A 72089-nucleotide genomic window follows, 5' to 3' on the forward strand; every position below is an offset into this window, starting at 1 on the left:
GACTTTGTTGTCCTTAAGCCATTTTGCCACAACTTTGGAAGTATGATTGGGGTCATTGTCCATTTGGAAGACCCATTTGCAACCAAGCTTTAACTTCCTGACTGATGTCTTGAGATGTTGCTTCAATATATCCACATAATTGTCCTGTCTCATGATGCCATCTATTTTGTTGAAGTGTACCAGTCCCTCCTACAGCAAAGCACCCCCACAACATGATGCTGCCACCCCCATGCTTCACAGTTGGGATGGTGTTCTTTGGCTTGCAAGCCTCCCCTTTTTCCTCCAAACATAACGATGGTCATTATGGCCAAACAGATCTATTTATGTTTCATCAGACAAGAGGACATTTCTCCAAAAAGTACGATCTTTGTCCCCATGAGCAGTTGCAAACCGTAGTCTGGCTTTTTTATGGCGATTTTTGGAGCAATGACTTCTTCCTTGCTGAGCGGCCATTCAGGTTATGTCAATATTGGACTTGTTTTACTGTGGATATAGATACTTTTGTTCCTGTTTCCTCCAGCATCTTCGCAATGTCCTTTGCTGTTGTTCTGGGATTGATTTGTACTTTTCACACCGAAGTACGTTCATCTCTAGGAGACAGAACATGTCTCGTTCTTGAGCGGTATGACAGCTGCCTGGTCCCATGATGTTTATACTTGCGTACTATTGTTTGTACAGATGAACGTGGTACTTTCAGGCATTTGGAAATTGCTCCCAAGGATGAACCAGACTTGTGGAGGTCTACAATTTTTTTTCTGAGGTCTCGGCTGATTTCTTTTGATTTTCCCATGATGTCAAGCAAAGAGGCACTGAGTTTGAAGGCAGGCCTTGAAATACATCCACAGGTACACCTCCAATTGACTCAAATTATGTCAATTAGCCTATCAGAAGCTTCTAAAGCCATGACATAATTTTCTGGAATTTTCCAAGCTTTTTAAAGGCACAGTCAACTTAGTGTATGAAAAATTTGGACCCACTGGAATTGTGATACAGTGAAATAATCTGTCTGTAAACAATTGATACAAAAATGACTTGTGTCATGCACAAAGTAGATGTCCTAACCGATTTGCCAAAGCTATACAGTTTGTTAACAATACATTTGTGGAGTGGTTGAAAAACAAGTTTTAATGACTCCAACCTAAGTGTATGTAAACCTCCGACTTCAACTGTAAATCTGAAACCAAGTTTCAACAATATTGTCATTTGAGTTTCACAGTCAGCGTGGAACTTTTAACTACTGTATGCAGCGTAATTCGCGAAGACATTTATGGGAGATGGAACAGCTTGTTCCTGAGAAACAGACGTGAAACTACAATCAACCATTTGACACTGACTCATTCTTTACCTAAGCTAGTGAGATTCTCATCCTTTAGAAACACAACACACTTATCCAAGCCAAACATTTAATCATCTGATACGGCAAACCGATATGTTTCCTCCCTAGTGTATGGGATGAGCTATAAGGGTCAATTTCATCGAATACAACCTGCATTGCAGTAGTCACCCAGTATCTGATGGTTAGAAGGAAACCACAGAATGATGATGAATAATGTTTTTGAAAGAAATAGTGACAAATTGGGCTGCGTGTGAAAGAAGAACTTTATCTTTGGCAGTAAATCATTTGCCACTCCTGTGAACTGAGCTACCTTTTTGTTCATCTCTAATTCCCCATGACAATACGAAACCTTCAGAGCAGTCTCTCTACGAAACAGCAAATTCTTCTCCTCTGGCTAAGGCCTTATAGCTGCAAGCCTAATGATGTTGTCCCATAAAAAAAAGCCTTGCATATCTCCTAATCTGCAGTATTCTGCCCCTATTCAACCCCTGAACGTCTTCCTTTAAAGTGTGGCAGTATACCCGGTCCCTTAAATAAAACACATCTGGCAGCGTAGGAATGTAAACTATCAGTCACCAGTGCTGGCTTGATGATAAACGGACCACGTAAACTGAGTCCTTTGTGACCTCTTATTGACTCTACAAACCACCAAACAAACATGCCAACTCTGGCCCTGCTCACATCAGAGCTCAGAAGATCCTGGTCGAGAGGGTAATTGTGATAATTATGAATAGGAATGTACTGCATGCAGATCTGTGGGTGTTATATTTGGGGCAAATCCCACACAACACATCACCGAGTACCACTGGAGTTGCTGAACAAGACAACATTAAATGCACAATTCAGGTGAGCAAAGCTCTTAGAGACTTCTGTAGCTCAGTTGGTAGAGCATGGCGCTTGTAACGCCAGGGTAGTGGGTTCGTTCCCCGGGACCACCCATACGTAGAATGTATGCACACATGACTGTAAGTCGCTTTGGATAAAAGCGTCTGCTAAATGGCATATATTTATTTATTTTTATTTACTTACCCAGAAAGACTCACAGCTGTAAACGCTGCCAAAGGGGAGTCTAGCATCAGTGGCGGTCGGTGCCGTTTAAGGTATGGGAGGACCATTCATTTTTAATGAGCATGGTCTTATTTCTATTACAGCATATTGGATGACTGTCATTCATATTACATTCACCCAGCTCAATGTAGCATCGCTACTGCATGATATTAAAATATTTCCTATACATATCATGAGGTTGCTACAACCTAGCCTACGAATTAAAGTTTACAACATAAGTGCACAGGTCGAGAGAAAATTTGAGTCATCAAGGTGGCAGACAGTGACACAATTAATACCGCCTTGCCTGTGTCTAGCTGATCTACTGTGTCATTATTCGTCCAACAGTTGCAAATGAGAGCTTCTATTGGACAAATTCAGGTAAGTTTATACCGGTTTCGTTCCGTTTGCTTCAGTGTAAGATATGTTTTTCAACAGAACCAGCAGAATGAATACACCCTTGATCACCAGCAAACACCATACAAACAAACAGCATGATCACTTTGCTCATTTTATAATTCCTTCTCGTATCTTCGCACTCTTGTGGACTTCAGTGCACAACACAACAGCTGTCTGTGACCAGGTAAAAAAACCTTTCCATACTAAACCTTTATACCATGGCTAACCGCTACACACAGCGGTTAGCTATGTCACCATATTAGCTAACGTCATAGTGAACATGGCTACTAAAACTAACATGTTAGTAATTCTGCTACAGTCATGCAGTACAGTGTAGTCAGCAAGCAGTTTAGCAGTAAAACCGGATAGCATCTGTGTCAATAAATGAATAAAACCAAAAGCTTACCTTGACTTGGAAGAGGTCCAGTGTGCTAGCTAACATAGCATCCCTCTCTGTTTGAGTTGGGTGTTTGACTAGGCTAAACTAGCTTGCTGCATTCTCTAGCTGAGTAAGTGAAAGTGAAGAAAATTAGACAAAATATAGCTATCTCTCTCTCTCTCTCGCTTCTCCTTCATTTTTTAAGAAATTAATTTGCTCAAAACTGTTCAACTATTGTCTTTCTCTCGCTTTGAGTCAACTACACACCACATTTTATGAACTGTAGTGCTCGCTAGCTGTAGCTTTTGCTTTCAGTACTAGATTAATTCTCTGATCCTTTGATTGGGTGTACAACATATCAGTTCATGCTTCTAGATTGCTGTGTAAGTCTATGGAAGGGGATGAGAACCACGAGCCTCCTAGGTTTTGTATTGAAGTCAATGTACCCATAGGAGGATGGAAACTAGCTGTCCTCCAGCTACACCGTGGTGCTACCCGAAAGAGGTCTGTTGACACTACTTTAGACCTTCATTGCAAAACAATGTGTTTTAATCAATTATTTGATGATGTGAATGTATTTAGTATCTAAAAAGGAAAACTTATTTTTTGTTTCACCATAAAAAATAAAGAATTCACTGAGGAGGATGGTCCTCACCTCCCTCCTTCGAGGAGCCGCCACTGTAACGTGTTGACTCAGGGGTACTTAGGTAAATGAGATATTTCTGTATTTTATTTTTCCAAAACATTTGGAAACGTTTCTAAAAACACGTTTTCACTTTGTCATTATGGGGTGTTGTGTGTAGATGAGTGAGAGAAAAATATTTTGGATCCATTTTGTATTCAGGCTGTAACACAACCAAATGTGGAATACGTCAAGGGGTATGCATACTTGTTTTTTATTTATTTTATTTTTTTACCTTTATTTAACTAGGCAAGTCAGTTAAGAACAAATTCTTATTTTCAATGACGGCCTAGGAACAGTGGGTTAACTACCTGTTCAGGGGCAGAATGGCAGATTTGTACCTTGTCAGCTCAGGGATTGGAACTTCCGGTTACTAGTCCAACGCTCTAACCACTAGGCTACCCTGCCACCCCTTCCTGAAGGCTCTGTATGTGAAACATAGAATAATTAACTCTAAGACTTGAACTCTTCACCATTTCATTCAGTTTGGTCATTTTTCCTGGAATTTTTATTAATATATATGGAGGAGTACGGTACGCCGTAGGTGACTACCAGTGGAGACTGCAGATGGGAGAACGCCCCAAATTAATGTCTGGAATGGAGTAAATGGATTGGCATCAAACACCTGGAAACCATGTGTTTGATACCATTCCACCTATTCCGCACCAGTCATTACCATGAGCCCATCCTCCCCAATTAAGGTGCCACCAACCTCCTGTGGTGGTTACATCAAACGTCTTCTTGACCAAGTCAAATCTGCACATCAAATTTCACAATTTAAAGTCGTTTTGAAACCCACAGAATACTATTGGGATTGCTCATGTCTTCATCTTATTTCTTTCTGGGACTTTTTTGTTTTGATTCAAACAGGTTTAAACTCGCCTCATTGGCCTCCTAGTCACACCGTGAATCAAGCAAACTCATCTTGTTACATAACTACTGATGTACTGTTCTGTAACACGATATGGTTTGCGTGACATTACATTGTATTAAATACACAATCCACTGAAATAATGACTATGCCATCCAATCATTATGGTGCACTAAAGTAAACAGTCTTGTATACTTCCACAGCTCACTGTGCAAAAGACCTGAAGACTCTAGATAAATACTACAACACAAACACGGTAGAAAAACAGGATGCATCTCAATACCCTGCCAAACCTACCGGGTCATCAGTGCTGAAGAAATCCCAAAAGAAAAGGAAATGTAGGATTTCCTTGGACACCAAAGAAAAACATGGAATGTGAGGGTCGGCTTTAAAGAGCAAACAAATTTAGCAGAGGGAGAACCCCCTAGCTGTGTCACAAAATGAAAGTTATATATATATATATATATATATATAGAGAGAGAGAGAGAGGTCCATCTTCCGTCTAGTGTGGTTTTCTTCCTTTCAGAATGCAAAGGTACCTATAAGCCTGCTTAGTCCTTGATATAAATTCAGATTTGGATCAAGCATGGTTAAAGTTCAGGGTGCAGAAGACAAGCAACAATTGTTTTGGCAGCTACCTGGGAAGGTTATAACCACCTTGTTAGGTTGGGGCTTTACCGGGGTAGAAGGAAAGGAAAATATAGTTGGGTAAATTGCTAATGAGAATGCTGAAATCAGCAGACATGTTACTCATGGATGGAGCCTTCTCAAGATACAAGTGAATCTCAGCAAGCAGCTACAGTGGCTTGAAAAGTATTCACCCTCCCATTGCATTTTTCCTATTTTGTTGACTTACAACCTGGAATTTAAATATATTTTTTTGTGGGTTTGTATCATTTGATTTACACAACATGCCTACCACTTTGAAGATGCAAAATATGTTTTATTGTGAAACAAACAAGACAAAAAAAAAGAACTGGATCGAGCATAACAAAGTCAATACTTTGTAGAGCCACCTTTTGCAACAATGTTACGTACGCCTCTAGGAAGAGAGAACGCAACACCCTGATACAACTCAACTCCCCATGGAGTGAAAGAGGTTGTAGGTCCGAGTAAGGATGACAAAAGGCAGAGAATCTACCGTTTACAGGGAATTTATTCCGTCACACGGTAATTTGGGGGGAAAGGGGCTGGACGGAACCAAAGCAAAGAAAGGAAGTGTCAAAGCCCCCTCTCCTACCTTACCTGCATACCCACTACTTACCTAACTAGCACCACCTGGCACACTAACCAAAATACAGGGGATGGTCCACCCAGGTCTTACCTAGTGTGCATAGACAGTATATACTATATATATAGTATATGGTATATGTATGCCCCCAGGCCTCTTGCCTAAGCACTCCCAAGGTGCCTTCCCCTTCCCTCCTGGGAACAAAAACAGAATAATTACTAATCACAGACCTTTTGGCATACACATACCTTTACAGGACCGGCTACAAAAACACTATACACAAACAATTTGAGCAACAACCAGCACAAGATATCAAATAAGCTCTCTCTGAGCAACAACCAATACAGGCTATAACAATAAGCTCTTTCTAAGAAACAACCAACACAGGCTATCACCCTCTTCTCTCAGCAATCATCTCTGCTTCTGAGTAACAGAACACTTGCTTATATAGCTGGAGAAGGAGTTGGTAATTGAAGACAGCTGTGTCCTCTGATGAGAGGGCAGGGTCAGTTCCAATTTGACATGGAGACAACCAATCAGCTGCTTGGGCGATTCCAGGAAGTCATTTCCTGAAACACACACATACAGAAACCACACAGGAACTGGGGAACGTAACAAGCAATTACAGCTGCAAGTCTCTTGGGGTACTTCTCTATAAGCTTCGCAAATCTAGCCACGGGGATTTTTGCCCATTCTTCAAGGCAATACTGCGCCAGCTCCTTTAAGTTGGATGGGTTCCGCTTGTGTACAGCAATCTTTAAGTCATGCCACAGATTCTCAATTGGATAAGGAGTCTGGGCTTTGACTAGGCCATTCCAAGACATTTCAATGTTTTCCCTTAAACCACTCGATGTTGCTTTAGCAGTATTCCTAGGGTCATTGTCCTGCTGGAAGATAATCCTCCGTCCCAGTCTCAAATCTCTGGAATACTGAAACAGGTTTCCCTCAAGAATTTCCTTGTAGTTAGCACCATCCATCATTCCTTCAATTCTGACCAGTTTCCCAGTCCCTGCAGGTGAAAAACATCACCACAGCATGATGCTGCCACCATCCATGCTTCATTGTAGGGATGGTGTTCTCGGGGTGATGAGAGGTGTTGGGTTTGCGCCAGACAGTGTATTCCTTGATGGCCAAAAACCTCAGTTTTAGTCTCATCTGTCCAGAGTACCTTCTTCCATATTTGGGGAGTCTTCCACATGCTTTTTGGCGAACACCAAGCATGTTTGCTTATTTTTTTCTGGCCACTTTTCCGTAAAGCCCAGCTCTGTGGAGTGTACAGCTTAAAGTGGTCCTATGGACAGGTACTCCAATCTCCACTGTGGATCTTTGAAGCTCCTTCAGGTTTATCTTTGGTCTCTTTGTTGCCTCTCTGATTAATGCCCTCCTTGACTCGTCTGTGAGTTTTGTTGGGGGGCCCTCTTTCGGCAGATTTGTTGCTGTGACATTTTCTTGCCATTTTGTTAATAATGGAATTAATGGTGCTCCATGGGATATTCAAAGTTTCTAATATTTTTTTAGAGCCCAACCCTGATCTGTACTTCTCTACAACTTTGTCCCTGACCTGTTTGGAGAGCTCCTTGGCCTTCATAGTGCCCCTTGCTTGGTGGTGCCCCTTGCTTAGTGGTGTTGCAGACTCTGAGGCCTTTCAGAACAGGTGTATATATACTGAGATCATGTGACAGATCATGTGACACTTAGATTGCACACAGGTGGACTTTATTTAATTAATTATGTGACTTCTGAAGGTTATTGGTTGCACCAGATCTTATTTAGAGGCTTCATAGCAAAGGGGGTGAAAACATATACATGCACCACTTTGCCGTTTTTTATTATTATTTGAAACAATTTTTTTTTTCATCTCACTTCACTATTTTGGACAATTTTGTGTATGTCCATTACATGAAATCCAAATAAAAATCAATTTAAATGACAGGTTGTAATGCAACAAAATAGGAAAAACTCTGAGGGGGGTGAATAGTTTTGCAAGGCACTGTACAGAGAATAAGCCAAACTAAACAACTACTTGGTAATTTGGCATATGAACTGATTTCAAGGCATGCTAAACTTTTCCTGAGAGTAGTGACATTTCGTAAAGTGAGATGTACACTCAGTGTCTAGTTTATTAGGTACACCCATCTAGTACCGGGTCGGACCACTCTTTGCATCCAGAACAGCCTAAATTCTTTGGGGCATGGAAACATTGCTCAATTAGTTTCAAGGGACCTAACGTGTGCCAGGAAAGAATACCCCGCACCATTAGACCACTACGAGCCTGTAACGTTGACCCCAGTAAAGATGGGGCCATGGACTCATGCTGCTTACGCCAAATCCTTACACTGCCATCAGCATTATGCAACAGGAGAAGGGATTTGTCAGACCAGGGGACGTTTTTCCACTCCTCAATTGTCCAGTGTTGGTGACCGTGTGCCCACTGGAGACACTTCTTCTTGTTTTCAGCTGATAGGAGTGGAACCTGGTGTGGTCGTCTGCTGCAATAACCCATCTGTGACAAGGGCCGACGAGTTGTGCGTTCCGAGATGCAGTTCTGCACACCACTGTTGCAATATGCCGTTATTTGATTGTTTGTGGCCCGCATGTTATCTTGCTAGATTCTTGCCATTCTCCTTCAACCTCTCATCAACGAGCTGTTTTCGCCCACAGGACTGCCTCTGACTGGATTTTCATTTTTTTCATTTTCGGTAAACCCTAGACAGGTTCTTGCCTGAAAAGCCCAGGAGGCCTTCCGTTTCTGAGATACTGGAACCGGCACGCCTTGCACTGACTATCATACCACACTCAAAGTCGCTTAGGTCACTCGTTTTGCCCATTCTAACGTTCAATCGAACAGTAACTGAATACCTCAATGCCTGCTTTAGCGAGCCATGGCCACATGTCTCACTGTCTGTAGGAGTGAACCATTTTCGTGAATGGGGTGGTATACTTATTAAAAGTGTAAGTGTTGCTGAGAAGAATAACACTAGAAAATATCAAATTCCTGTAAAAACACATCATGGAACTTCCCCTTGAACTGAATCTAATTTTATGCTTTTCAATTTATCATCCCTTATCATCCCTAATATATTTTACTAAGGTTCAATGAATGGAATTCCAGAGACATCTGGAAATACGTTTTCTCTTCATGTGGCTCGCAACTTCTCTCTGAACATATGTCCCAAATGTGACATTTAGAAAATGACTCTCAGCCATCACCATAACAAGAACAGTAGCTTGTACTGAAAGACAATATTAAGTTGTTCCATTCCCCTATATGTCAGAGATTCTCCTTTGAAAAGGAATCAGTCAACTAAACCTCTAAGCCTGCAAGTCGTTCACCCCATTGACTGACTCAGTCCCAATCCGCCATATGTTTTCCCTCCAACTTGGAATGAAAGGATGTAAATACATGAATACAACCAAGCTGAATAGAATTTTGGGATAGCCAACCATTCTAAATGTGGACCATGTCTCTTCACTTACTCATCAGTAGCTACTTCATTGAGCTGACGGAGTCTAATTCATGTTACTCATTCTATGAGTGTACTATTGGCAAACTGTGAGAGGGGAAGATCATGAAATTAAGTCGTTTCATAGAAACAAGCCATGCTCGCAGTCAGACTTTCAGTATAATATCTTCTCATTTCCCAATGGACGTGACTGATAAATATTTAGACAATGGAGTTCAGAGGAGGCCTATGATGTCATTTCCACATGCATTCTTCAGCCTAATTGTCCTTAAAGGAAAACAGTAGATCAGCGTCCAGCAGTAATGTATGGTGAATGACTATGCTTACTGTGCTGGCTGGTGTCTGAAGTGGGACTCGTCCTTTATATTGCTGATAATGAATGAATTGAGAGAGTCACACAGCACTGTTAGCCTTAGATTTGGTTGTTTGAGTGATGCTAGTTTGGTATTATTCCATGATTTATAACCACAAATGAACAGAACATGTGAATATGCATGTATGTGGTATTATTATTTTAAAAAATGTTGAGTGAATCACACAGCATAAATGTGGAATCAGCTGTTTTTAGTGATGCTTTGTAAATTATAATTTCCTAAAAAATATAATTTCATTTTGTCATGATGCTTTTAATTCCCTGAGTCTTTGTAGGGTTAGCCTGGGAATAAGGGACAGTGTATTATAAGTGGATTAAACATTTTTCTAAAGAAAATATAACGTAATATTCCCCTGTGAGACACAAGTCCAGAGAATGTGGGTGCTTTTCATTCCAACCTGTCCTCTCTGTCAATCAGCAACTCCTTCTAACTGTATTGGATATGGAAACTGTGCGAGCACTTTTCTTTTCTCTGTCGTTTCTTTCTAAAGGCATTCAGATTTGTATCATTAGTCATAGCTAGACTATAGTCAGTAGTCTAGTAACGGTGGTCACACATAATCTTCTAATGAGCCCGGTCTGCCTGTCCCAGGCCTGCTTTCTGTGCCTCATTCAATGGAAGGCATTTTCCTGCTCCTGTAATGGTATTCAGACTCTCCAGTAAGTGTTTTTACATTCAAAGCCACAGGCGATTGTGTGAGGCACCATCCAGACCCTGATTAGCATAAGCTTATTGGGGGAAAGCCTCCCCTGGCATCGGTTCTGGAGTGAATGAGTGACACTGCCAGTGAGCCAACCACATTGGTATTCTACCACACTGGTAGCTAAAAACTAAAGAAGATGGGAGTCATTCTTTCTCTTGTAGGCCTACCAAAGATGATCACACCATTAGTAAAATATAAGCAACCAATGTTGTTGTCATGGCAATCCATAAAAACTCAGACATGTTATCCACAACATGTGCTTATGTGGGGAAAGTTTGTATGACATTTAATTTCTCTTTTGTTGTGGAGCGTCTGACAATTCATTTTATGGATCGTATTTTCATGCCTCCAAGAAATAAATCTGTATTTTCAATACTAGAACATGTACTCTAAAAGTATTCCGAAAGTACTTATTAGTGTATAAATGAATTTCTTCATCTTATTGCTACCATTGAGAGGTCTGAAATATTGAGTCAGATGAGGTTTGGCCTTGATATGTGAAAGAGAGCAAACCCGCTCTACGTATTTCCTTGTCTGTGTTCCACTGCCCCCCCCCCAAGAGACAGCCCAAGAGTTAACACACTTTCAGCATGACATCATGCACTGGCTGAGAGTGAGTTGTACATACCACCAGTGGTGGAAAAGGTACCCAATTTTCATACTTGAATAAAAGTTAAGATACCTTAATAGAAAATAATAAATAAAAGTACAATCCTACTTGAGTAAAAGTCTAAAAGTGTTTGGTTTTAAATAAACATCTAAATATAAGTATCAAAAGTAAATGTAATAGCTAAAATATAAAGTATCAAAAGTAGAAGTAAAAGTATAAATCATTTCAAATTCCTTAGATGAATTAAGCAAACCATACTGCACCATTTTCTTGTTGTTTTTAATTACGGATAGACCGGGGCACACTCCAACACTCATAGATCATTTACAAATTAAGCATGTGTTTAGTGAGTCCGTCAGATCAGAGGCAGTACTTTTGGGTGCCAGGGAAAATGTATGGAGTAAAAAGTGCATCCTTTTCTTTAGTAATGTAGTGAAGTAAAAGTAAACGTTGACAAAATTATAAATAGTAAAGTACAGATACCCCAAAAAACGTTTTAAGTAGTACTTTAAAGTATTTTTACTTAAGTGCTTTATACCACTGCATACCACAGGGACAAAATCACTGAAATGTAGTCTTCAGACGACAGTATCATGTATTTTCTAAGCTGCACAGCCAATATATCCTCTTGAATGGGCAGTTTTTTTAAGACTAGACACTTTACCCTAATGGACAATAAAGCTTTTGAACTTGACATTTAAGTTGACATGAAGCCATTGAAAGCATCACTGACTCCATTAAAGAACAACTAAAAATAAGATGCCTGTCTGAACACTCAATGAGGTGACTCATATGGCATTGTCATGGCTTTGTCTTAGTATGCAGATGCCTCCTACAATATATTTTACTAATAATATTGCTCAACATGTTTTAATGACAACACCCTTTAGATGTCCTCTTGTTGAATACCTGTGGTGGGCATCATGCCATGCTGTTTGTAGGATACCACTGGCTTCCCCCCTTACCCCATGGTCTCACCTTGACTCTGCCTCCACCAACAGGTAAATTCATCTCTCTGGAACAAGTGTGCTCAGGCCCAGTCCTGGCTGTTCTGCCGCCCTAGGCGAGACACACAAAATAATCCGCCCTCCTCCCCAGCAAAACCAGTTACCCCAGTACTTGCGTAAAACGCCCCTTTTCTTACATTTTTATTAAATAACAAAAAAATGTGTAAACTATAGCCACTTATTCCCCTTCATAGTTTGTTTGCCTAAGCATGACCATCATCCACATACCAAATTTATATCAAACTTTGCTTTGTCAGCAATTGGCCATTGTTCTTAGGGGTGGCTAGTTACCCAATGTTACCCTACAAACCTGAACTCCCTGATTATCACTACAATTTAGGCCACGGGGGGAAACCCCTGGACAGCAGTTGTGAGTAGACTGATTTTCCATTGCAGAAGAAATGCACGATGACATTGTCATGAATGTGATCTCCACAGTTTATATCTTAGGCTATTATTATATTACAATGAACATAAATATAAACTCAACATATAAAGTGTTGGTCCCATGTTTCATGAGCTGAAAAAAAGCTTCTCAAAAATGTGTTTACATCCAAGATAATACATTCACCTGACAGATGTGGCATATCAAGAAGCTGATTAAACAGCATGATCATTACACAGGTGCACCTTGTGTTGGGGACAATAAAAGGCCACTCTAAAATGTGCAGTTTAGTCACACAACACAATCCCACAGATGTCTCAAGTTTTAAGGGAGCATGCTGACTGCGGGAATGTCCACCAGAGCTGTTGCCAGATCATTTAATGTTAATTTCTCTACCATAAGTCGCCTCCAATTTCGCATTAAATCCAACTGGCCTCAAACGCAGAGCGGTTTGCTGATGTTAAAGTTGTGAACAGAGTAGCCCTTTGTGGAGGTGGGGTTATGGTATGGGCAAGCATAAACTACAGACATGAACACAATTGTATTTTATAGATGGCTATTTGAATGCACAGAGATACGGTGACAAGATCCTGAGGCCCATTGTTGAGACCTTCATCCGCCACATGATAATGCACAGCCCCATGTTGCAAGGATCTGTACACAATTCCTGGAAGCTGAAAATTCTTCCATTGCCTGCATACTCACCATACATGCCACCCATTGCGCATGTTTGGGATGCTCTGGATCGATGTGTATGACAGCGTGTTCCAGTTCCCGCCAATATCCAGCAACTTTGTACTGCCATTGAAAAGGAGTGGGACACTATTTAACAGCCTGATCAACTCTATGCTAAGGAAATGTGTCCTGCTGCATGAGGCAAACGGTGGTCACACCACCCCACCCCCCTTAAAAGATTTAGATGCACTATTGTAAAGTGGCTGTTCCACTAGATGTCATAAGGTGAATGCACCAATTTGTAAGTCGCTCTGGATAAGAGCGTCTGCTAAATGACTTAAATGTAAATGTAAATGTAATGCTGACTGGTTTTCTGCCCCTACCTTTTTCTTTAGGTATATGTGACCAACAGATGCATATCAGTTTTTCCAGTCATGTGAAATCCATGAATTCATTTCAATTTACAGATGTCCTTGTCCTTGTAATTCTTAGAAATTGTTGCAGTTTCAGTGTCGATACTTTTTTGACCGAGCATTGGTGGAGCGACACAGCAGCTGCTGTTTGAAATACAGGCTACGATCATTTTCATCACATACAATTCAGCAAGTTGCAATACAATAAACTCTCATAAGCCCATCCCACCAGGCATGAAACCACAAACCTGACAATCCTTATTTGGTCGACACACGCGTCTTTATATCGCTAGACAGTACGTTTGACAGATATAGCTGGCTGAGACAAGGATACTGAATTATCAGAGGTGAATCGTCGCCGACCACCCCATTCTAATCTTGCCATCATTTGTTCCCCCCGAGACGCGCGCCTGTTCAAAGGGATTTTTCTAAACAAAGAGAGAGTTGTATTACTTTTGAGACCAACGCTGCTGCGTGCGTCTAAATTCCGCATTCACCTAACTCTACCTCGACGGGATTACTGTTTTTACACTGACCTGTTGGAATATACAATGTTGAACATGGAAAGGGTCATTTTTACCACATTGTGTTCTGCATTCTTTTTTACAAACTGTGTTTCAGGTGAGTCAGAAACATCATGAACAATTAAAATATAGCCTACAATCCTAAACACTGTACACTAGAACGACAGTATATGGATTAATCAAATGATGCTGATACTGCATTTAAAAGCCATTATGTCCTAATTATTTGTTGGCAATTTCTTGGAACCAGTCTGGTTTACAGTACAGGCAATGCATCCTGTGACCCTCTCATGAAAAGGCACACTGTACCTAATTATTTTAAGTTTCACTCATGTCAATGTCTAACATTACATGTAGTTAAACTGATCTTGTTTTTTTTTCTAGGGGACTATCCCAAGGCACAGAACGTTTCTTGGCTGTCTATCAACTTCAAAACACTGCTTATGTGGGATCCTAAACCCACCAACTATTCATACACCATTGAATATTCTGTGTAAGTAAAGCATTTACATACTGATTTCTGGTTTATGCATTTACAGGAAGACGGAACACACACACACACACACACACACACACAGAGACACACACACACACACACACTAGCCTATGTCTCCACTAAATATTAAGAAGACCGTGCCTATATAACATTATCATGGTAAGTATGCACTAACCTATTCCCAGACTCGGTCTCTGACATTGAAGAGTCGTGGTGATGTGTTGGAGGGCAGGAAAGATGTGAGGAAAGTTGTGATCAGACTACACTTTAGATCCGCTAAAATGATTTTCAGGAATTGAAGCATCTTAACCTGGTGAATAGTTCAAGAACAAAATAAGGAATACAAATGTTGTATTTATTTAAGTACAATTTGTGTGATATGTGGTGCAATGAGATAAATATTCAAATGCAAGTCAAAGATTAAAATAAAATGTGGTACTTTTCTTATTGTTGAACTAAGATATCAATCCAGACCCAATGAATGACCTAAATAGAACAAAAAAAATCATGTTTGAAGATAATGATAATCCTTTGACTGAAACCTACCATTATGTCTATTTCAGTATTGGCCAGAACAGAGAGAGGAATGCTAACAGTATCAGAACGATGTTGTGACTGTATCATAAATATCTTCTTTATTTCAGAATCGGTCAGAACAGAAAGAAGAACCAACACTGTATCAGGACTATGGAGACAGAGTGTGACCTGTCCAACTCTCTGGTGGACCTGAAGGCCATATACTCTGCTGATGTCCTCTCAGAACCTCTACGTGGTGTGAACTCTGACCTCATAGAGTTCCCTCACACAAGGTCGGAGAGGTTCACCCCCTACGAAGACAGTAAGTATTGCATCGCAGCCACCTACACTAGATGTCATACCATTTATACTATTTTGTCCCTACGAAGACACTAAGTCATCCAACTACCACATGTCTATAGTCTTTGGATGTCATAAGGTGAATGCACCAATTTGTAAGTCGCTCTGGATAAGAGCGTCTGCTAAATGACTTAAATGTAAATGTAATGTCTTATCAATACACATTTTCCACATTTACCCAGACAAGCACCCCATTGTTATAGAAAACTTTGGTTAAACTGCCATACTAGTGCATACTATATTTTCCACATGCGAAGTGGCTCCAAATGTGACAAGCAAGCATGTCAATCTCAACTGTTATTTCCCTTCCAGCGCTTATAGGCAGACCTGAGTTCAAGATCGAGGTGAGCAAAGACAAGAGGAAGATCATCCTGTATGTAGAAGACCCTCCCACAGCCCTGTTCAATGAGCAGAACCAACAGAGAACCATCCGGGACGTCTTCGCTGATGAACTGCAGTACAAAGTCACCTTTGGGAAAGCAACAAGCACTGGCAAGGTAAGCTTAAAGGGGAGGGTAATAAAAATGGCAGCCCTACACTAGATATTTACATTTCCTCAAAGAACTATAGCCTGGGGCCGAACCAAGTGAGATAGAGGACATTCGTCAATCGTGTAAGCTCCTTTAGAGGAGCAAGTCAAGGAATATAATTAAATGAAATGCAGTGGATGATATAAGCTTTGCAAAGCTCACTTCTGATTATATTGCATGGGAAATCTCTCCCTCCCACTGAATCGGTCAGAACAGAAAGAGGTTAAAGAGGTTAAATCAACGTTGTTTCAGTGTAATTGGAATCTCGGTGGAAAATAAATGGTAATTGTTGTTGTTTTAAGGGTAAAATTTCAACCGCAGTATTATGTCATCATGGTAACCAATTTTCAACATACCGGTAAACAAACCTTGTATGAAATATGTTGAATTTGTACCTTTAAAACAATGGCAGATTTTCAACGTAATATCCACTATCAGAAAAAAAAATAACTATAAGCTTGGCAGCACCTCCTACTGGAGAATGTATCTACTCTTTCATCTCCTGTCCAGGGTTATAACCAAGCCCAGCTCTGCCAAGCTATGATATTTGTCACTGATTATAACCCATGTGCAATTGTGAGAATGATTTTTGAAAAATCTCCACTTAAAAACAAAATAGATTCACTGTTGCTATATATGTCATTCCAAAGGGTAGGTTTAACAGAGCAAATGAAATGTGATCATACTTTATCACTAATATATATTAAATGATGTTATTTAGGCCTATATAGCATTTGCAAAGTCCTCAACAGCTATTGTTTCAATTCAACCCAGAATCTGACTGAAAATAGACAATACAATTGGCCTAGAGTTTCAAGCTGTGGTTGATTTCAAATGTAATGATATTTTGTGTTATACAACAGCATTGTTGAATAGTTGTTTCTGATTGGCTAGAAGGGCATTCTAGAATGGACATTAAAACCAGATACCAGGACAGTTGGAAAGGATATCGGTAAAATTGGAAAAGATATTGGGACACCTTATAATCATGATGCAATATGGACCTACACATGCAGACCATACTTGCTACAACTTTACAGAAAAGCTAAACCAACAACCACGCAAACCGAAATTGGATACCTTGAAAACGCAGGTCCAATGAGGAAAAACGTAGCTAGCTAGCATTTATTTGTTTTTGTAGAGACATGTTTTTTTACAACATCTGATGACCTAACGTGGTGAGTGATGAACATGAATTTCTCTGGTCCCTACTAGAGGTCGACCGACTATGATTTTTCAATGCCGATACCGATTATTGGAGGACCAAAAAGCCGATAGCGATTAATCGGCCAATTTTTTTAATTGATTTATTTGTAATAATGACAATTACAACAATACTGAATGAACACTTATTTTAACTTAATATAGTACATCAATAAAAATCAATTTAGCCTCAAATAAATAATGAAACGTGTTCAATTTGGTTTAAATAATGCAAAAACAAAGTGTTAGAGAAGTAAAAGTGCAATATGTGCCATGTAAAGAAGCTAACGTTTGAGTTCCTTGCTCAGAACATGAGAACATTTGAAAGTTGGTGGTTCCTTTTAACATGAGACTTCAATATTCCAAGGTTAGAGATTTTAGGTTGTAGTTAATATAGTATTTATAGGACTATTTCTCTCTATACCATTTGAATTTCATATACCTTTGATTATTGGATGTTCTTATAGGCACTATAGTATTGCCAGTGTAACAGTATAGCTTCCGTCCCTCTTCTCGCCCCTACCTGGGCTTGAACCAGGAACACATCGACAACAGCCACACTCGAAGCAGCGTTACCCATGCAGAGCAAGGGGAACAACTACTCCAAGTCTCAGAGAGAGTGACGTTTGAAACGCTATTAGCGCACACCCAGCTAACTAGCTAGCCATTTCACATCGTTACACCAGCCATTAGGCTGATAGGCTTGAAGTCATAAACAGAGCTGTGCTTGCGAAGAGCTGCTGGCAAAACGCATGAAAGTGCTGTTTGAATGAATGCTTACGAGCCTGCTGCTGCCTACCATCGCTCAGTCAGACTGCTCTATCAAATCATAGACTTAATTATAACATAATAACACACAGAAATGCGAGCCTTTGGTCATTAATATGGTCGAATCCGGAAACTATAGTTTCGAAAACAAAACGTTTATTATTTCAGTGAAATACGGAACCGTTCTGTATTTGATCTAACGGGTGGCATCCCTAAGTCTAAATATTCTTGTTACATTGCACAACCTTCAATGTTATGTCATAATTATGTACAATTCTGGCTAATTAGTTCGCAATGAGCCAGGCTGCCCAAATTGTTGCAAATACCCCGACTCTGCGTGCAATGAATGCAAGAGAAATGACTCAATTTCACCTGGTTAATATTGCCTGCTAACCTGGATTTCTTTTAGCTAAATATGCAGGTTTACAAAGCAGGACACGCTAGACAAACGAGTAATATCATCAACCATGTGTAGTTATAACTAGTGATCATGATTGATTAATCGTTTTTTATAAGATAAGTTTAATGCTAGCTAGCAACTTACCTTGGCTTCTACTGCATTTGCGTAACAGGCAGGCTCCTCGTGGAGTGCAATGAGAGGCAGGTGGTTAGAGCTTTGGACTAGTTAACTGTAAGGTTGCAAGGTTAGTTCCCCGAGCTGACAAGGTGAAAATCTGTCGTTCTGCCCCTGAACAAGGCAATTAACCCACTGTTCCTAGGCCGTCATTGAAAATAAGAATGTGTTCTTAACTGACTTGCCTAGTTAAATAAAGGTATTTTAAAAAATAAAATCGGCGCCCAAAAATACAGATTTCCAAATGTTATGAAAACTTGAAATCGGCCCTAATTAATCGGCCATTCCAATTAATCGGTCGACCTCTAGTCCCTCTGTTGCAGTCATGACGCAAGTGGCGTTACGCTGTCAAATCCTCCCACAGACCAGCTGTTTTCAGAAACTGGTATTTTTGAATTTGGTCATATTGGCAGGTTTGCTAGCAACAAACTATTTAGCTAGCTTCTAGTTTAGTGTTTGTTGTGCAATGCGATCTCCTCATAATGAACCGGACTACTTTGCTGTAGTCTGGCTACAAATCAAATCAAATCAAATTGTATTTGTCACATACACATGGTTTGCAGATGTTAGTGCGAGTGTAGCGAAATGCTTGTGCTTCTAGTTCCGACAATGCAGTAATAACCAACAAGTAATCTAGCTAACAATTCCAAAACTACTACATTTAACTACTACCTTATAGACACAAGTGTAAGGGGATAAAGAATATGTACATAAAGATATATGAATGAGTGATGGTACAGAGCGGCATAGGCAAGATACAGTAGATGGTATTGAGTGCAGTATATACATATGAGATGAGTATGTAAACAAAGTGGCATAGTTAAAGTGGCTAGTGATACATGTATTACATAAGGATGCAGTAGATGATATAGAGTACAGTCAGTATATACGTATATACAGTATATACTTATACATATGAGATGAATAATGTAGGGTATGTTGGCAGCAGCCACTCAATGTTAGTGGTGGCTGTTTAACAGTCTGATGGCCTTGAGATAGAAGCTGTTTTTCAGTCTCTCGGTCCCAGCTTTGATGCACCTGTACTGACCTCGCCTTCTGGATGATAGCGGGGTGAACAGGCAGTGGCTCGGGTGGTTGTTGTCCTTGATGATCTTTATGGCCTTCCTGTGACATCGGGTGGTGTAGGTGTCCTGGAGGGCAGGTAGTTTGCCCCCGGTGATGCGTTGTGCAGACCTCACTACCCTCTGGAGAGCCTTACGGTTGTGGGCGGAGCAGTTGCCGTACCAGGCGGTGATACAGCCCGACAGGATGCTCTAGATTGTGCATCTGTAGAAGTTTGTGAGTGCTTTTGGTGACAAGCCGAATTTCTTCAGCCTCCTGAGGTTGAAGAGATCGTGACTGTGTTAGCTGTAGCGAGTTGGCTAGCTAGAAAGCAAGGGACAACTTTGCCAGCGATCAAGGCAACGGAACATATAGAACGAACAACTGGATCGCATCCATAAATATAAAACTAATCGAATGAACGACTGGGTCGCATCTCTAGCAACCAAAAGATGAGAAAGTATCTCTTATAAAAATGAAAATGTAAACTTTGTTTTTTTTCTACTACCGGTAAATGTGTGCATTGGTATTATTTTCTTTAGCAACGCTAGCTAACGCACACAGATTAGCATCACTGTAGTGCTATTCACTCAACTGTACGACTTGATTAGTTCAGTGTTAGCTAGCTACATAGCTGTCTTTGTTTCCAAGATAATTGTGTAGTTTAGTGTGTGTAGCCTTGGAGTGATTATCTTAATTCACTGAGGTTCGCTAGCCAGCTATTGTCGTTCTTTTAACTCAACGTAACGTAAACAACACTGCTAGCTAGCCAGCTAGCCCCCGAATAGCAGCACTGTAGAAATTATTACACTCAACGGAACGACTTGATTAGTGTAGTGTCAACAACGCAGCTACTGCCAGCTAGCCTACTTTAGCAGTACTGTATCATTTTAATCATTTTAGTCAATAAGATTCTTGCTACGTAAGCCTAACTTTCTGAACATTCGAGACGTGTAGTCCGCTTGTCATTCCAATTTCCTTGCATTAGCGTAGCCTTTTCTGTAGCCTGTCAACTATGTGTCTGTCTATCCCTGTTCTCTCCTCTCTGCACAGACCATACAAACGCTCCACACCGCGTGGCCGCGACCACCCTAACCTGGTGGTCCCAGCGCGTACGACCCACGTGGAGTTCCAGGTCTCCGGTAGCCTCTGGAACTGCCAATCTGCGGCCAACAAGGCAGAGTTCATCTCAGCCTATGCCTCCCTCCAGTCCCTTGACTTCTTGGCACTGACGGAAACATGGATCACCACAGATAACACTGCTACTCCTACTGCTCTCTCCTCGTCCGCCCACGTGTTCTCGCACACCCGAGAGCTTCTGGTCAGCGGGGTGGTGGCACCGGGATCCTCATCTCTCCCAAGTGGTCTTTCTCTCTTTCTCCCCTTACCCATCTGTCTATTGCCTCCTTTGAATTCCATGCTGTCACAGTTACCAGCCCTTTCAAGCTTAACATCCTTATCATTTATCGCCCTCCAGGTTCCCTTGGAGAGTTCATCAATGAGCTTGATGCCTTGATAAGCTCCTTTCCTGAGGACGGCTCACCTCTCACAGTTCTGGGCGACTTTAACCTCCCCACGTCTACCTTTGACTCATTCCTCGCTGCCTCCTTCTTTCCACTCCTCTCCTCTTTTGACCTCACCCTCTCACCTTCCCCCCTACTCACAAGGCAGGCAATACGCTTGACCTCATCTTTACTAGATGCTGTTCTTCCACTAACCTCATTGCAACTCCCCTCCAAGTCTCCGACCACTACCTTGTATCCTTTTCCCTCTCGCTCTCATCCAACACTTCCCACACTGCCCCTACTCGGATGGTATCGCGCCGTCCCAACCTTCGCTCTCTCTCCCCCCGCTACTCTCTCCTCTTCCATCCTATCTTCTCTTCCCTCTGCTCAAACTTTCTCCAACCTATCTCCTGATTCTGCCTCCTCAACCCTCCTCTCCTCCCTTACTGCATCCTTTGACTCCCTATGTCCCCTATCCTCCAGGCCGGCTCGGTCCTCCCTCCCGCTCCGTGGCTCGACGACTCATTGCGAGCTCACAGAACAGGGCTCCGGGCAGCCGAGCGGAAATGGAGGAAAACTCGCCTCCCTGCGGACCTGGCATCCTTTCACTCCCTCCTCTCTACATTTTCCTCCTCTGTCTCTGCTGCTAAAGCCACTTTCTACCATTCTAAGTTCCAAGCATCTGCCTCTAACCCTAGGAAGCTCTTTGCCACCTTCTCCTCCCTCCTGAATCCTCCCCCCCTCCCTCCTCCCTCTCTGCAGATGACTTCGTCAACCATTTTGAAAAGAAGGTCGATGACATCCGATCCTCGTTTGCTAAGTCAAACGACACCGCTGGTTCTGCTCACACTGCCCTACCCTATGCTCTGACCTCTTTCTCCCCTCTCTCTCCAGATGAAATCTCGCGTCTTGTGACGGCCGGCCGCCCAACAACCTGCCCGCTTGACCCTATCCCCTCCTCTCTTCTCCAGACCATTTCCGGAGACCTTCTCCCTTACCTCACCTCGCTCATCAACTCATCCCTGACCGCTGGCTACGTCCCTCCCGTCTTCAAGAGAGCGAGAGTTGCACCCCTTCTGAAAAAAACCTACACTCGATCCCTCCGATGTCAACAACTACAGACCAGTATCCCTTCTCTCTTTTCTCTCCAAAACTCTTGAGCGTGCCGTCCTTGGCCAGCTCTACCGCTATCTCTCTCAGAATGACCTTCTTGATCCAAACCAGTCAGGTTTCAAGACTAGTCATTCAACTGAGACTGCTCTTCTCTGTATCACGGAGGCGCTCCGCACTGCTAAAGCTAACTCTCTCTCCTCTGCTCTCATCCTTCTAGACCTATCGGCTGCCTTCGATACTGTGAACCATCAGATCCTCCTCTCCACCCTCTCCGAGTTGGGCATCTCCGGCGCGGCCCACGCTTGGATTGCGTCCTACCTGACAGGTCGCTCCTACCAGGTGGCGTGGCGAGAATCTGTCTCCTCACCACGCGCTCTCACCACTGGTGTCCCCAGGGCTCTGTTCTAGGCCCTCTCTTATTCTCGCTATACACCAAGTCACTTGGCTCTGTCATAACCTCACATGGTCTCTCCTATCATTGCTATGCAGACGACACACAATTAATCTTCTCCTTTCCCCCTTCTGATGACCAGGTGGCGAATCGCATCTCTGCATGTCTGGCAGACATATCAGTGTGGATGACGGATCACCACCTCAAGCTGAACCTCAGCAAGACGGAGCTCCTCTTCCTCCCGGGGAAGGACTGCCCGTTCCATGATCTCGCCATCACGGTTGACAACTCCATTGTGTCCTCCTCCCAGAGCGCTAAGAACCTTGGCGTGATCCTGGACAACACCCTGACGTTCTCAACTAACATCAAGGCGGTGTCCCGTTCCTGTAGGTTCATGCTCTACAACATCCGCAGAGTACGACCCTGCCTCACACAGGAAGCGGCGCAGGTCCTAATCCAGGCACTTGTCATCTCCCGTCTTGATTACTGCAACTCGCTGTTGGCTGGGCTCCCTGCCTGTGCCATTAAACCCCTACAACTCATCCAGAACGCCGCAGCCCGTCTGGTGTTCAACCTTCCCAAGTTCTCTCACGTCACCCCGCTCCTCCGCTCTCTCCACTGGCTTCCAGTTGAAGCTCGCATCCGCTACAAGACCATGGTGCTCGCCTACGGAGCTGTGAGGGGAACGGCACCTCAGTACCTCCAGGCTCTGATCAGGCCCTACACCCAAACAAGGGCACTGCGTTCATCCACCTCTGGCCTGCTCGCCTCCCTACCACTGAGGAAGTACAGTTCCCGCTCAGCCCAGTCAAAACTGTTCGCTGCTCTGGCCCCCCAATGGTGGAACAAACTCCCTCACGACGCCAGGACAGCGGAGTCAATCACCACCTTCCGGAGACACCTGAAACCCCACCTCTTCAAGGAATACCTAGGATAGGGTAAGTAAGGGTAGGTAATCCTTCTCCCCCAACAAGATTTAGATGCAAGTGGCTGTTCCACTGGTTGTCATAAGGTGTATGCACCAATTTGTAAGTCGCTCTGGATAAGAGCGTCTGCTAAATGACTTAAATGTAAATGTAATGTGGTATAAGCAGGATAAATTTGAACATCTTGGCCCATTTGAACGTCATCTCCACCCGGCACAGCCAGAAGAGGGCTGGCCACCCCTCATAGCCTGGTTCCTCTCTAGGTTTCTTCCTAGGGTTTGGCCTTTCTAGGGAGTTTTTCCAAGCCACCGTGCTTCTACACCTGCATTGCTTGCTGTTTGGGGTTTTAGGCTGGGTTTCTGTACAGCACTTTGATATATCAGTTGATGTAAGAAGGGCTATATAAATACGTTTGATTTGATAAATACCTCTGTTCTGTAAATTACCTTGGAAAAATGAACTCCGCAAAGGGACTTGGCTACACCTTGTCCTGCTGAGTCGTTCATTATTTCCAAGGTAATGTACAGAACGTCGGCATTTATCCCTTACATATTGAATTGTGTTTGGTGGGCAACACAACCAAATATCAACATTTGAAGATGCTAGGATATTCCATCTGTGCCACCAACTTAGTCTGGCTTTAATTCCAGTTTGTATACAAATGAATAAATGATATGCTGGATTCACATCTCCATCGCAACCAAACATTTAAGTTAAAGAATAAGACTAAATAAAATCAAACTTTATTGAAAGTGCATTTAAAGTTTGATTTGATTTATTTAGTCCATTTTTTAAAACTTAGATTTTGGTTTGAGATGACAACCAAACACAATTCAATATGACTTTTGTAATACAGTAAATAGCCCAAAGTTAAGGGTTCTCTTACAAACTAATGTAACATTCAACCTTAAAATGAGTAACACATCCATGGTCACATTTAGGAGCTACCGTAGCTATACATGTCTTCTTATGTAATCATATAAAGCATGTTCAAGATAGCATGCATAGGTCATCGCAGGTCTGTGAAGATCTTCACAGTTACTGTAATAATCTGTGCAGAATTAAACGGCATTGATTAATTGCACCATGTACTTTTAATGTAATCTCAACTGCAATCCAGGTCATTTGGTTCTGACCAAGCAAAGCGATAACACATTCATCTGTTGTATAAATAAACAAAATATTTGATATTGTATTCCCGTTTGAACTTTGCTGTGCTTTTAAATGGTTGAAAGCGTTGTGATAAAACATTAGAAATTAAACTAACTTTTGGCTGTCTTTTTGAGTGGGTGAATATAGGTTTGAATGTAATTGATCAACGTCTCAACCAAATGTTTTTATGAATGTGTTATGAATATTTTATAATTTATGACATAATATAAGCCCTTCTTTATGTAATTCTCCCTCTAGAAAACGAAGATCTCTGCAAGCAGTGAGATAGAGTTAGACAGGAGGGATGTAGATCCTGGGGTGAGTTACTGCTTCAACGTCCAGGCCTACATCCCCTCCCGCAGCACAGACAAACAGCTGGGAGAGCTCAGTCAAAGACAGTGCTCACCGGGCGACGATAAGTCTGTCTTTGAAGGTAAGGATACTAACAATGCCAAGGTTGTGGGTTCAAGACCCACAGGGATCACATAAAAACACTGTACTGTTAGTGGCTTTGGATAAAAGCATCTGCTAAGTGGTATTTTTTTATTTATCCGTTATTTTACCAGGTAAGTTGACTGAGAACACGTTCTCATTTACAGCAACGACCTGGGGAATAGTTACAGGGGAGAGGAGGGGGATGAATGAGCCAATTGTAAACTGGGGATTATTATACAGTGCCTTGCAACAGTATTTATCCCCCTTGGCGTTTTTCCTATTTTGTTGTATTACAACCTGTCATTTAAATAGATTCCATGTGATAGACATACACAAAATAATCCAAATTAATGAAGTTAAATGAAAAAAATAACTTGTTTCAAAACAACAACAAAAAATGGAAAATGTATTCGCCCCCTTTGCTATTAAGCCCCTAAATAATATCTGGTGCAACCAATTACCTTCAGAAGTCACATAATTAGTTAGATTGCACACAGGTGGACTTTATTTAACTGTCACATGATCTGTCACATGATCTCAGTATATAGACACCTGTTCTGGAAGGCCCCAGAGTCTGCAACACCACTAAGAAAGGAGCACCACCAAGCAAGGAGCACCACCAAGCAAGCAGCACTACCAAGCAAGCAGCACTATGTAGACCAAGGAGTTCTCCAAATTGGTCAGGGACAAAGTTGTGGAGATGTCCAGATCAGGGTTGGGTTATAAAAAAAAAATACACTACAGACACCCTGGTTCGATTCCAGGCTGTTTCACAACCGGATGTGATTGGTCCCATAGGGCGGCGAATAATTGGCCCAGCATCGTCTGGGTTTGGCCAGTGTAGGCCGTCATTGTAAATACTTGCCTAGTTAAATAGTTAAATAGTTAAGGTTACATATATATATATAAATAATTAAATAATTAAAATACATTCATGGCCCATGTGTCAGCCTTGATATTTTTGACAAGTTATGTTCATTAAGGAAATCTGGCCCTGTTTTAATATATTCTGTAACTCGATAATTCATGTTGGACATTATATTTTTAAGGGAGTTTAGATTTGCATCTGTGGTACTGAGGATATCGAACCCTTAGCCACTTAGCTAATGCCAAGTCCTAGTATTACAAATGTAGAATCATTCATGTGCATCTTACTCGCTGTGAGGAATGATGAGGAGAGGTTTAGAGGTGCTGATCATATCTCCTAGTGGGCCAATCGGGATGGGAATGCGAAGGATAAAATAAGCTAATGAATTACTAATGTTTAGACTGAATGTGAAATGCAACACTGGAAAAGTCCCTGTGCGTGTTTGTGTGTGTATGTGAATCACTGTCTAGCCAAATAACGGTTCGCATCCCTATTTCCTCTCCAGAGTATGGGATCGGTGTGATTGCTACGTTCATCCTACTTATCATTATGATCATAGTAGTGGCTATCGGAGTCACAGTGGTGTGCTGCAAACGCAGAAGGAATGCCAACAGAAGTGGAAAAGAGGGAGTGCCACTAAGAAGTGTGTGAAAAGGGAGTGCATCATTGGCAGATGCTTGGGAATACAAGGTACAACTTAACTGGATTTACTCTTTGAAAGGGAGTCTGCAGGGGCTGCCCCAGTTCAACATTCCACCGTCAAACACTGGAGTTCACCATTTTGTTTCTGTGAAACTGCACAGTGAATATGGTACATGTGCTGTAGTGTATATTTTGTTTCCATACAATGCTGCAAATATCCACCTTTTTGATTTTGTGACTTTTACTACTGCTGTGAATATTATCTTTTAGAAACACTACCAACTCTTATTTTATTGTGTTTTATTAGGTTTTAACTTGATATAATCTTTGGTCAAATATAACTTGATTTTGGGAGACTGATGAATACTAAATCATATGGGAATTTAAGTTTAGTAGGATTATATATATCATTTTTTATTAAGATGCTTAATTTATTATATGTAGCCATTCTGAAAGTAATCTTTGTATTTTAGGTTATTTTAAACATTTAGGGGATCAGTAGATACAGTAGCCTATATGCTGAAACTAAATCATTTTGCCTTATATATATTTAATATATATTTACACTGAGTGTACAAAACATTAGGAACAGCTTCTCTTTCCATAATATAGACTGACCAGGTGAAAGCTATGATTCCTTATACATGTCACCTGTTAAATCCACTTCAATCAGTGTAGATGAAGGGGAGGAGACAGGTGAAATTATAGTTTTTAAACCTTGAGACAATTGAGACATGGATTGTGTGTGTGTGCTATTCAGAGGGTGACTGGGCAAGACAGAAGATTTACTGTAAGTTCCTTTGAGCAGGGTATGTTAGTAGGTGCCCTGTGCACCGGTTTGAGTGCGTCAATAACTGCAATGCTGCTGGGTTTCTCACGCTCAACAGTTTCCCGTGTGTATCAAGAATGGTCCACCACTCAAAGGACATCCAGCAAACTTGAAATAACTGTGGGAAGTAGTGGAGTCAACATGGGCCGGCATCCCTGTGGAACGCTCTCGACACCATGTAGAGTCCATACCCCAAAGAATTGAGGCTGTTCTGAGGGCAAAAGTGTTGCAACTCAATATTAGGAAGGTGTTCTTTATATTTTGTACACTCAGTGTAAACCAAACAGTTAGATGATAAAACATGATGTAAAATAATCAAAGCAAAATGAAACACATTTATAACTGTGGAGTCTGGTACTAATATGGTACTCTTGTTTGATTTTATTGGCATTTTCATAATAAAGTCTTACCATTCATTTGTGGTAATGTGTTTATCTTTGATATGAGACATCATTGAATAGTGGGGTATGTTATGTTAATGTGACTACGTCTGGTGAGAATGCTCAAGTTACGTAATCTTTATCACAGCAGACATCAGTCTTGTATAGTTCCTGCAAAAAGATCTAACCACCACCATCTACAGGTCATTCAACTCACAATTATTTCACACAATTCTTGGGGGTGGGGATTTTCAAGAAAAATAGAACTGTCACGGTTTTCTAATGGTGAAGGAGAGTCGGACCAAACTGCAGCGTGTCGATTGCGATCCATGTTTATTTAAACAAACGTAAAACACGACTAAACACGAACACTACAAAACAATAAACTAAACGAAAACCGAAAAACAGCCTATAAATGTGTCAACTAATATCTAACAAGGACATCAAGACACTCAGGACAATCATCCACAATACAACCAAAGAATATGGCTGCCTAAATGTGGTTCCCAATCAGAGACAACGATAAACACCTGCCTCTGATTGAGAACCACTTCAGACAGCCATAGACTTTCCTAGAACACCCCACTAAGCTACAACCCCACTAAGCTACACACCACATACAAAAACCCATGTCACACCATGGCCTGACCAAATACACGAAGAAAAACACAAAATACTTCGACCAGGGCGTGACAAGAACACATTCAAAACATTAAAATGACATTAGAATTGCAATTCAGAGAAAATCATATTCATTTTTTTTTGTTACAGTCCAAGACAATTATTAACCAAAAGAAAACAGAGTTAAAAGATGAATTGAACTAGAATGAGGAGATGTTTTCAGTTTTGTAAACTGCTTAAAGACACAGTTTGCTCTTAGAAACAGTCAGCATATTAGGCCTGCAGTAGTTGATTGTTGACTATCTCGTGATGCCATTGCCTGTGTCAGACTTTGTGTTTTGCCAGAGTCGTGTTTGGTAAACACATTTCCCATCAGTCTGGATGTAGCTGAGGGTCATATTGTTCTCTGTGACTTCAAAGTAAGCAAACCCACCGGATGTATGGTTGACAGAACCGTTGCCATGAAGTCGGGAAGCTGTTGATGTTATGAATGGACATTTCTGTAAAGGCCCCACTCCCGCTGACCACATAAGAACTCCCATCATCCTCTCTGATAAACTGGTACAAGTATGGAAAGTCAGGTCAACATCAGTTGTTCAAATAAGTGACTTTGAAATGGTAACATTTGTCTATTCAAACTGTAACATTGAACCCATGTTATTGTATGTATTTACATGGTCCTAACATGCATGATAACCCACCTGTATACTGTGGTCATGACCACTCAGGTAGACTGTGACATCATACTTCTTCAGCAGTGGCCGTAGTCTATCCACAAGACACTTAGTGGGGCCGTGATCACCAATGGACCACACAGGATAGTGACCAGCTACCACAATGAACTCTGACCTGGGAGAAAAAGATAGACACAAGACTGTGTTAGCCAGCTGAGCTAAAGCCTAGGCATTCACTTCGGGGAGCTAAAACATTTTTTTTTGTCTCAGGCAAGGTTACTCATAATGTAAGTCTGGCTTACTGAACCTTTTCTGTTACAGGAGAATCTAGTCCTCATACGGTACCAGCTTGAGGAATGTATGTGTAGCGGTGTGAAGTGAAGGTCTCTTGATTAAAAGAGTGAAGAGAGTGGAGGAGTGAAGTTTTGAGAGTGGAGGAGGCTAGTCAGTCAGGGATCTCGACAAACATGCTCTGAAATGTTCACATTCTTTTCCCGAGACTCAAACAACAACTTGTCAGATCTGAGACTTTTCTTTCCTCTGAACCGTGAAAAACATTGAATCCATCCACGTTTTATTTAAGTGTTAAGTTGTTCCACCTCAGTGGTTTGACAGATGTAATTGAACAGTGTACATAAGAGGCTGTGTTTGACCAGTTGTGTTTTAGTGCCAGTTTCTCAAATCTAGATTAAGCCTAGTCCTGGACTGAAAAGCAGGGTCAAATCTCCATTGGGCTTTTCAGTCCAGGACTAGGCTTAATCTAGATTTGAGAAACTGGCACTAAAACACAACAGGTCAAACACAGGCTCTTAAGTACACACTATGCTTACTCTAGGTCCAGGAAACTGGACCATATGGACCTTACTTGCTGTTTGCCAGTCTGGAGTTGATCCAGTCGAACTGATTGGCAGCAGCCTCCGGGTCCTCTTCTCCTTTGGGCTGGGTCCCCTCATAGGTGTTCCCACAAAGCACTACGGTGTCAACCATCAGGACGGTCACAGACACGTTACTCTGGGGAACCTTGAACTGGAGCTCATAGTACAACTCAGGGAACCTCCTGAGGTAACAAGGAGAGAAGAACACAGCCGTTATGGTTCTGTGTAGCTCAGTTGGTAAGCAACAAAAAGCTTAGTGGGCAATTCCCACAGGGATCACATACTAAAAGTGTATGCACAATTTGGATAAAAGCATCTGATAAGTTGAATATGAATATTGGGTCCCACTTTAAACTAATTACAACGAATAAGGCTATATACACTAAGTATACAAAACATTAAGAACACCTGCTCTTTCAGTGACAGACTGACCAGGTGAATCCATGTGAAAGCTATGATCCCTTATTCATGTCACTTCAATCGGTGTAGATGAAGCGGAGGAGACCGGTTAAATAATGATTTTCAAGCATGGTGACAATTGAAACATGGATTATGTGTGTGCCATTCAGAGGGTGAATGGGCAAGACAAAATATTTAAACCCCCTAGAGTCGATTAAATCCCCATCAAAACTCATCAGTTTAAACTAGAGATATCTTTTTTTTATGTTGCATTGGATGAGTCTCAATCGCACTTCTACATCAACAGGGAAAAGTGGCAGAGCTAGAGCTGTGTTTGTCCTACCATGAGACATCCCAATTTCTCACGAAATTGTCTGTAGTGCCCGAACAGCCTACAAACTATTATGACCACTCTATGGAAAGGCGAGACTCTCACTCACGCGCACGGTGGTGTTCTCCGTTTTGCTCTATGACCCCCACAAGTGTCATGGGACTCATCTGAAGTCAGTACCGCTGATGACCCAACTTCTGTTTTGAAGCGACCAAACCGTTTGGGCTACAAACTAATTTGACCCCACTGTGGAAAAGAGACATTGTCACGAATATGATGGTCTTCACTGTTTTTCTCTAACACCTCCACTAGTGTCATGGGACTTGTCTGAAGGTAACTCGTAGAGAGAATTCTGGTGTATGGAGTATGGAGGTAGTTTTGTGCCTACCCCATAAAATGGGTTAAATATGTGTACAAAAATATATCATGACAAAAGGCCAAATTCAATATTTTATCTCGAAAAAATATATACACAGTAAGAGTCAAAAGTTTGGATACACCTACTCATTCCAGGGTTTTTCTTTATTTCTTTATTATTTTCAACATTGTAGAGTGTTAAACAAATCAAAATATATGTTTATTTTAGAATCTTCAAAGTACCCACCCTTTGCCTTGATGACAGCTTTGCACACTCTTGGCATTCTCTCAACCAGTTTCATGAGGTAGTCACCGGGAATGCATTTCAATTAACAGGTGTGCCTTGTTTGTGGAATTTCTTTCCTTCTTAATGCAGGTGTTTTGTGACACGTTAGGGGTGGCATACAGAAGATAGCCCTATTTGGTCCATATTATCGCAAGAACAGCTCAAATAAGCAAAGAGAAACGACAGTCCATCATTACTTTAAGACATGAAGGTCACTCAATGCGGAACATTTCAAGAACTTTGAAAGTTTCTTCAAGTACAGTCGCCAAAACCATCAAGCTATGATGAAACTGGCTCTCATGAGGACCGCCACAGGAAAGAAAGACCCAGAGTTGCCTCTGCTGCAGAGGATCAGTTCATTAGAGTTAACTACACCTCAGATTGCAGCCCAAATAAATGCTTCACAGAGTTCAAGTAACAGACACATCTCAACATCAACTGTTCAGGGGAGACTGTGTGAATCAGGCATTCATGGTCAAATTGCTGCAAAGAAACCACTACTAAAGGTCACCAATGAGAAGAAGAGACTTGCTTTGGCCAAGAAACATGAGCAATAGACATTAGACCGGTGGAAATCTGTCCTTTGGTCTGATGAGTCCAAATTTGAGATTTTTGGTTCCAACCGCTGTGTCTTTGTGAGATGCAGAGTAGGTGAACAGATGATCTCCGCATGTGTGGTTCCCACTGTGAAGCATGGAGGAGTGATGGTGTGGAGGTGCTTTGCTGGTGACACTGTGTGTGATTTATTTAGAATTCAAGGCACACTTAACCAGCATTCTGCAGCAATACCCCATCCCATCTCTTTTGCACTTAGTGGGACTATCATTTGTTTTTCAACAGGACAATGACCCAAAACACACCTCTAGACTGTGTAAGGACTATTTGACCAAGGAGAGTGATGGAGTGCTGCATCAGATGACCTGGCCTACACAATCACCCAACCTTAATCCAATTGAAATGTTTTGGGATGAATTGAACCACAGAGTGAAGGAAAAGCAGCCAACAAATGCCCAGCATATGTTGGACCTCCTTCAAGACTGTTGGAAAAGCATTCCAGGTGAAGCTGGTTGAGATAATGCCAAGAGTGTGCAAAGCTGTTATCAAGGCAAAGGGTGGCTAATTTGAAAAATCTAAACTCTAAAATATATGTTGATTTGTTTTTTACTACATGATTCCACATGTGTTATTTCATAGTTTTGATGTCTTCACTATTATTCTACTATGTCGAAAAATAGTATAAATAAAGAAAAACCCTTGAATGAGTAGGTGTGTCCAAACGTTTGTCCAATCAAATAGCTAAAGGATCCATAGTATGAACATCTTAAAACAATTCCACACATCAGTCTAGAACCCCCTCCCAAAGTGCCTTTGAATGGGGCAAGGTGATAGGTGCCAGGCGAACTGGTTTGAATGTGTCAAGTTCAAGAACTGCAACGCTGCTGGGTTTTTCATGCTCAACATTTTCCCGTGTGTATCAAAATAGGTCCACCACCCAAAGGACATCCAGTCAACTTGACACAACTGTGGGAAGAATCTCTGTGGAATGCTTTTGACCCCCTGTAGAGTCCATGCACCGACAAATTGAGGCTCTTCTAAGGGCAAAAGGGCGAGCAACTCAATATTAGGAAGGTGTTCCTAATGTTTTGTACACTCAGTGTACAGTATATAGCATATAGTAATAATTATATTAGCACTGCATAAAGGCTTCACAAATCCTCTGTAAGCTTATGTCATAAATATTCACAGTGCCAATTAGGCAATTCACCTTTTAGTGGGATTGTTTATTTCACCCTTTTATATACCATGAAATTCTCTTAGAGGATTTGTGAATCCTTTATGTATGCTATATAAAGCCTTTATAAGTTGTGGGACTAAATATTGTGTTCAGGATGTGGTGAAAACAATCAAAACACACAGTTTATCTAGTGCACCGTTAGAGATGCTCACCATCTCCCCGATCTGTTGGAGTAAGCAATCTGAGCAGACACATTTTTTAGATGGTCGTGGTTTCCCGCCACAAGGTACCATGGGACGTCAACGAGTGATGGTTGAGAGAAGACACGCTCGAAGGTGTGCTGCAGGAAGAAAAATTTGATTATTATCAACCAGGAAAATGACTGATGCAAATTCAAACAAGTCAATTAAAAAAGTAAAGAACAAAGAATGGTGGAAAGGCTCATGTTTTTTGTTCCTATTTTCTGTTATCCATTGTAACATAATTATGTTACAAATCATCCTGTGTGGTGCAAAACTACTAATATCCCAATGCTCTGTAGAACTAGTTAATCTACAATATGCTACCACAAGAGGGCAGGCATTTGCTTCACTTAAAAAAAAAATTCACAAGAAGAGAATCACATCCATCTTGGCACACACTGGTTGAATCAACGTTGTTTCCAATTGGCATCTGTGCCCAGTGGGATGGCTCTAGAAGAGTTCATTGAGCGAAAGTGCCTTCTCCACTCTCATCTTAATACAGCTCCATCTATGAATCTGTGTTACGTCACTCTGTGTACTCAACAAACCACATTCCCTCTGTTACAAAGCTGGGTGGCTAGAAACACGGAACCACCGTGAATAGCTCATCGTAATATACCTACTACTGTACATACCATTTTATCTTCCTAATTATATTGTCTGTACTCACCACATACTTATATTCTCACTAATATATCTACCTTGATCGTTATTTCTTGTTTAGATTTTTATATTATTCTGTATTTGTATTGTATTTGCGAGACATTCTACTGAACTGACGGAATACAAGCATTTCCCTGCACCTGACCTGCAAATCTGTGTACGAGACCAATACACTTTGATTTGATACTGTACACAACACCAATGTACACAACACCTATCTCAACACAGAATGGATCATAATATATGTAGCCTGCCCTTTGTAGTTAGCAAAGTGTCATACGTTTTACAATATGATATTACCACTGTGTTTTGAGTGCATTGAAGTGTGAACTATGAACTTGGTTTTCCTGTGAACTGACCTTGAAGCGTGGGTCATCCACGTCCTTCACTCCGCCATAGTAGAAGTGGTCTCCCAGACTGAGGACAAAGTCCAGTCCCAGGGTCTGGACCGCCCAGGACATCTCCTCAGCGATGGCCTCCTCATGGGGGGTGTAGTATTTCATACTATCTCATGTGCTTGAACCAAAAACAGATGAGTCTTTGGTACAATTACTTTACAGTCTCATTTCAAATTGATAATAGAAAACAGCCACACTTACAGATAACAGTGATAGATAGAAAACTGTACCTTGGTCCAGTGGTTGGCAGTGAGGCCAGAATGAATGTAAGCACACCAGTAGCAGCAGATACAACCTATCCATTATGCCAGAGTGGAGAGGAATAGACTTACTAACAAAGAAAACGAACAGTTGAGCAGTTGGTCAGTGTGTCACACGCTGTAACAGGAAGAAGATTTCCATTTGTTCTCTTTAGAACTGTTCCTATAGAGGAAGCAGTATTGTGGTTTCAGATAACTTCCTTTATTGAGCCATGTCAGAAGACAAGACAGAACAATGGACAGGCTAGCCGCTAGACAATCAATTTAAGTGATCACATTAGCATATAATAGTATACTTGGAATGTAATAAATTAGCTACATATATGAATATTACAATTAGATGAAAACAAGACATTTAGTAAAAATACATATATACACAATTTCACCTAAATGTATCACCTGGACATATTTAGTCCAACTATAAAACTTCCCTTAGTCTGTCTCTTGATTTAATGATTAACATGGAAAGAAAGGTAAAGTCACGTGTGTACTTGAGTTCTGTACTCTGTACCAGTGGATGTCAATGACCTTTCACCTATTACACCAGAGGTGTACAAAGACAGGGTATGTTCAATGTAAAGCTCAGGTACCTTTTTTACGACTCTGCTGTCTGTGCCAAGGTTCAAATGGGAGTCATTGTTACATTACGTGCCTTTACGAAACGCATCTATGAGCAACTCAAGTATCCTTTGTCTTTAAACAAAGACATACTGTAAAATCACAGCACCTATCAAACTTAACTCTATGAAATAAAATATACAGCAAATTACTACTCTGTATGTGGAGTTAATTCAGAGGACGACAGAACACACTTATTTTCTGACGATATGTTTGAACTCTGACCAAGGTAACCTTTCACTCACATTCTATAGAGAGGTATCAGCCATTTCTGTCTCCTCCCATCAGGCGACCCCAGCACAGACTTCAGTCATACTACCTACCAAAGAGAATGCATTAAGGTTGAAAAACTCTGTCTACCTGCCCTTCCCATTTCTCCTATTTACAGTCTAGATCCTCTATGGGCTTTGTAGAACATAAGCCAACTAAACACCTGTTCCCCCATCTAACCCTGTGATAATATGGCAGTCTAGTCCAGTCACAGTCTCTTTTGAATTAAAATGTTATGTCGATACAGTTATTGCAGGTCCATGCTCTTAGTGTCAAGCCACAATATTATAGTCTCTCTCCCATATAAAACCATGCGTTCTGCAGAGGCTGTTTATTTACAGTTCAGTAAAAAAATGTACTCTGTTACAGTATATTACACTGAAAAACAGAGGCAACTATTGGGTAGTAGTAACTGTAGCGGCTAGGGTCCAAGAAAAAAGGTTTCTGGGGTCTGCTGATCAAGTGCACCATCCTGATACAAGGAAGGGTAACACATTTCCTACAATGTCACATTTCATACAATTCCACATAAATCAATAGTCAGTCATCAAGTGCCAAGCCTACATACTGCTACACGCAGCCTGAGAATTACTGTAGTAATGGAAGTAGTGCCTCAGAGACAGACGTTGTGTTCGAAGAGGGTCGCCTGAGCCCTGCACAGATATCGACCACATAGTGAGTACTTATTTGGAATGAAAGATTTGTCATTCTGGCAAGAGCCTTACTCAGGCTGCTTCTCTGGAACGCTTTGGTAGCATCCCAAATTGCACCGATCCACTAGATGGCACTGGACAAAATTAGTGCACTATATATGGAAAAGGGAGCCATTTGGGACGAAGTCACTGAGAGGACGGGAATCTCGAGCTTCAGGCTTCACTTCACTCCCCTTTACTCCACAGCAGATCAGATTTTCTCTCCTCCATAAGGAATAGCCTGGTCCTTGACAGTACCAAAGGATCAGGAACTAGGCTAGGAAATCATATGGAGTGATTTCACCCCGGAGGGGCAAGCAGCAGCTTCATCTGAATATTATACAGTTGAAGTCGGAAGTTTACATACACTTAGGTTGGAGTCATTAAAACTCATTTTTCAACCACTACACAAATTTCTTGTGAACAAACTATAGTTTTGTCAAGTCGGTTAGGACATCTACTTTGTGCATGACACAAGTCATTTTTCCAATAATTGTTTACAGACAGATTATTTCACTGTTCCACAATTCACATCACAATTCCAGTGGGTCAGAAGTTTACATACACTAAGTTGACTGTGCCTTTCAACTGCTTGGGAAATTCCAGAAAATGATATGGCTTTAGAAGCTTCTGACATAATTTGAGTCCATTTGAGGTGTACCTGTGGATGCATTTCAAGGCCTACCTTCAAACTCAGTGCCTCTTTCCTTGACATTTACATTACATTTAAGTCATTTAGCAGATGCTCTTATCCAGAGCGACTTACAAATTGGTGCATTCACCTTATGACATCCAGTGGAACAGCCACTTTACAATAGTGCATCTAAATCTTTTAAGGGGGGTGAGAAGGATTACTTTATCCTTTCCTAGGTATTCCTTAAAGAGGTGGGGTTTCAGGTGTCTCCGGAAGGTGGTGATTGACTCCGCTGTCCTGGCGTCGTGAGGGAGTGTGTTCCACCATTGGGGAGCCAGAGCAGCGAACAGTTTTGACTGGGCTGAGCGGGAACTGTACTTCCTCAGTGGTAGGGAGGCGAGCAGGCCAGAGGTGGATGAACGCAGTGCCCTTGTTTGGGTGTAGGGCCTGATCAGAGCCTGGAGGTACTGAGGTGCCGTTCCCCTCACAGCTCCGTAGGCAAGCACCATGGTCTTGTAGCGGATGCGAGCTTCAACTGGAAGCCAGTGGAGAGAGCGGAGGAGCGGGGTGACGTGAGAGAACTTGGGAAGGTTGAACACCAGACGGGCTGCGGCATTCTGGATGAGTTGTAGGGGTTTAATGGCACAGGCAGGGAGCCCAGCCAACAGCGAGTTGCAGTAATCCAGACGGGAGATGACAAGTGCCTGGATTAGGACCTGCGCCGCTTCCTGTGTGAGGCAGGGTCGTACTCTGCGGATGTTGTAGAGCATGAACCTACAGGAACGGGACACCGCCTTGATGTTAGTTGAGAACGACAGGGTGTTGTCCAGGATCACGCCAAGGTTCTTAGCGCTCTGGGAGGAGGACACAATGGAGTTGTCAACCGTGATATCATGACATCATGGGAAAATCAAAAGAAATCACCCGAGACCTCAGAAAAATATTTGTAGACCTCCACAAGTCTGGTTCATCCTTGGGAGCAATTTCCAAACACCTTAAGGTACCACGTTCATCTGTACAAATAATAGTACGCAAGTATAAACACCATGGGACCACACAGCCGTCATACCGCTCAGGAAGGAGACGCGTTCTGTCTCCTAGAGGTGAAAGTACTTTGGTGCAAAAACTGCAAATCAATCCCAGAACAGCAAAGGACCTTGTGAAGATGCTGGAGGAAACAGGTACAAAAGTATCTATATCCACAGTAAAACAAGTTCTATAATCAACATAACCTGAATGGCCGCTCAGCAAGGAAGAAGCCACTGCTCCAAAACCGCAATAAAATAGCCAGACTACGGTTTGCAACTTTTTGGAGAAATGTCCTCCAGTCTGATGAAGCAAAAATAGAATGGTTTGGCCATAATGACCGTCATTATGTTTGGAGGAAAAAGGGGGAGCCTTGCAAGCTGAAGAACACCATCCCAACCGCGAACCACGGGATTGGCAGCATCATGTTATGGGGGTGCTTTGCTGCAGGAGGGACTGGTGCACTTCACAAAATAGATGGTAGCATGAGGAAGGAAAATGATGTGGATATATTGAAGCAACATCAAGACATCAGTCAGGAAGTTAAAGCTTGGTCGCAAATGGGTCTGGATGGGAGTGGTTGAAAAACGAGTTTTAATGACTCCAACCAAGTGTATGTAAACTTCCAACTTCAACTGTACATATACCTTGGTAGAAATTGCTCTTAGCAAAAGACAAGATATTGATTATACTGTTGCGTTCCCTCAGTTACTTGCCTACAGGATCACTAAACCCATCACCTAGGCAGTGCAGTTATCTGTATGAGCTAACTCATATGAATTATTATGAAATATGAATTCAGTTTGCAGGTGTATAATGCAATCATAATTCATCTAGGCCAACTTGGACCATAAATTACAAGTCGTATTTTTATATAATTATTTATTTAACTAGGCAAGTCAGTTAAGAACAAATTCTTATTTACAATGACGGCCTACCAAAAGGCCTCCTGCCCGGACGGGGGCTGGGATTAAAAATAATAAAATTAAAATAGGACAAAACACACATCACAACAAGAGAGAGACCAAAACACTACATAAAGAGAGACCTAAGACAACATAGCATGGCAGCATCACATGGAAACACAGCATTGTAGCAACACAACATAGCAGCAGCACAAAACATGGTGCAAACATTATTGGGAAAGGGGGATACCTGGTCAGTTGTACAACTTAATGCCTTCAACTGAAATGGGTCTTCCTCATTTAAGCCAACCGCACAGAATCAGAGAGGTGCGGGGGGCTGCCTTAATCAACATCCATGTTTTTGATGATTGGGGAACAGGGTGTTCACTGCCATGCCCAGAAGCAGGACATTTTTATCTTGTCACCTCAGGGATTCGATCCAGCCACCTTTCAGTTACTGGCCCAACACTCTAACCACCAGGCTGCCTGCCGCCCCTATTGGGCACAGACAACAACACAAAGGGCAAGAAGGTAGAGACAACAATATGTCACGCAAAGCAGCCACATCTGTAAGTATCCATGAATGAAGAGATGGAGATAAAAATGGTCCAATTTGAGTGTTTTTTTGCAGCTCGTTCCAGTCGCGAGCTGCAGCAAACTGAAAAGAGGAGCGACCGAGGGATGTGTGTGCTTTGGGGACCTTTGGAATGTGACTGGGTGTTGTATGTTGAGGATGAGGGCTGCAGTAGGTATCTCAGATAGGGGGAGTGAGGCCTAAGAGGGTTTTATAAACAAGCATCAACCAGTGGGTCTTGCGACGGGTATACAGAGATGACAAGTTTACAGAGGAGTATAAAGTGCAGTGATGTGTCCTATAAGGAGCATTGGTGACAAATCTGATGGCCGAATGGTAAAGAACATCTAACCGCTCGAGAGCACCCTTACTTGCTGATCTATAAATGGCGTCTCCATAGTCTAGCATGGTCATCTGAATCAGGATTAGTTTGGCAGCTGGGGTGAAAGAGGAGCATTAACAATAGAGGAAAAACCAAGTCTAGATTTAACTTTAGCCTGCAGCTTTGATATGTGCTGAGAGAAGGACAGTGTACCGTCTAGCCATACTACCAAGTACTTCTATGAGGTAACTACCTCAAGCTCTAAACCCTCAGAGGTAGTAATCATGCCGGTGGGGAGAGGGGCATTCTTCTTACTAAACCACATGACCTTTGTTTTGGAGGTGTTCAGAACAAGGTTAAGGGCAGAAAAAGCTTGTTGGACACTAAGAAAGCGTTGTTGTAGAGTGTTTAACAAACACATACAATCACCGTTGACAAATGTTTACTTAACCAGACTAACATATCTGATCATTTAAATACATCTTGTCAAAAGAAAACAACAAAAGAGGTTACAATTGATTAAAAACAGTAGTCTAGGTTTGTTTTAAGTGCAGAATTAGTGGGTGCCTTTCTTCAGGCCGGAGGATGGTGTGTGTGTCGTTGACGCTCCTCTAGGAGCCGAACTCTATGGTCTCCTCGGTGATAGGTTTGAAGTCGTAGTTCCCTCTTCCGTCCATGTGAAGGTAGTACTGGAGGAAGTTACAAAACAAAAATTCAAAAGGGTATTTCTGGCAGCAAAATGTTTTCAAAGTGTGGTTCCATAACCAGGCATTTACACAAATAATGTAAGGTAGATCAGCTTTGATATTGCAGATAGATTGCAGATTGCAGCTTCCATCAATGTAATTGAAGTCCTGTCCTTCCTCTACCCTCAACCTCTCCCATCTATTTCTGATAGATTTCTGTCCATCCAGTTTGATTTCTAGTTGCCACATGTTTTTTTAACTGTGCTGTTCCACAAAAGTCGTGTACCTATATACATTTTACAGACACAGTATATTTACCTTTGTTATCTTGTTGTCTTTAGTCTCACCCTTCACCTCCATTCAACCCCTCCCATCTATCTCTGAACACCGTCCATACTGGATTTCTATTTGCCATATATTTTTGAACTGTGCTGTTTGACAAAAGTTCTGAACATTTCTATTCTTATAGTTTCTATAGATTTTAAATTACATATTAACATTTTTGGTAAAATTATTATTATATTAGTGATTGATTGACTATGATTTGTCAAAATCCCATAATAGTGCTGGACCTGCGACCAGAAACAAGCTACATATGGACAGTACCAAAACAAATGATCTAATGACTATGTCTCCTTGCAGCTTTCTGCAGAGCCCCCATATATATCTATATACATACAACATTCTCTTGTTTGGAAGAATTTTGTAGAATAATTGAAATAAAAACAATTGTGCTATGGAATCGGTACATTGAAAATCACTTCCCAACTTCCTTGCAATCTATATGGCACAGGTGCCAACTTTTTGGTCCTTAAATTAAACTGGTATACTTTTATATTTATCACAATTTTCTTTAACCAATTTTGGTCTTTAATGCAGGGCCGACAGACAAGTTCATTACTTTTCCCCCTTTCACTTGCCTCTTCCATTTTTGCGGTAATGCTTCAATTAGTAGGTTGTACTTTTGGGTAGAACCATATATTTTTGTTAGTTGCTTGTGTGACATAATTCCACCAGTCCTATTTATGATATAATTTACCAAGATTATACTTTTTAAAAATTAAAAATTGTATTCAATTTAAAAAAAAAAATTTAATCAGTTAGTATATTTGAGTTAAACCACAATATTTGTGGTATTATTTGTTCTGTCTTTTCTGGTGAATTAAACTGAAATTGCAACCAACTTTCTATGGCTTCTTTAAAAAAAAGTGATATTTTGGAGATTTCATTTTCAAATAACCGAAAGTGAGAGGTTGTAATCTGAATAAAGGGAAAAAGGCCATTCTTGAACATGGGGTGCGATATTCCTACTAATTTGTTAGAGGACCAGTTCGGATTGAAGTATAACTTTTGTATGATTGATGCCTTTAGTGAGAGGTCAAATGCTTTAATATTTCAGAATATCTGCCCTCCTAATTAAAATTCATTATATAAATAAGACTTTAATTTAGTCTGACTTGCCATTCCAAATCAAATGGAATATTTTTTCCATTTTTCCATTTTTCCAAAAATACAGGTATTTTCCTTTCCATTGTAACAAGATTTGATCCATTTTTGCTAACTTTCTATTAAATGTATTGGAGTGAGATCATTTCTTTTTTTCAGGATATGTATACCGAGTATGTCCACATCACTGTCAGACCATTTTATTGGTAAACTACACAGTAATGTAAAAGTTGTATTTTTTGTGATCCAATACGTAATATAGTACACATAATTTTGTTGTAAAAATATCAAGATCCTCTTAGCCTCGATGAGGCTGTGGCACGATCCAAATTGTGGATTTAAAAGAAAAGTCATCAGCGTACAGTGGATTTCTAACCCCCTTTATATTATTGCCAGATCTTAACAGCTAACTTTTCAATGGCAATAAGAAATAGATATGCCAATAGTGGATAACCTTGTTTTACTCCTCTTGAAAGTTTAAAACTTTGAGAAGTAGCCATTTACTATTTTACACCTCGGGTTACTATACATAACTTTAACCCAAGAGATTCTCCACAATTGAAATATTCCAGGCATTTATACTGTATATAAACTCCAGTCGTACTCTATCAAAAACTTTTTCAAAGTCAGCTATGAATACCAGGCCTGGTTTCCCAGATGTTTCATAGTGTTCTTTTGTTTACACTTGTCATATATTATCTCCAATGTATTGTCCATGTAAACAACCTGTTAGGATTAATAATATCCAGCAATACCTTTTAACATTTTAATCAGCTATGCATTTTGCTAAAAACATTTGCATCACAACACTGAAGTGTAAGAGGCCTCCAATTGTTTTAGACTGGATCTTTATATTTACCACTTGGATCCTGTTTCAGTAATAATGAAATCAGACCTTGTTGAGTGTCCGATAATCTACCATTTATACAGGAGTGGTTAAAACATGCTAATAACAGTCCTCTGTGTATATCAAAAAAGGTTTGGTATAACTCCTCTGGTATGCCATCCAGTCCTGGAGTTTTCCTGGAATTAAAGGCTTTAATTGCATCAAGATGTTCCTCCTTAATTTGGCCTTCACATGAGTCTTTCTGTACAGATGTTAATTTTACATTATTAATAGGGGAAAAATCCATACAATTAGAGTCGGTTAGTGGGGATGGAGGAGACAAATGAAAACATGTGCTTAAAGTACTTTACTTCCTCTTTCAAAATGTTTTTTTTTTTAATGAATAATGGTTGACTCAGTCATTTGTAACAAGTTTCAGAGAATTCTTTGTGCCTTTTTCCCCATATTCCATCCAGTTTGCTTTATTTTTTACAATATATTACACGGGATCTTTCTTGAATAAGTTCCTACATTTCTTTTTGTTTTTGCTCTCACTTACTCTGAGCCTCTATGGTACAGGTTTTATTGCTAACTATCTATACTGTTAGTCCTTCCATTTCCTTTGTTTGTGTGGACTCCTTGACCTACATTGCTTTTGTTTAAGAGATGAGTACTGAATTGCACGGCCTCTAAAGGAACATGTAAAAGTGTCCCATACAATAAGGGGATCTGCTGTACCTATGTTACGTTGGAAAAAGTCAATTATAAATTATTCTGTTCTAGTTAAAAACAAGTTATCATCCAATAGGCTTTGATAAAATTTCCAATATCATCATCCACATGGAAAGAATAATAATGCCAATTATTTCATGGTCTGACTGCATTCTGTCCCCTATCAACACTTTGTTAATTTTGGTGCCAGAGAGAATGACATAAGAAAGTAGTCAGGACGACTAGCTTGATTGAGCCTCCATCGTGTATGTCTCACTAGGTCAGGCTATTTAAACCTCCACTCCACTAATTCCAATATATCCAAGACATTGGTGATTTCCTTAAGTTCGTGAGGTATTTAAAACCTTATCATGACCTCCCATCATGGTTCAAAACATTTAGAATCATCCATCTACCTGGAGGATCTGTTTGGACAATTTGCACATTTGGATCAAAATGACTGTTAATGAATATCATCAGCCCTTTTGAATTTGATTGCCTATGGGAGAAATATATTTTGTCCCTCCAGTCCTTTTTCCACACAATTTCATCTAAATTTGTAAAAAGGACCAAGCTACAAATTTAGTGTATATATATATATATATATTAGATGACTATTATTACAATGTCTTATTTTTTTATATAAAATTTGATCAAACTGAATTAGTTTCCTGTAAACAATAAATATTATATTCCTTCGCTTTTAGCCAGGTAAATACTGATATTTTTTTCTTATTATCTGCTAAGCCATTACAATTATAACTGGCTATACTTATTTCACCATAATGAGATACAAGTTTCAAATCTATTTATCATTCTAAATGTTCTTAAACTCACCATTAAAAAAACACTACCAGGGGAACTTAACCAAAACGTTTTGACTGACATGACACAAATGAAACAAAAGCTACATCTTAGAAAACTGCCTGAAGGAGTTTCTCACTAAAAACTCCCAGATGTATCACAGCAAAACAACATACTGTACACTGACGCATCAGAAGCCACAAAGACCCACGTAACAGTGTTTCCAGAAAGGATGTCATCATACCTCATGGTGTTTCCACAAAGACTTTCTGTGAGAGACAGTGAACAGACTGATGCCAACCTGTGGATAAAGTAACAAACCAGTCATAAGATAAGACCCCAAAAGATGCGACACAAACACTTATCAGACCAAATAATTACATGAGGAACTATATGAACTATGCTGCAGACATAACGTGTATGTTAGGTGTGCTGTTATTTATTAAACTGAAGTTGTGTAAAGATGGAAGTAAACACTCAGACATATCACAGTACATGCTTAGAGTCCAGATTAAAGGCTGGAGGGGGTTGGGGCTATCCGTACCGTTCTGCAGTGACTGTAGATGAAGTCCTCCACATCTACACTCACAGCACTGGTGCACTCATCCAAGATGGCAAACTGAGGTTTGTGGTAGAACAACCTTGCCATCTACAGACAGAGACAAACATCACACATACAAAACAAAGTCAATCACCTTCATTCTGTAATAAACTGAATTAGAATGTGATGATGTAAGCTTGAGAAAGCTTCGATTAAAAACTGAAGAAAGAATCAAAAAAAGAAAACGTCTTACCGCCATCCTCTGCTTCTCTCCTCCACTGAGGACATCCATCCAGTCCTGCACGGTGTCCCAAGTCCCCTCTCTGTCCAGGATGTGACCTAACTGGACGTTGCCCAGGTACTCCTTCAGCACCTGGTCAGAGATGCCTTTCCTCTTTTGCTCCTCATAGGTGTCAGGGTAGATCACCTGATCCCTCAGCGTGCCAATGGGCATGTAGGGTCTCTACATTAAGATGGAAGAGGTCAGGGGTCATGTACGGTCTCTACAATAAGATGGAACAGCCTTCCAGTAGAGCCAATATGGCTGCCAATTTACCAAAACATGGAATAGAATATAACATTGGTAATATAAGAGACTCAAAGTGTCCATTTAGTTACCTGAGGAACATAGAAGAGCTTCCCTCGCTCAGGCTTGGTCAGCTGCCCTCCGAACAGAGGCCAGAGCTATAGAGTCAACAACACACCTAATGTTACCTCCATGGCCTACTGTGCTCTTAAGACACTTGAACCAAAATGTTTGACTTAGTTGCAGTACTTCCATTATTACAAGATCTTCCATTGCCACATCTTATCTTACATAGACAGTCATGTCAGTATGAATAAATAGAACAAGATCATAAAAACAGACAATTCTTCACCTCTCCCAGTACTCTGAAGAGTGAGCTCTTGCCACAGCCATTGGGCCCACACACTAACACGTTGGTACCAGACCGCACCTGAAGAAAGAGAGAGTGAAAGCGAGAGTGTCGGGGAGGGCATATAACCTCATTGTAACATCCAGCGTGGCCCTCCGAACTTTGAATGTCAACACCACTTCAACATCACCCATTAAAGTCTAAGTTGTTTGAGTGTACTTAGGTCCAACTGAATGACTAGACGAGTGGCACACATTCATTGGCGAGGGACTCCAAAGTCATGGTAGCTTTACCATCTCATAACATCTATTTTGCAAGAGACCTGTGAGTTCTCAGTGAGACTAACCATGCACAAATAAAAAGGTTAAATAAAATATACAAAGGAAAGAAAGAGATGCCCACTTCAAAGGTCAGGTCCTTGATCAGGACATCTCCATTGGGTGTTGCTAGTGGTGTGTGTTCAAACCTGCAACACCAACACAGTCAGACACTGTTCTTAGTGACGATTCATGCTCAGACCTCAGAAAACACCTTGGCTTTGGACAACTTCAGTGAGGTAAAAGTAAAATATTAAAGTGATTTCATGCAGCCAATATTATGTACAGCAATGCACTGTGGATTGTCACACATACTTGATGATGTGGTCTACGTTGATGATCTGTCCGCTGCCCGGGACCAGTGTGACTCTTTCTACACCTAATGATTCTTTGTTCTGATGGGAGACCATGGTACGCTCGTATTTCCCAGAGTTCAGTTCTTTCAGGACCTTCCTGAGCTCAGTGATACGCATGGTGAACCTGTTGGGAAGGAGAGACAGGCCTATAGCAGAAGACCACCGACACAGCACTTGGGAGTGAAAGCATGGAAAGACGGGAGCGATGTCCGTTATGTGGTCTCTGGCTGGAGAAGCCGTCGGATTAAATGGCATCAATTCAAATCGATTCAAAGGAATTGGCGATGGGGATCAGTGTTTTGGGAAGAGTGAAGGCTCACCCGGAAAGCCTGGTCATATCTCTGCCAGCCAGTACGATCCTTCCCAGAGCCTGGGCCAGACTCAGCAGCATCCTGCCACTCTGGTAATAGTCTTCCATCAGCTCAGCTTGGGTGCTGTTCATGTGGCGGGGGTCGGACAGGTTGAGGAAGGGCCGACTCACCACCAGGTAGCCCACCACGGTGGCCATGTCTGCAGGGGGGAAGAGACCCAAGAAGTGACTCATAGCTCTGGTGGAAAACCAATTCTGTATTGAACAATGTTATTTTGTCGCCTAGCAAAGCAATAATTTGATGTCTGGACAATGGCAAGTTGACTGACAGCCATATATCTCTGGCTATGTAACGGAGGACATGATCATAAGCTGTAGGTTTAAAACATCAGATCTTACACTTGGCGACCATGCTGTCTACAAAGCCCATAGAGAAGCGGAAGAAGATGAACTTGTGCAAATGGTCGACCTGAGAAGATAGAAGACAAAAAGGTATCACAACATTATTAGACACTGTAGAGACAGTTCCAACCACAATCAGCAGTAAAGGTATCACAACATTATTAGCCCGTTGAGATGGAAGTGAAGGAAGAAATCTTTAATATCCCTCTTACTGACAAAGGACTAATGGTACTTACCAGTTTCTTAAATGTTGAATGAATCGTCTGTTTCTCTCTCATGTTGCCATTGTAGAAGGCAATCTCCTCACTATGGCAAAACAGTACATGTTTAACACAAGTTAGTTATCTTTTTTAAAGACCTCGCTCCTTGACTGAGGATTTATTTAACAGGTTTTACTTTAGTCAGAAAACACTGTATTGCCAACCCATGACAAAGTCAGTGTAGATCCAGGTCTTTACCTGTTGGTGATGAGTCGTGAGTTGACGTATCGGTACTCTCCCTCGTAGCGCTGCTCAATGACAGTCATCTTACCGATGGGCTTCCGCAGTCTGGTCAGGAACAGGCCTGAGATCAGCAGGTAGGCCATCATACTCGATGGGCCCTGAGGGAAACAATGACATTACATCCTGTTAAAACCTGAATGGAATCTATTGGATGCCTCTGGAATCGGAGTATATATATATTCACCTGGGCTCCGATGGAAGACGTCAGCTTGAAGATGTACAGTCCAATGTCCAAGAGAGGCTAAAGGAGAGATGCAGTAAGTGTACATTTTACACAACGTAGCTTTCTTGATGGCTTGTTTTCAGCAATATTATGATTTACACAAGAAGTTAATGATTGACTAAGATGTTCTACAAATACTATACAAATTCGCACCAGACACCTTGGAACCACACACACAAACACAGAGGTAAACAGTAGTAAAAATGATGGTTTAGGTCAACTCTACTGTACCTTGCTGAGATTGGAGTAGAGGTCAACCACACTGTTACAAAACTTCTCTACGTCTTGAGTCAGCAGCTGGTCAGCGTTGGCAATGCGGTTATCCAGGTTGCCCATTTTGTAGTACGTGTATCCTCTGGGGATGGCACATGTTGAGTGAATTCATTTGTAGATTGGCTGTTATTTATTGTTAGGGACCATGTACAACATACCATTGCACCATATTTAGTTAGACTATTTATCTGTAGTCCCTATTGGAATGTTTGCGAAAAAGCCAGACATCAAGGTTCTGAGATGAGGCAGTAGGCAATGCTTACTTGAGGTACTCGTCGTAGAGATGTTTGGTCAGCCTCTCTCTGAACTTCAGCTTCAGCTCGTTCAGACCCAGCTTCAAGAGGTTATTCACCAAGGCAAACTGGAAATGGACAGTCACAAAACACTATTACTATCAGAGCTTAATCAAAATACAACCTATTGCAGTGTCTGTTCTCCAAGCACAGTATGCATGTGATGAAATCTGGATTTGTTCGTTAAATGGGCAGAAGGACTGTTTAATACAAAACACGTAGAGCAAATTAAATACCAAGTGTCTAGCGAATAAGATACAGTACATTTGCACAGAATGTCAAGCTTATGTGTATGTACACAAACAACATATTATCCAGTATTTCAGCCAACGTATGAATTAAATATATGGTTATTAATACATTAGTATTGGTAAGTGATGAATTACAGTAGAGAGAGGTTAATCATTTATATTCAGTGTATATTGCCATGTTGATGTCAGACCTCTGAGAATTTACACCAAAAGAACAATTATATCACTAAAGAAGTACTGTGGGACTACTGTAGCACATTCAGAAGTCTGGTATTTGTAAACTATTCGTTATACAATCAACTTACTACTGCAATATGAGATTTAAAATCAGACTCAAGTATATCAATTAACATCTAGACTCATGTACATTTTGGATGCGATGAAATACCAAAAACACACTTACAATTGGCATAGCTTTGCAACACTTGAACAAGTAGTTCTTGAAATCGGCGTTGTTGCGACTGATAATTGCACTGCAAACCACAACATGCACAAGAATGAGCAAACATGGGACAGATAGCTATTGTCCGATTGATTCACTTCAACATTAGTGGCAGTGATTAGCCTCTGGCCTCCTTCAGATCTGCTTGTGCTTTACCCAACTCCTCTGCCATGACGGTCATAGTAATTGACAAGGAAAAGTGGCATTAGCTCAAGCACATAGAGTACATATCCGGTGACCGAGCTGGAAGTCATGGAGAGCGGAGAAAAAGTAACAACCAAACAAATTTAGAAAGATGATTTAGGATCATTCACATAAGGCCCAGCTAGTGTTTTGCTGCATTGGCCGTGAGATTGTATGGAAGCAGAGCTCTGACATTAAGGATGATTTGTTATACAAATAGATACACTGGCGTTGGAACAGCCAATGGCAATTAGTCATGTTGAGTTTACAAATGATATGGCCTGAAAAGCTTAACTGTACTATGCAACAAACAACGAAAAACACGGGTTATCGGTTTTATAGGTTTGGGTTCTATGAAAACCATCACGTGGTGGAGAGTTACCCAAGGTATGACAGCAATGTAGGAATAACAGATTGCGATCTCTGCTAATGATACCACTATGGGAGATTGAAAGAAAGCATTCAATTCCTGAGCAGGAAAATAAACACTGTTTGATATGGGGCTGGTTTCCCAGACCCAGACAAAGCCTAGTCATGGAGTAAAGAGCACGACAATTATTATCTCCATTGAACATGCGTCTTATTCCAGTACTAAGCTGAACTTGTGTATGGGGAACCGGACCATAATATTTGAACCCTTTCAACACTTCCACCACCAAACTCATTGGCTATCATGATCTGGTTAACAGTCATAGTGAAGCAGCCTAACAAGTCACATGGAAAGTCAGTGCTCTAACCGTAGAACTGGTATTAGAACACTATTATAGCTCTTTGGTTCTAACCTTTCAATCATGGTTCCGTTCTGGATCATCCATACGTCACAGTATGTCCGGGTCACCAGCATAGCAGCGATGAAGAGAAGGTATCCAGTCTGGGGTGATAACAATGGAGGGAACGGAGAAGTGGTGCAGGACAGGTGGGGAACAGACAACACCAGATGAGCAAATCCCTCAGATTAAACAATACATTGTTCATAAACAAGTCAATCTCATGTTGTATTGTAAGTAATGTGTGCAAACTAATTTTTTTTAAATGAATGAGTAAAACATGGCAGTTCAAATGTAGAATGGGCCTGTCCTTAACTAACAGCATGACCAGTATCTCCGTCTTATTAGAGTTAATTGAGTTCAATAGAGGATCAACTCTGATACACCCAACAGATGTCATTGAAACCTTGGCTTATCAAACAAACGGATCAGTATATAAGGTCAATGTCTAGGCTCCATGGTTTTGTAGAACACACAAGTTTAGACAATATTGTAGAACATGTTGAGACACGCACACATAGAGAAAGAGATAAGTTGTGGGGTAAAAGTGATGCAATGAAGGAACACATATCCATCTTTACAAGGCAAGGGCATCGCCTGTTTCCACAGATATTGATTACTTCAAGGTTCAATGCTTATCATGATGTGACGCAACAGAACATACATTTACAAAGACATCCACTTAATATTATTATTCCGATGACATAATAATGGCCCTATAACAAGCCATTGGGAAATACTAAGATCTTGTTTTTTTGCTCAATATGTGCAATTGTTGACCATATTTTCTGTAACAAAACAACCCAACCACTAGGCTCACCTCTTTGCAGAACCATCGAGGCACCATGATCCGGAGGATCTTGCTGATTCTGAGGAAGAAGACATAGTCCACCGCCGCCCGGTCTTTCTTAGCTGCTTTGTCCTGCACAAATAGAGCCAAAGCAGTTGTTGGGGACAAACGTGACAATGACATGTAGTTGGATATTTTATACATTTGTTGATGCACTTACATACTTACTTCATTGCTCAACACCAGTTCTGAGCCCCCTTTTGTACTGTAAAAGACATAGGGCACATAGTCAGATACAATGTTCCAACAGACATGTGGGACATCAGGATAGCAACACAGTACCAAGGTAACATTAGTTTCATCATGACCATAATAAACCAAGTGTGTGTTGTGTAGGTTAAACTAAGGTCACAAGGAGTCTTGACACAGCATTTAACCTGAAATGAATAAGCAATTTGTAACTGTCCAATGAACTTTCAATATACTACTGACAGGCAGCATGCTGCTAATAAGCGTCATTGTATCTTGCGGGAAAACTGACAGTGTTGTCTTTGTTACTAAATATAGCAACATCTGCCCCAATTATCCTGCTGACCCAGGCTATGAAGACCTATATATACTGTTTGCAAATGAGAATGGAGACTTACATCAGAGATATAATAACACATAATTACTGCAACATATGTTTGTTGTTTTTTACCTTTATTTAACTAGGCAAGTCAGTTAAGAACAAATTCTTATTTTCAGGAAACTGTGGGTTAACTGCCTGTTCAGGAGCAGAATGACAGATTTGTACCTTGTCAGCTCTGGGATATGACCTTGCAACCTTTTGGTTACTAGTCCAACGCTCTAATCACTAGGCTACCCTGCCATCACACTTCTGTCAACCCTGGTCTCTTATGGATAACAGGAATATTATATAACTGCAATACATCACTGACTTTCAGATTTAAGACATTACATATGTCAAATTGGACATTCAAGAATTCTGTCTAACTTGGATTGCTGGCCACAAGTTCTGTGATACAAGAACACACCAAGGTAAAATTAGTTTTATGTTGGATATTCGGACTTCAATAGGTCTCACACAAAGCGTGCCATGACTATAAAAATGATATATATTCTGAAATGGGGAGGATGGAGAACAATCCACATATTTTTGGGGGTTTGAAATGTTGATATTTTTTCAAAAATAACTAACTGCTTTTGGGATTGTCTCTTTCTCTTAAAGAGGCAGGTTGTTGGGGTGGGATCAGGAGAGTGATTAATGAATGGATCCATTCACTCTGTCTGCAACACCACATGCAGTGATTAGGTCCACCTTAAAAATCAGCATTTCGAAGCAGAGTGCTTTTGAATATTGAAAGCCACCCCAAAAAAATCATAATTACATTTCAACTACTACAAAAAAAAACAGGTATTTTTCTCCATCCTCCCTTTCATTTGGAATATGTAATTTTCATAGTCATGGCACGATTTGTAAGAACTATTGAAGATTGAAAGTGGCAAAAAATTATAATAAATACAAATTAACTGGATTTTTGTCCATTCTCCCCTGATTCAGAACATAACCATTTTCATAATCATGACACGCTCTGTGTAAGATCTATTGAAGATTGAAATCTGGAATCAGATTTTTTTTTTTATAACAACAAAAGGTTGAGTGGATTGTTCTCCATCCACCCCTGAATCAGAATATAACATTTTCATAGTCATGGCATAATTAGTTCAATATAGAGAAAAAAAGAATATCCACTGAATATCCAATATAAAACTCATTTTACCTCAGTCAAGAACCGGTGGCATGGGCACTCTAGCAATGCACAATTAAAGTACAACCAAGATTATAATTTATTCAGCAACATACCCACTTGACTTGCCTCCTCTTCTTCTTTGCTTCAGGATGCATGCAGCGAGTAGGACTCCCCCAGCTATCGAGGAGTTTTTAACTGTAAAATATTTACTGACTGCTGCCATGTTTCCTAGAGTACCAGCTGAGCCGCAGAGTTGGCAACTATATTTCAAGGAAAGTAGCTGTAGGCTGCTCCATTTGTAGCCTCTCTGCCAAGTCCCCAACAACCGGATGTTCCGGTTTTCAGGGCAAATGGAAAGAGAGCCTGTGAAGTGAATTCCGCTTTTGAATATTAACAAGGTGACACCAAAGACAGTACAGTACGAAGATAGGCTACAACTGCTTCTCTAATAGAAATTCCAGATCACACTTATAGTCTCAAGTAGAAACACATAACCGGGTCTAAAACTCATCTCGAGCCAAACTGAGCATGTGCAGGCCTTCATATCAAAGGCACTCGTTTGCTATAAATCTGTTTTTGACAAAAATGAAAACGTGTCAGTTTGTCACTTTCACTAGGTTATATTAATAACTACTTCAACTACTTAGAGTTGCACTATGCAGGAATCTCTCCGCTATTTCTTGGTTTCTAAAATTCTAATAGTTTGCCTATTTTCAGTTTATGTGACAAAACAAACAAGCATAATGTAGATAATCATTGTAACATCTAAACCGCTGTGAAATATGATTTCCATAACCAAAAATATTGTATTTTCAAAAGATGCAAAGACAAAACTTAAAAACAAGAAGCATATAAATAGCACACATAGAACAGATATATTGCTTCTTAGACTTGCTTTCAATGAGAATCACAGATCTGTAACTCACATTTCTATGTGAATGTTGTCAGTTCACCCAAAAAGTTACATATTGCAGCTTTAAGACATATGCTAGAATCTAGGTTATGCCTTTAGATTTCGAGAAAATGAACAACTAAGGAAGGCATTTTCACTTCTCTCATTGACTTCTCAAATTCCAAACCCCCCGCCTAGTCTGTTTGGTCTGTTTCACAAGCATTGACGGAAGTCTCACGATGTTGCGCCTCTGGGTTTAGAAACTCTGTGGTAACACTCCATCTTAACTCCTCCTCCACATTAACTGGATTGGTTGAACAGTGCAGAAGAGAACCTCCCCTGACAGATTTTCTTCTTCTTGACAAGACCAGTATGTAGGGCAGTGGTCACCAACCGTTTCTGAGTCTAAATGCAAGCCGAGATCTACAGCTCAGATTGTTTTTGAAATATGACTTTAAAAAACGTAAGCCTATGCAACATTAACCACTTAAAAGCAGTTCTGCAGCAATGAGGTTTGTGCAGGTGGCTATAGGCCCAATACATGTTGTTCTTTTCAGAACATTTCAAAATTATAATTTAAAAATGTAGTTATCTGATCACACTGGTAATATGTTGTATTTACTTGTGAGGAACAGCTGAGTGAGTGGGATATATTTTATTTAAAATAATTACTGGACTGACGGCTTTTTTTACCAGATTGATGGAGGGAGCACCGTGCCTCACCCGACTCACCATCTCTCCACTCTCCCTCCCTCCGCTGAGAATAGGGGACACAGTCACAGAGTTTCTAAGCACAGAGGCGCAACATCGCAAGACTTCCGGGAGGACTAGGCTGGGGTTTGGGGTTAGAGAAGCACTCTGTTCTGCAACCTCAGGTGAAGCTCCTGCTCAGCCCAGTCCAAGCTCTTGTCTGTACTGGCACCCCAATGGTGGAATCAGCTTCCCCCTGAAGCTAGGACAGCAGAGTCCCTGCCCATCCATCTTCCAAAAACATCTGAAACCCTACCTCTTCAATCAGTCTCTGAAATAATCCTCTTCCTCACTTCAACCCCCCCCCCAAAAAAAAAAAACCTCTTAACCAGCACTTGCAGTTTTTGCCCATCTTCATACTGTACTGTCTTTGACACAGTCTTCCAGCTGATGGTGAAACTCAAGTTGGACTGCATTATTACTGCCTCATGCACCAATTCATGTTGTTACTCCTATGAACAGAGAGATTGAAATATTCCTAGATATTAAAAAAAAAGCCACAAGCCACTAATAATAACAACGCAACACTTTGCATATTTACATATTCATTGCAGCTGCAGTGCTGGTAGTAGCATGAGTGGAAGTAGGGAGAATGCACATTTTATAGCTTATAAAAGTGTTGAACAAAGTGTTGACAGTAATGAATAACAATTTCAACATGAACTTACTCATCAAAATAGCAGCTCTTCGCTGTATTCGTTGAGTCTCTCTCAAGTCATTGTATGAAAGTTTTTAAATCTCACAGTATCAACTTTGCTGTGTGTTTGAGGTGAGGCTTCTTTTTACAGTCTGTGGCTCGAGGAAACCGTGCAGACACGGTGATCTGAGCTATCTGATTGGCCAGCGGTAGGCCTATAAGTGCACTTGATTCTACATTCAGACACATGAAATTGTTCAAAATGGGAACACTTTGCCTTCCTGGCGCTAGGGCTGCTGAATCAAGTGTGCTTACCACCAACAGCACTAGGGCTGCTGAATCAAGTGTGCCTACCACCAACAGCACTAGGGCTGCTGAATCAAGTGTGCTTACCACCAACAGCACTAGGGCTGCTGAATCAAGTGTGCTTACCACCAACAGCACTAGGGCTGCTGAATCAAGTGTGCTTACCACCAACAGCACTAGGGCTGCTGAATCAAGTGTGCTTACCACCAACAGCACTAGGGCTGCTGAATCAAGTGTGCTTACCACCAACACCACTAGGGCTGCTGAATTAAGTGTGCTTACCACCAACAGCACTAGGGCTGCTGAATTAACCAACAGCACTGGGCTGCTTACCACCAACAGCACTAGGGCTGCTGAATCAAGTGCCCCTACCACCAACAGCACTAGGGCTGCTGAATCAAGTGCCCCTACCACCAACAACACAAAATCAAGTTTCTTTCATGAATCAAGTTTCTTTCATGCCTGCTACATTAGGTTACTCCATTTGTCAATAGAAGTCGCTAGATGAGGTCATGATGTAATATGTATATTTGCGCAAGCGCATTAAAGAAATATAATACACACTGCCGTTCAAAAGTTTGGGGTCACTTAGAAATGTCCTTGTTTTTGAAAGAAAAGCTCATTTTTGTCCGTTAAAATAACATCAAATTGATCAGAAATACAGTGTAGACATTACTAATGTTGTAAATGACTATTGAAGCTGGAAACAGCTGATTTTTAATGGAATATCTACATATACATACAGAGGCACATTATCAGCAACCATCACTCCTGTGTTCCAATGGCACATTGTGTTAGCTAATCCAAGTTTATCATTTAAAAAAGCTAATTGATCATTAGAAAACCCTTTTGCAATTATGTTAGCACAGCTGAAAACTGTTGTCCTGATTAAAGAAGCAATTAGACTAGTTGAGTATCTGGAGCTTCAGCATTTGTGGGTTCAATTACAGGCTCAAAATGGCCAGAAACAAATAACTTTCTTCTGAAACTCGTCAGCCTATTCTTGTTCTGAGAAATTAAGGCTATTCCATGTGAGAAATTGCCAAGAAACTGAAGATCTCGTACAACGCTGTGTTCTACTCCCTTCACAGAACAGCGCAAACTGTCTCTAACCAGAATAGAAAGAGGAGTGGGAGGCCCCGGTGCACAACTGAGCAAGAGGACAAATACATTAGAGTGTGTAATTTGAGAAACAGACGCCTCACAAGTCATCAACTGGCAGCTTCATTAAATAGTACCCACAATGTCAACACTGAAGAAGCGAGTCCGGGATGCTGGCCTTCTAGGCAGATCTGCTTAGAAAATGCCATATCTCAGACTGGCCAATAAAAAGAAAAGATTAAGACTGGAAAAAGAACACAGACACTGGACAGAGGAAGATTGGAAAAAAGTGTTATGAACAGGCAAATCTAAGTTTGTGTTCGGATCACAAAGAACATTTGTGAGATGCAGAAAAAATGAAAATATGCTGGAAGAGTGCTTGATGCCATCTGTCAAGCATGGTGGAGGCCATCTGGTGGTGCTTTGGTGTTGGTAAAGTGTGAGATGTGTATAGGGTAAAATTGATCTTGAAGAAGGAAAGGCTATCCCTCCATTTCGCAACGCCATGCCATACCCTGTGGACGGAGCTGGATTGGAGCCAATTTCCTCCTACAACAGGATTATGACCCAATGTACAGCTTCAAACTATGCAATAACTATTTAGGGAAGAAGCAGTCAGCTGGTATTCTGTCTATAATGTAATGGCCCTATTGAGTTGTTGTGGGAGCAGCTTGACCGTATGGTACGTAAGAAGTGCCCATCAAGCCAATCCAACTTTTGGGAGGTGCTTCAGGAAGCATGGAGTGAAATCTGTTCAGATTACCTCAACAAATTGACAACTAGAACGCCAAAGGTCTGCAAGGCTGTAATTGCTGCAAATGGAGGATTCTTAGACGAAAGCAAAGTTTGAAGGACACAATTATTATTTCAATTCAAAATCATTATTTATAACCTTGTCAACGTCTTTACTATATTTCCTATTCATTTTGCAACTAATTGAATGTAATGTTTTCATGGAAAAACAAGGACATTCTGTTGTTTTAAAGCTAATTTCCTGCAATTCTACACATTTTGCCATTGGGCAGATGGAAAGGTTTGCTGTTATATAGTAATTGTACAGGGAAAACTCACTTTTAAAAGTTCATATTTTGTCAACTCATACCCAAATAATGTTGTTGACTCATCCTATACTCGTATTTGAGGTCAGTGCCTACATTGGAGAAAAAAAAATGTAAAAGAATGCTTGCTATTTCCTCATAGAGGATGATGTCATCGTCCTGAGGAGGATGAGCTGGCCAATCAGCGGTCTACATGCGTTCATATTTTTAATGACAGGTATATGCCAGTGGCGGTTAAGATGAGGGAGGACAATGATTGTTTTTATGAGCATGGCCTTTTTTCTATTACAGCATATTGGATGACTGCCATTCAAATTCCATTCACCCAGCTCAATGTAACATCGATAGGTTTAGGCTACTACATGATACAATATTTTTCCCTATACCCATCATCAGGTTGCTACAACCTAGCCTATGAATGAAAGTTTACAAAGTAATTTGAGAAATAAAGGCTGCATCTGGCTGATCTAGGGTGTAATCATCAGTCCAACAGTTGCAAGTCAGAGATTGGACAAATTCAGGTATGTTTATCACCATTTCGTCTGTTTGCTTCTGTTTAAGAAACATTTCTCAACAGAATTGGCGGAATTAATTTACCCCTGATCACATGCAAACCCAGGTCACTTTCATAGAAGCCACATACATACAGAGAGTGGAGAGAAGAGAGAGCTGGGGAGAGAATGGAGAGTGGAGAGAAGAGAGAGGTAGGGGAGAGAGGAGAGAGAAGAAGGGCGGGGGAGAGAGTGGAGAGTGAAGAGAGGCGGGGGAAGGGTCGCAAGTGACAGGTGCACTCACGCAGCAGCAGGTGGAGGCGGAGGCACAGAGAGGGAGCAGTCCAGCAGAACTCAGCCAGGCGGCCACATACACACAAACAGGGAAGTCGCAAAATCAACCCAAAGTCGCTGTGGCAGACTTACAGTAACACTGTATACTCTTTTACCAATAAAAGTTGCTGGAGGGCTCCGAAAACCTTAGAAATATAGCGACGGCGTCCCTATCTGGGAAAAACTGGTTTTAGGGCAGACGTCACTGGAAACGGTGCATTGCTGCCCACTACTGGATGTGGGAAATAAAAAAGAGGAGCAATAAATTAAAACTTTGAATGTGCTCAAAAATCCGAAAACAAAACACAAAACAAAAACAAAAATCATCAAAATACACTCAGAGCACTTTACACTTTTTCAAACAAGCATTTCAGAGCTGGCTACAATTTCAATTCCATCCCCCTGAAAAGATAGAACAAATATTACAACAAATATTATGGCTGAACTCAAATGTGCTGGTTGATAAAATACCAGTATTTATGGTATTTTGTTCTTAAATTATATTGTAAATTAGAAAGGTAGAGTTATGTTCTTCATGGAGTCATCACAATTGTACGGAAAGGTCTGCTCAATCCAAGAGTACAACCAATTGATTACAGCATTGTCCCAAAAATGGAGGAGGCGGGTGGCAGCAGGAGGAGGTAGGGAACGGGTCTGTCTGCCCAATATAAAGGATCAAAACTGGCGGAGGAATAAAAATAGCATAAATAGGAAAGTATACCAGTTTCATTTGAGAACCAGGATATTGACAACTGTGCCATACAGATTGCAAAATAGTTGTGAAGAGATTTTTGATGTGCCGATTCCATGGTACAGGGTGTATGAGTTGATATTTAAAACAACGCAAGAGTCAAGACTTCATGATTTTTAGCTAAACTTATTATGTAGAATTCTTGCTACCAACAAAATGTTGAATATTTGGGGCATAAAATCATTGAAGCTGCAGATTTTGTTGTGATGATACAGAATCAATAGACCATTTATTTTAGTATTGCCCTCAGGTAGACTGTTTCTGGTCTCAGTTCAGGAATGGCTGAAAATGCATAGCATTAATCTATCTCCTAGAAATAGTACTGTTAGGAGATCTGGAGAGACCGGGTCAGTCAATTACTAATATACTACTACTCTTATTTTAAGTATTTATCTTCAACTCACAATCTGTGGATTCTATTCGATTAGATAGATTGAAATTGTATGTTAAACATCACAGCATAGTTGAGAGATATGTGTTGCGTAGAAACCCAAAGTGGATGGCCAGCAGAGATAGATGGGATGGGCTGAGGGAAGCTGAGGGTTGTTATGTGGAATTGGAGACAAGTGGGAGTGGAGTTGTTGTGTGAGAGATAGAATGATGGTCAAAGATAAACGTTTTTTTTTTTAAATAGTAAAAAAAAAAACATAATAAAAAGTACATTGGAATGACACTAGGTGGCAGTGTTTTTACAACTAATGCCGGTTTGCCTGAGGCTGATGCCGTGCAGGTGTTTGTACACATACATATACACACACTCTCATTCAAATAAACACATACAAGAACACAAACATACATGTAATAATGCCAGACACGCACACAAACATATACAGTTGAGATTGCTGTTATGATTTTAATTGTCCTTGATGTTCTTTGTTTTATATTAATTTAAACAAATATTTTTGCATTGTTGTTTGCTGTTTTCTTCTGTCTTTTCCTTTTTTCTTTTAGTTCATTCTCTTGGTTGTTGGTGCATTGGGGGGTTCTTGGGGGTGGGGAATGAAATTAATTGTTTTGATTTTCTTCCTGGGGGGGACTGTGGGAGGGGTCTCGAATGTTTGAGGGACAGCTATTGGGGAACCGTGGGGGGAGCTTGGAGGGTTCGGGTTCACGTTTTTTGGCCTGGTGGTAGATCGGTCAACATGCCCTTGAGTTGGGCATTGACCCTGGGTGCTTCTGTGTGTCGCTCTGAATGGGAATCTGTTGGATGACTGGTATGATGTAGTTATTGAGCGGCTTCACTACAAGTATATTGTATGTTTCGAATATTCAATAAATAATTTTAAAAATAATTAAAAAATCAAATAAAATCCACTCAGAGCTCTACTCAGATCCAGTGACCTGAGAGGATGCTGCTGCAGTCAGTCCACCATGCAGCTCCTCACCCATTACATCCTTCATTCTCAAGAAGCGTTCAGCTGCAGATACAATGATATTGATCTTTCTTGAGTTCTTATCCATTCCTGCACTGGAATGTGGTGTTTCCATGGCAACAGAATCACTAGAATATTCTTTAACTTTTATCGATGCCTTGGCATAAGAGACAGACACACTGAACAGCCTCTTTCACCCTTCAAAAAACATTGGCACGTTCTCACTATCTTCTTTCCATTGAACATACGCTTCAATCGTCGAGCCTCAACTACTCCAGGAATTTTCATCTTCTCAACCCCGACTTCCACAGAGATGTTTTTTTACATTTACTCAAGTAGTATTTTACTGGGTGACTTTCACTTTTACCCAAGTCATTTTCTATTAAGGCATCTTTAATTTACTCAAGTATGACAATTGGGTACTTTTTCCACCACTGGTTGTTCACTTGCATATCTACCCTTTTATTGGCTGAAATGATCCATCCTGGTGTTGACTCCTCTCGCCTGCCTTCCATCTTTGAGGACATGTATTTCCATTGTTAGAGCAGTCACTTGATAATATAATAGATCATCTTTGGTAGTGGGGAGGGAACAAATGAGAGCAGTGTGTCATTGCTGACGAGTGAGAGCATAGGTCTGTGGGGTAGAGGGGATAGTTCAGATAACGGACCTTGGCTTAGAAACAGATGAGAATATCCAGCTCGGCCCTATTGTGTAGCCTATTCTAAGTCCCATGGATAGTTATACGACATGAGGATCTTCCAAAGAACAAGCTTTTTCTGTAGAACCTGGTCCTGCGTCTCGCTAAATAGTAGAAAGCAAATTATTCAGTCAACATTCCTATCGGTCCTAGACTATGGTGACATCATCTAAAGGAACACAGATGCCACTTCATTAATGTCACGCCTTGGTCATTGTATTTTGTGTTTTCGTTATATTATTTGGTCAGGCCAGGGTGTGACATGGGTTTATGTTATATTGTATTTTCGTATTGGGGTTTGTAGTATTTGGGATCGCGGCTGATTAGGGGTGTTGTATAGGCTTGGCTGCCTGAGGCGGTTCTCAATCAGAGTCAGGTGATTCTCGTTGTCTCTGATTGGGAACCGTATTTAGGTAGCCTGGTTTCGCTTTGTAATTTGTGGGTGATTGTTCCTGTCTCTGTGTAGTTTCACCAGATAGGCTGTAATTAGGTTTCACGTTCCGTTTGTTGTATTTGTTTAGTTATTTCATGTATCGTCATTCTCTTCATTAAAGAACATGAGTAACAACTACGCTGCATTTCGGTCCGAATCTCTTTCCACAAACGAAGAACGCCGTTACAATAGATGCAGTTTATCATAGCGCACTGCACTTTATTACGGGGGACAATTTAGTACTCATCACTGCATTCTCTACCAGACAGTTGTTTGGCCCTCTTTAATGACACGTAGGTTGGATACATTGTTATGTTTTAATTTATAAAGCCATTTTACAAAAAGTCTCACTGTACCTAACATCATTACTAAACTGTAGACATACGAGTTACCACACCTGGTCTCAGGGATGGCTAACTCTGGAAATGTCTTTGGTCTCTACTGGTTTAGGGTGAATCAACTTTACGTTTTCTTGCACCTTGTTTGTGGAACAATCTTCAAAATGTTCTGTTGTCTGTAGGGCCATTCAGAAAGCTGACTGAGGACCTTATTACTGATGAATGGGTTTATGTTATGTGCAGTCTGAGTTTGGCACCAACATCAGGGGATAGGAATACAGTGGATCCAAATTTGAATATCGTATGAATCTCGTTATTCTGACGATATGAGTACAGTGCGTTAGCACACTTCTACCACTGGGTGGATTAAAGGGCTATAGAATTGATTGGGTCAAAAAAACCTCTTCCAATCTTTTAACTGTTTCTTCTGCTCACAAGGTGGTATTCCCAGCCACTGACGAGGTAGAAATACTGACAAGGCCAAGACCATACTCGTATACATATTGTAGCCTAGTCTTCTTCCATTCTTATTTTAGCTGATATGGATGGACATTAAATGTAGCCAACTGATACAAACATTTTACTGTAGCCCTGCAGCATTTAACGGAACAATGCACATAACCTATTACAGTGTATAGGCTACACATGTTCGTTTTTATTGGGGGAAATTAAACAATGCATCTATCTCCCTCCAAGCCTATTGTTCAGTTTGAGTGAGACGATACCAATATTGACATAGACCCGAAAGATTACAACTTGAGTACAGGACGTATCAAAAATATTGGACACCTGTTGTTGCGGGCAGGGGACCCAAACCTCTTCTTTACGAGACGCCTAGAACAACCAATCACACGTTAGCCTACCTTCTGTGTCACGTGAGAAGAGGAGGAGGACGTTCGTGCGGGAGAGCGAGCTGAGCGGCGGCGATCCCACAATTCCCGTTTCGGAAACTATTGTAGAAGGGTCATTCACAGATGTTTAGGAAAGAAAGACATAACCTATAACTGGATTCTGTACTCTACGACAGCGGGGATTTTTGAAGGTGCAATGTTTCAGGACTGTACAGCAGGTGAGTGGGTTGCTGCATTTGATGAAAGACTTCTATGTGGAGGCTATCATTTTTTGATTGAGTGAACCATTGCATCCATATCGGCACCTAGAGATGTGACGAAGATTATTACTTCTATACGGAGAAAACGTTGTTATTTTGGTTAGATATTGAGCAAAATACAAAGAACAAAACATAATAAAATGCGTGTAATCTCAGCAATGGAATGACTTTTGGCCAGTGCTGATGAGTAGTGAACTACAGTGCAACTAGTAATTTAACTACATTTTGCTGTAGCTTCGTGGTAGTTTAACTAAATTATAATCTTGGTAGTGTTTTCAGTAGTTAACGTTAATTGTTATTTTTGTGTGCCATGTCCAGCTAACTGCTGGAACCACATTTTTTTTTTGCAAAAAGAAGAGATAATATGGTTTAAGTAGGCAATAATGTCCTTTCTTTTTCGGCATCAGACTTGGATGTAGGCCTATGAACTACTTTTTCAAAGTAACTTTTGTTACGTAAACTATATTTAGATTAGCTTAACTTCTTCCAGTGTGAAGTACTTGGTAGTTTGGTCCACTATATTTTCAGAATAGCTTCCACAATATTGCTTTTTGCTACAAGGTGCAGAAACTTCTGAATGTCTTAGCTAGGCCAGATTATTTGGATGAAACATACAGGGGTAACGTTAAGAGAAAATGTGTAAAATGTTGTCCACTTATAATTATGAAAGAAGTGTGTATAATACATACAAACGTGTTCATAATACTTCAATAACACATGCAAATTCAATACAATACTCCCTTAACTATAATGTATCAATTTAATGAACTATTATTCAATATTTAAACTGTTATTTATTTAGAAACAAACTGTATAATCCTAATGTTGTCATTTAACAGGTATTACAATGTTTGAAAGAAAAATGTGATGCATATTTAATGATAATTTTTCAAAAGGTATTCGATTGTCTAGTTTGCATGTGTTAATATGAACAAAACACTTTTACTTAGTTATATGATAATCTATATGCTGTTTTTTTCTTCTTGACAAATTACGTACTGATTTTGGATTTGTAAAGTCTAATAATAATGGCTCCCAATATCTAGGCTGATCTAAATCTAAACTAAGTCTAGGTCGATTTAGGTTAATCCAGTAGGGTAAGCACTGGGGTCTTTCTATCCAACATGTGGTGGTCACAGTGGGATATGGAGATGACCAGTAAATGGTCCCTAATGGGATTCCTACTACAAGCTGTGCCCCCATACCTCCCGATTGGTTTAGTCTTTAACTCCAGAGAGTGATTCAGTAATTTACAGATTATTTACAAATGAGTTATACTGTAGGCTAATCATTGAAAAAACTGATTTATGAAACTGAATAGAAATGTTCTATTTAAATCCAATGTTGTCATGTCTGGTGGTTATGTGCATGTTTGTGTGCGTGTGTGTTCTCTCTGGTCTCCTGTAAAGTTCATGTTTGGTAAAGAAGGGTGTGCGGAGCCCCAATAACCACTGCCACGGTAGTGAGATGTGATGTTGAGATGATGATAGGGAGTGCTGCTAGCTAGGCCTGCATTCATTTGTCTTCCCTTTTTTTCTCCAACCTAATGCAAGAGGGCCACTCTAGCACTCATTATGCCTCCGAACCCCAGTGAGACTCAGTGAGACAGACAAGGCCTCTGAAAGAGCATGGCTGCCTTGTTACCGAGCACATTCTCTCAAAATATACTGAATAAAAATACAAACGCAACATGCAACAATTTTAAAGATTTTGCTGAGGTACAGTTCATATAAGGATATCATTCAACTGAAATAAATACATTAGGCCCTAATCTATGGATTTCACATGACTGGGAATACAGATGAGCATCTGTTGGTCACAGATACCTTGAAACAAAAGGTAGGGGCATGGATCAGAAAACCAGTCAGTATCTGGTGTGACCACCATGCCTCGTGCGGCGTGACACATCTTCGCATAGAGTTGATCAGGCTGTTGATTGTGGCCTGTGGAATGTTGTCCCACTACTCATCAATGGCTGTGCAAAGCTGCTGGATATTGGCGGAAACTGGAATACGCTGCCATACACGTCGATCCAGAGCATCCCAAACATGCTCAATGGGTGACATGTCTGGTGAGTATGCTGGCCATGGAAGAACTCGGACATGTTCAGCTTCTAGGATTTGTGTACAGTTCCTTGTGACATGGGGCTGTGCATTATCATGCTGAAACATGAGGTGTTGGTGGCGGATGAATGATAAAAATGCAATTGTGTTTGTTGTCCGTAGCTTATGGCTGCCCATACCATAACCCCACCTCCACCATGGGGCACTCTGTTCACAACGTTGACATCAGCAAACCGCTAGCCCACACAATGCCATACACATACGTGGTCTGTGGTTGTTAGGCAGGTTTGAGATACTGCCAAATTCTCTAAAATTACGTTGGAAGCGGCTTATGGTCGAGAAATTAACATTCAATTATCTGGCAACAAACTTGAGACATCTGTTGCATTGTGTTGTGTGACAAAACTGCACATTTTAGCGTGTCCTTTTATTTTCCCAAGCACAAGGTGCACCTGTTAATGATCATGCTGTTTAATCAGCTTCTTGATATACCACACCTGTCAGGTGGATGGATTATCTTGGCAAAAGAGAAATGCTCACCAAAAGGGATGTAAACAATTTGGCGCACAACATTTTAGAGAAACAAGCTTTTTGTGCATATGGAACATTTCTGTGATCTTTCATTTCAGCTCATGAAACAGGGGACCAAATCAAATCAAATGTATTTATATAGCCCTTCGTACATCAGCTGATATCTCAAAGTGCTGTACAGAAACCCAGCCTAAAACCCCAAACAGCAAGCAATGCAGGTGTAGAAGCACGGTGGCTAGGAAAAACTCCCTAGAAAGGCCAAAACCTTGGAAGAAACCTAGAGAGGAACAAGGCTATGTGGGGTGGCCAGTCCTCTTCTGGCTGTGCCGGGTGGAGATTATAACAGAACATGGCCAAGATGTTCAAATGTTCATAAATGACCAGCATGGTCCAATAATAATACCAACACTTTACATGTTGCGTTTATATTGTTGTTCACTGTAGATCCAGTACTATTGCCCCTTTTAGTGTTACATCAGTGGACTCATTGACACATCTCTGAAAGACATATCCCTATTTCTTTTTTTAGGTTCTAGATAGCACTTTTGTTTTCCAAGAGTGTAGATATTGGATGCTATTCATGAATCATGATCCTTCCTCTTCTTTTAGCCGGCGGTCATGTCTTTCTAAACACATATCTCTCTCCCTGCACAGGATCATCCATCCATGGTCTGGAGCAGTGTGGGATCTGAACAATACAGAGCAGAGAGCCAGGCAGGACTACAGGTGAAAGGCAAGGGGGCTACCAGGCCTGGACAGGAGTGCATGCTGGCTGCGGTTGGGATGTTGAGGCAGAGCAGTGGTGGAGGCAGCAGTAGCGGTGGTGGTGGAGGTGGTACCAGCGGAGGGAACAAACGATTGCTGGGCATCTCACGCACCTCCAACTCCCACTTCTTCCCGTTGTTCCCTGGCACGGGCATGGGCACTAGTACGGGCACCACGGCGAGTACCGGATCAGGGACTTGGGGGACGGGTGGCAGAGGAGCCAAGAGCTGCTCCGTCAGCTCTGGATTGGACAGTGTGGATGCTCCTGCCCCTGTCGGCACCACCGACCCAGACTACATCATGCAGCTGGTCAACGACGTGCGCAAGTTTGCCGACGTTTTACTTCACCTCAAGGAAGCTTTTCACTCCAAAGGTGAGTTCAGAGTTTGGACTAGAGAAGAAAAATGATAATTGGGATGATAGTGAATGGTTTCAATGCTTGCCTGAATGTGGATGTATCCCCTGGTGTATTGTGGGAAATGTAGTGTAATGGAACTCCCAGTCTGGCTTAGGTGTCAGTCAAAGGCAGTACACAATTTGCCCCAGTCCACCTGTTTCTGTTCTGTCCTGGCCTGTCCTTGGCTGTGCGGTCACTGACCCTTTTTTTTTATCTCTCTCTCGCTCTCCCTGACTCTCTCTCTCTCTCTCTCTCTCTCTGACTCTCCCTCTCTCTCTCTCTCTCTCTCCCTCTCTCTCTCTCTCTGACTCTCCCTCTCTCTCTCTCTCTCTCCCTCTCTCTCTCTCTCTCTCTCTCTGACTCTCCCTCTCTCTCTGACTCTCCCTCTCTCTCTCTCTCCCTCTCTCTTTCTCTCTCTTAAAGGCCTCATTTTAGTCTTTAACCCATGTATTAGAGGTTAGTGTTTGCAATGAACTTAACCTTAATCCTTATCATAACCTGTATTTTAAACCTAACCATAACCGTAGCACGCTGTTGCTTATCTACAGATGGACTATCCGGACTATCCAAATAAAATGTGGCCAAAACCTTTAAAGCTGCTGCTTTTGTCACTCAATAACATGATTTAATGTGACCTTTACGTAGAAAAATGTGATCTGTGTCCTTATAAACCCTGTAAAACAACACATTTCACTGCACCTATCCTGTGTTTGGGATCATACCACATCTTACATGTATTTTATATACAGTGCCCTCTAAATATTGGGTTACTCTGAAAGTTTGGATTTGAAATCAAACTACGATGTTAAAGTGCAGACTGCCACCTTTAGTTTGAGGGTATTTTCAACCACATCGGGTGACCGTTTAGAAATTACAGTACTTTTTGTACATAGTCCCCCTATTTTAGGGGAGCAAATGTATTCGGACAAATTCACTAATATATGTATTAAAGTAGTAAAAAGTGAACTATTTGGTCCTATATTTATAGCACTCAATGACTGCATCAAGCTTGTGACTCTACACATTTGTTTCAGATTATTCAGATTGTGCCAAATATAAATGAATGGTAAAAATGTATTGTGTAATTTTGGAGTCACTTTTATTGTAAATGAGAATATAATATGTTTCTAAACATTCCTACATGAATGTGGATGTTACCATGATTACAGATCATCCTCAATGAATCGTCAATAAGGATGAGTGAGAAAGTTACAGACGCACAAATATCATACCCCAAGACATGCTGACCTCTCACCATAATAACAGGGGAGGTTAGCATTTTCAAATCAAATCAAACTGTATTTGTCACATGCACATGCAGAGAATGCAACAGGTAGACCTTACCGTGAAATGCTTGCTTTACAAGCCCTTTAAGTTGTAAGTTAAGGGGGTATGCTATTTGTGCTTTCCCACTCATCATTATTCACGATTAATTCAGCATTATCTGTAGTAAGGGTAGCATCCACATTCATGTAGGATATTTATTTACAATACAACACATTTGTAGAGTCACATGCTTGATGTAATCACTGCGTGCTAGAAATATGGGACCAAATACTTCACTTTGAACTACTTTAATACACATAAGTGAATTTGCCCCAATACTTTTGGTCCCCTAAAATATGGGGACTATGTTCAAAAAGTGATGTCATTTCTAAACGGTTCGCCCGATATGGATGAAAATACCCTCAAATTAAAGCTGACAGTCTGCACTTTACCTTGATATCTATACTTTTGAAATATAGAGCCAAAGAAGAAAACATGCTTCACTGTCCCAATAATAACAGAGGGCAATGTCTATCTTGTTATCTAGATGTTGTTTTGTATTGTTAAAATTGTTGAAGCTAGCAACAAAGGCGAAAATATCGTTATGCTATCATTTGTTCGTGTTGGACATACAGTATATAGCAGAAGGTAGTCATTCAAAGCAGAACCTCTCAGATGAGGAATTCCTTCTGTGGCTGGCTCAGTGGGAGAGAGACAGAGAGATAGAGGGGAGTATTTGAGCTTTTCTACTCCACATATTTCAGAAGGGTGGGAGTAGGGGGAAGGTGGGGTAGGACAGACATGGACGTGGAATGAAAAAAACAAAACCGTTTTGTCTCTGAGTCTGTCTTATATTTATCCTATACATTCTATACAGTCTTCCTTGTAGGTCCTATAACATGAATTACATCCAGTTTAGATTAAACACCTGAACTATAAGATAATGAAAATTAGCACCAGGGCTTCAGAGGGCCCATTTTCACAGCAGCTTCCATCCAGAGTGTAATGTACTCCAGTAATGAATGGTCGTTCCTCCTCCTCAACCCATCAGTAATCTGAAGTGGTGCATTTCTAATCCATTGGGAAAATGCTTTTAAAATGGAAGAGTAAATGCAGATTAAAAAGGGGTTGATTGCTCTTGCCTGTGTGATTATTGCATTCCTGTGCTGCCGGTGCTGTTGGGTCGGGCCCTTGGCTTGGACCAGACCCAGGTTCGCTAATCCCTCTCCTGGGTAATGATTGTCTGTGAGGGGGGTTGGATGGATGTGGTGGTACCCCTCTCCTCCCTCCCAGTAGAGTAGTGCCATGTCGTCCAGGCCTCTGAGGAATCTCAGCCTTTGTCTGGAGAGGAGAGCGAGGTCAGGCAGAGTGCTTGACCTGGCTGGATCAGACAGGGTTTTGGAGAGTCAGGACTTGTGACTGGTGTTTTTCAGCTTGAGGGACTTCTGAGTGGAGCGGTCACCGGTTCACTGATCAAAGTAATAAATCAACATGGGGAAGAGGAAATTCTGCTCAGGGTTGTGCTGGTTCATTTAAGCCTAAGGTCAATATATGTCACAATTACTGATTACCAGTTTTGACCTCACAAATGACCTATTGAAAATGTATTTTGGTTTTCATTGTAGGTAATTCACGAATAACTTAATAATAATACATTGAATCAAATTGTATTTGTTACATTCTTCGTAAACAACAGTTGTAGATTAACAGTGAAATGCTTACCCCACAATGCAGAGAGAAAAATAGACAATTATAGAAAACTGATAACAGTAGGAATAAATACACAATGAGTAACGATAAGTTAAATGGTCTTTGACAATTTTTAGAGCCTTCCTCTGACACCGCCTGGTAAAATTAGGTGTCCTCTACAAATGGAACTTGTTTTGTCTGTCTGAGGTGAACTTCCTGCTTATGTCACTCATACAAATGAGTCTTAACAACAAATGCTCAGGCAGGCAGGTACTCAAGTTTGCATTGCTGTCATAGTACACATTTGTCCATGCAGCTTGCTTCATTGATTTATTTAACCAAGTCAGTGAGTTCATGGAACCAGTTCAGAATGCCAGTCTGTGCTGCAAAGCCAAACCTAAAACCTACCTAGCACACCAGCTATTGGAAACGTTTAAGTCCTATATCTTCTATGCCTTGAAATATCTGACAGTGAGTTAGCAAACCTTGAATTGAAACCACCTGAGGCAACGTTCATGACCTTGCTCTAACGCTAATAAACTACATTGCGCGGTGCTTGCAGCCCAATATACACACCATTATGTAAATTTGGTTACTGAAACCATAACAAGTGACTGTAAGAAAGCATTCCAGTAATCGGCCACAGTTAGGCTAAATACAGGAAAGGGCAGATTTGCGAAAGGAGAAAAAGTGCCCTTTAGGAAATGGAATACAGAGCAGTGGAGAGAGAAGCGAGGGCCTGTGACCCATGTTACCTCAAACAAAGATTAAGTTCGAGTGAAGAGGAATGATAAACTACAAGGAATGTATGATAGAAAAACAGGTGAAGTTATCTCTGCGAAGTGATGATGAGGATGCACTCCCCAACATGATAAATTAGGAAAATGTAATTATTAAAAAAAAAAATGTAATCTAGTTAATTGCAGAATTTGTTGTGATTAATTGCAAACTGGGAATTTTCGAAAAATTAAGCTGTAATTTCAAGATGTTTTTTAATACTAAATGCATTACAAGAATATTGATGTCTTCATTTTGTCCAAATTAACAGTAAGTAAAATCAGGTAAATTGGTAAACACACTTTCTTTAACCTCAATGTCAACTTGTTTTGAAAGTGAATTATTGTTTTTAGCTGTATAGATGATGTAATTTGGATGTTTTCAGTGTATTTTGAATGCTTTCAGATAATGCGATTAATTGGGGTAAAAATAAATATATTGTTCACAAAAATTACAAAAAGTTAACTCAACTTAGCTGAGTAACTCTGACAGCCCTAATAAAATCATGTAATTGTTGAACCAGATTTTAAATTTACAATGTTATGTCTTTGTGTCCAAATCTATCTCTTGTCGCTTTGTGCAAAGTAGGCTATAAAATCAGATCAGTCATTGTTTAATGGCACTTAAACATGTTAATGACTACATTCTCATCTTCATGCTCACAAACCAACACTTGAGTCACTCTAGTCACTACAAATGGAATTGAGGAAATTAACTTGCATGACATTGATCATATCAAAATGATTTGTGTTTCGGTTCACTGACCATATTCAAAGTGTGATTGTTGGCAGTTGGGAGTGCAGGGCAGGGCTTTAGCAAAGTGCAATAACACACTGCTGTTGTGAATCACTGGCTTATGGCATGATTGGAAGTGATTTAAGTCCCCTATCAATTTATGACTGTATTGTCTATGCTGTTCCTCACAAAAGCTAGTGATTCTCATTACCCTGACCATTCATGGAGAGAGAGGGAACCCTCCTCTCCCTTTTTCCCTTTCCAGCTTCTTGCCACGCAAAGCATAGCAGACCCAACAGTCAAGCGTAATGTTCAGGTCTGGACTCTTGGACCTTGACAACAGAGCTCTGTATTCACGGTCAGTGATGTGAGTCTGACACCCATTGTCTCAAGCAGTAGCTTCTCCAGACTAGCATGCTTGTAGATAACTGGCAGTTTTGGCTGGATATATACTTTCCCATGTAAGAATAGCAGTGGCCCTGGGACCGATCCCTGGGGAACCCCACAGCCAGCTCCAGTAAGATTTTTTTGTGTGCAGTTACATTTTTTTTAACGTCACCTTAAATGGCGATTATCAGTTGCAGTCATTTCTGATTTAGTTTGGATGGACTGGCAACGGACACGTACTTCACTTTAAAAATCTTTGTGAAACCATTTTTCAATGTTTTTTTTTTGCGGTTTGTTTTAGCATGTTTTGATTGTTCAGGCTTTGAGATGACTTTCATAATAACGTCTTAACAATGTGGATTATTATTTTTACATATCCTGAGAGGTCATGACCTTGTCCAATGGCCACTTGTGAGGGACATGTCAATCGGTTGGGATTACTTCTGTGGGGTTCGTCCTAGTCAGTGTCACAACTGTCGTTTGGTACTCTGACCAGTCTTGGAGGTCAGTGAGTGCAATATATTGTGTAATCGTTGGTAAGAGTGGACCTTTGTTGCATGTTATCTTCATTAGGATATTTCGCATGGTTAAGGAGGATGCCTATATGGTTAAAGATATAATCTCCCTGCTAGTGAGCATGATCAAGAAACAGCTATTTATTTTATATATGTAAAATGATGATGTGATTCCTATAAATTCAGGTGTTAGTTAAACTGTGTG

General features: G+C 40.8%; 3 protein-coding genes and 1 pseudogene across 5 annotated transcripts in view; 2 read left to right on the forward strand and 2 right to left on the reverse strand.

Annotated features, from left to right (window-relative positions):
* The first annotated feature begins 13882 nt into the window (after positions 1–13882).
* f3a (coagulation factor IIIa) lies at positions 13883–27886 on the forward strand. Its single transcript, XM_035741703.2, has 6 exons — positions 13883–14197; positions 14485–14593; positions 15241–15434; positions 15785–15969; positions 24955–25129; positions 26505–27886. Exons 1-6 carry the CDS (start codon positions 14128–14130, stop codon positions 26648–26650), a joined length of 879 nt encoding a protein of 292 aa, XP_035597596.2. The 5' UTR covers positions 13883–14127; the 3' UTR covers positions 26651–27886.
* A 280-nt stretch (positions 27887–28166) lies between these two features.
* Positions 28167–34905, reverse strand: LOC118361627 (tartrate-resistant acid phosphatase type 5-like; annotated as a pseudogene).
* A 4517-nt stretch (positions 34906–39422) lies between these two features.
* Positions 39423–52831, reverse strand: LOC118361628 (ATP-binding cassette sub-family D member 3-like). Its single transcript, XM_035741706.2, has 20 exons — positions 52599–52831; positions 50960–50996; positions 50762–50863; positions 49957–50045; positions 48953–49022; positions 48269–48366; positions 47964–48087; positions 47694–47750; positions 47465–47607; positions 47243–47312; positions 47004–47073; positions 46615–46804; positions 46254–46418; positions 46024–46087; positions 45625–45702; positions 45365–45430; positions 45000–45209; positions 44750–44854; positions 44450–44506; positions 39423–40421 (listed from the first exon to the last, which is right to left on the reverse strand). The coding sequence occupies exons 1-20, from the start codon at positions 52706–52708 to the stop codon at positions 40344–40346; spliced, it is 1983 nt and encodes a 660-aa protein (XP_035597599.1). The 5' UTR covers positions 52709–52831; the 3' UTR covers positions 39423–40343.
* Positions 52832–62551: 9720 nt separating this feature from the next.
* arhgap29a (Rho GTPase activating protein 29a) overlaps positions 62552–72089 on the forward strand; it is a 69493-nt gene continuing 59955 nt past the window's right edge. For 2 of the 3 annotated variants that reach the window (XM_052483352.1, XM_052483353.1), the window contains exons 1-2: positions 62552–62717; positions 66008–66491. In XM_052483352.1, the coding sequence (XP_052339312.1) occupies positions 66020–66491 (472 nt within the window). In that variant the 5' untranslated portion in view covers positions 62552–62717; positions 66008–66019. Of the gene's footprint in view, positions 62718–66007; positions 66492–71643; positions 71874–72089 lie in introns of those variants that run through there. The other variant, XM_052483355.1, reaches the window with a different exon arrangement.

This window comes from Oncorhynchus keta, chromosome 28, assembly GCF_023373465.1.
Source record: "Oncorhynchus keta strain PuntledgeMale-10-30-2019 chromosome 28, Oket_V2, whole genome shotgun sequence".
Lineage (NCBI taxonomy): Eukaryota > Metazoa > Chordata > Actinopteri > Salmoniformes > Salmonidae > Oncorhynchus > Oncorhynchus keta.

Bases quoted from the DNA above. Each gene is read 5' to 3' on its own strand.
- f3a (XM_035741703.2), top strand. From the start codon at position 14,128: ATGTTGAACATGGAAAGGGTCATTTTTACCACATTGTGTTCTGCATTC. The intron at 14,594-15,240 runs GTAAGTAAAGCA...TCTTTATTTCAG, and splicing joins TACACCATTGAATATTCTGT to AATCGGTCAGAACAGAAAGA. The intron at 15,435-15,784 runs GTAAGTATTGCA...TTTCCCTTCCAG, and splicing joins GTTCACCCCCTACGAAGACA to CGCTTATAGGCAGACCTGAG.
- LOC118361628 (XM_035741706.2), bottom strand. From the start codon at position 52,708: ATGGCAGCAGTCAGTAAATATTTTACAGTTAAAAACTCCTCGATAGCT. The intron at 48,367-48,952 runs GTAAGTGTGTTT...GTCCATTTCCAG, and splicing joins GTTGCAAAGCTATGCCAATT to TTTGCCTTGGTGAATAACCT. The intron at 47,074-47,242 runs GTAAGTACCATT...CTATCTTCTCAG, and splicing joins ATTCAACATTTAAGAAACTG to GTCGACCATTTGCACAAGTT.